Below are 72089 nucleotides of genomic sequence, written 5' to 3'. Positions count from 1 at the left end.
GCCGAGCCGTTCATGAGCGGCACCAGGGTGGGCGGCACGGCGTGGCCGCGCCGCGGGTTCGGGCTCTGGCGGTTCAGCTCCGGCGGCTCCTCCAGCTTGGAGAAGCCGTTGGGCACCAGGATGCCGTTCACAGGCGGCGGCTGCGGCGTCGGCGGCTGGGCCAGGGCGGCGGCCGGGCGGCTGCCGCCGAAGTCGGAGCCCAGGCGCGGGGGCCGCTCGGCTGCGGCGGCCGCCAGAGGGTAGCGCTCCAAGGCCTGAGGAGCGCGCGGGGCGGCCTCGGGGCCGCCGTGGCCGAGCTGCTGCTGCTGCTGCAGGAGAAGGTCCTTGGCCGAGAGCGGCGGCGGCTTAGCGGCAGCCGGGGCCGCGGCGCCGGGCGGGGAGCGGCCCTCCGGGAAGCAGCCGTGCGCCCGCTTGAGCTGCCGCGCCGTCTCGATGACGAACTCGACGCGGTCGGCGCCCTCGTAGTTGACGCAGCCGCGGCACACGGGCTCGGTGAAGTCCCAGATCATGGCCCAGGGCATGCGGGGCAGGTCACACAGGTAGCACGACTGCCGCCGGGACGCGGCGGCCACCGCCACCGCCGCGGCCATGTCCGAGGAGCCCGCGGCGCCGGAGGAGGAGGGGGCGCCGCCGCTACCCGCCGGCACCACGCGCGCCCTCCTCCCCCCCCAACCCCGCGTCTCCCCCACCAGCGGCGGCGGCGGCCGCAGAGGCGGCGGCGGCGGCAAAGCCCGCGAAGGCTCGGCGCCCGCGCAGCGCCCCCGGTGCACGAGGGGCGGCGGGCGCGGGGCGAGGGGCTGCAGCCGCGGCAGCACGTCCCCCCGGCCGGCGCGGGCGGACGGCGGCGCGGCGCGGCGCGGCGGGCGCGGCGGCGGCGGCGGCGGCGGCGGCGGGGGCTCGGCTGGAGCCGCGGCTGGCCTCCAGACCGGGGCGAAGACGGGCCGCGCGGACGCGGGGGAGCGCAGCAGGTCGCGGCGGCAGCTGGCGCGGAGTGCGGGGCGGGGGGCGGGGAGGCTGGGGGGGCGGGGGGCGGGGGGCGGCCGCCGGGGCAGGCTCAGCCCGAGCGGCGGGGCATGCCGCGCCGGGGCGGCGGCGGCGGCGGCGGCGGCGGCCGGGCGGCGCGGAGCTCGGGCGCGGCGCGGACCCGGGGTCGCTCCGCTGCTCTCTCACAGCTCCTGGCGTCGCCGCTCTCCAGCGCCCGCGTCAGCGCCCAGCCCGCCTCAGCTCCGCCGCCGCCGTCGCTGCTGCTGCTGCCGCCGCGGCCGCTCCACTTCTACAGACTTGATTCTTCGACAGCCTCGCAAGGCGCCTGCGCGGGCCCCCTCCCCTCGCGCGCGCGCCCGCCCTCCCCCGCGCCCTCGCCCTCCCCCTCCCCCCGCCGCAGAACGGGCGCTGCTGGGAGAGCCGGCTCCTCTGCGCCCGCCCTCCCGTCCGCGCCGCGGCCTGTGTCCCCGACGTGAACGCGTGGCTGGCGCAGCTTGCTTCCCTCCACCCGCTCCACTGCCTCGACCGCTCGGGCCGAGTTCCCTCCTCTCCAGGTCCGTTTAGAGCAAACCGTGTAAAACTCGTGTTTTGAAAAGCGAGGGCACTTTGTAACTTGGTTCTCTCCATTTTTAAACATCTTTTAAGGAGCTTTATTTGAACTCTTCGGCAAGTGCTTTTACACTCGCATGTGTCTTGGGGAGGACACAGGCGCCGCCAGTCCCCTGAAGTTTTACTAAAAGAGGGTGTGCTCGCAGGCCTAGGATCGAGTCCACCCGCCGCTTCCCGGAGCCCTTCCGGGCGGGAGCGGCAGCACAGCGCGTGGACCCCGCTCTCCCTCCCTCCCACCCGGCCCGCGCTACCGCGCGAGGGTCCCGGCCGCCTGGCGCAGGTTCGCGCGGCAGCCGCGTGACGTGGGCGCGGGGCCGCGGGCCGCGGGCCGCGTGCGCCGCCGCCGCCGCCGCCGAGTGCGCACGCTCAGCGCAGACGTGACTCGGCGCCCCTGGCACTGGCGGCTCCATTGAACGAATGCACATTCCAGGGATCCGGGGTCAGCGGCCAGAGCGGCCGCGTCACCGCGCAGGCTCCGCCCCCCGCCGGCGACTCTAGTTCGCCAGGCCCCGTCCGCGGGGCCAAACTTGGACTCCAGGTGGCGCGGGGCACGGGCACGAGCGGCGGCGGGGTCCGCGCGCGCTTGGGGGTGAGCGGCTGGCTGGCCCACGGGTCGCGCGGACCCGGCAGATCTCGGGCATTCCCGGCCCCACGGCGCGGGCAGGGGCGACCTCGAGCCCACCACACGGCCCAGGCTGGGTTTAGGTGGGTGCAAACCCGCCTGGCGCGAAGGCGACATGTGGGTGCAGAGCCAGCCAGCCTCGCCGCGTTCTGCCACCGTTGGCAGCCACAGGCTGTGCCCAGACTGAATTGAGCACTTGAGTTTCACACTTTTATCGGGAGGAGGAGCTGGCGTGTGTTATGGTAAATCACTTTTGGCTGGTCGTTAGTCTTCCTGACTAATAGACGCGGGCTTAGTCACGCTCAGTTGGGACCTTTACACTTCAGCTCTGGAAGGGCGGCCTCCCGAGCTTCCTTTGTTGGAAAACAGACCCACCTCTCTCCCTGAGACTGGAATGAGCTGGTTAAGTGTGGGAAGAACAGGGTACTAATTATATTATCTTCCCTACAACTGGATTGGTAGGTGGAAAGAGAGAAAAAAATCCTGCTGACGTTTTTCTCTAGTTGTTGCTATTGAAAATGCCAGGTTGCCTCAAAGGATTAACCACAGGGAAGAGGAAAAACACCCTTAGAGAAACAGTGGAGGGAGCTGCTTAAAGCATATGAGAAAACCTGTTCGAAAATGGCACAGAAAATGTAATGCCAGACCTAAACGTTTTTGCAGGCAAAGCCTGAATGTCTTCTTGTGGGGATTTCCAGAGAAGGTGCGCCTCCGTAAAGGTCTCCCCATCTGCTCCCGGATCTTGCCCTGCAAATTACAATCCTGCCTCACCCTTTCCTAGCTGGGAGCATAGACCCCGATCCCCAGCAACTGGTGCCTGTGGGTTTGGCCACACCTGGTCCTTGCTATCGTGCACCGCTTTCGGGACCTGTCACTCTCCTAGGAGACCCAGAGCCTCTCCTAGCATGTGACCAGCCAGTAGGCCACTAACCAAAGGGAATGAGGCCCAGGCTCTGTGCTAGAGAGAGAGATGAGCCATCTCGATACTCCCCAGGAAGTGGCCTCAGTAGGCTGGGATGGAAATATGAAAAGAAAACAACTCGGGGTTACAGCCACGGCCTAATTTTACTCATTTACCTGTGAGCAGGCAGGCACTGTAATATTCTCGTGGGACAGCCTGTCGCTCTATCCCAAAATAGAAACAGCTCCAAATTCTGCCTTGAGGGGTACTAAGTCAGGGTTTTTATGGAACAGAGCTTTTCTTCTCCAAATGAAGAGCATTTCCTTTTTATTTTACACTGCCAGTTTAGTGTTGAAACCTCAAGTTGTTGTAACTTCCCTAACGAAATGCCCAGTGGAAAATGGAGAGGTTTGTTTTAGTTCTGGTTTCTCTTGCCATAAAAGGATCCGGAATCAAGGGGGTTAAGACTGGCCATGGATCCAGAGCAGCAATTCCTTATATTGTATCAAAAGTCTTTCATGCTGCCTGGCCTTTCATGTCTCTCCGAAGCAGCTTTATCGATGTATGCTAAGTAAACAGAGCTTTGTTTTCCTCTTCCACCCACCGCCCTCCCTCCCGGCACAGACTGGAGTTGGAGCCCTTCCAAGCGGCTGCCGCAGCAGTTAGAGCCGCCTCCTCCACACACAGGAGCAGGGTTTCTAGGGTGAGGCAATGCGTCTGCAATTCGCAGAGACAAGGCAGGAATTGTAATTGTAGTTCATCATGTGATGACTTATGAAAGAGGAAGTTGGTATGTTTTAGTCACGTAGACTCTGCCCTCTTGCTTAAAAGGCCCCAGATCTTCTCAAAAGAGAACTATGATCATCTCTGCCACTCCAAGTCAAGGTTACCAGGTTGGCTGTGGTGTCCTCCTACACATTCCTATGTGGCCAGACAGGCTGATGCCGGGTGAAGTGTTGGTGGGTCAGTGGGTTGAAGCTGGCTTTTTAGCAGAATACTGAAATGCTGCAATTTGTATTAAGAACTAAAGGAATATTCTGTGGGAAACACTTCTGCTGAGACAAGATGGAGCAACAGTCTTCCTTCCAGCTCTAATTTCTAACATTAAAAAAAAAAAAAAATTGCAGCTTAGAAGCAAAAGGAAAGCCATTCAGTATGCTACTCTCCAAAACTGGCATTAGGGAAGTGACTGAAGGTAAGCCAAACAGAGCAGTTCTAAGCAGTAGCTCAGTGGGTAGAACAAATCCAGCCCCTGCACAGGTTTCCCCTGAGTGAGCATTAAACATCTAAAATCTGAATCTGAACCCTGGAGCTCACTCCAGTTGAGATGCTCTTGTTAACACACCACAGCCCCGTACTGGCAGGTGACAGGGCGGTGTAAAGAAATGATTCTCACCAGACGACCCTGATGGAACTCTGCCTGGAGGACACACAGCTGTGGGAGAGCGATGACCCCCGGCCCCCAGCAGTGTGTGGGTGCTGTCCAGGAGGTGGTATTTCTAGGCACTGCTGAGTTCCTTCATGTCACCCTGTATCCACGCGTGGAATCACAGCCTTCATTCTTTAGAGTGCAGCTTCTATTAATAGCATGATATTTCAACCTAACTAAAACTTCTTAAACTCTGACCCTGGCATATTTGAAGGTTAAAAAAAAAAAAAAAAAAAATGCAGCCATGTGGCATCTGAATATTTGTGGCTACCATCCTAGGCTCCCTGTACTGGGCCAGAAGTATCCTAAGACTGGAAGAGCATGTGTGATATTCAAGGCTTTCCACTTTGAAAAAGTTATAAATACATATTTGAGCATATTTGTTTATATGACACATCCAGACATACTATGGAGAGTCATGACATAAAAGAACCTTCTGTAATAGATATGAGCACCTTCCTTCTAAGCAGTACCATTTTATGAGACAATTCTACTGGTTTTCAAATTACAAATATGCTATTTTAGAAATACATTCCCTCTGTTTGACCTCTCCCTATAGCCTACCTCCCCTGTGTGCAGAAAACGTTCAGATACTAAAGAGACTTCTGCATGTGGAGGAGATAAACTCTGTGTGGAAGGTCTAGGAAATCACAGAAGCGCTCAATCATCCACATATTACACACAGAAGCTGTTAGTCACCAGCCTGTGTGTAAACATAGGTACAATCCCCACATACAGTAAAATTTGGGGCCTTGATGTAGATTAACAACTGACTATGTCAGAATTTAAAGAGCTAAGTGAAAAATATAGATAAAGGAGAGATTGAGGTCACACACTTGCTCAGTCTGCAAGGAAATTTGGAGGAGAACTGGAAGGCATTCAACAGCCATTTGATGCCAGAACCCTCCTATTGACTTTTTGGAAAGAGCATGATGAAATGCACTTTTCTGGAATAATATCTGGATGCGGGTGTAACCTCTATTTGAGACATTCACTGAAATCCTTTAAAAGATACCAGGGGGAAGACACTAACAAAAGAGCAAAACCAACTTACAGATAATGTTTAAAAATAATAAAATAATACACTTTCTCTCATTAGCTTGCCTACTTAAAAAGGTAACTTTCCTACATACACATTCAGGAATAAGGGGACTGAAAAAAATAGAAGATGTTACAATTCTGAAAGGTTAAGCATGATGTGATAGCTTTATGTTTATTATTGCTTTCATATGGGCATTCAGAAAAGTTATTTTGAGTGTAAATTTTATTCTTGTCCTTTTTCAGAAGCTGAAAACCTAAAATGGTGAACAATTAAGTGATTTTCTTACAATAACATTAAAGATGAGTGCCAGAACTGAAATGCAGGTATGAGTATTTTTGTCTAACAATATAGTCTAGAATGGGTGACTCAGATGGTAAAGAATCTGCCTGCAATGCAGGAGATCTGGGTTCAATCCTTGGGTTGGGAAGATGGCTACCCACTCCAGTATTCTTGCCTGGAGAATTCCATGGACCGAGGAGCCTGGCAGGCTACAGTCCATGGGGTCACAAAGAGTCAGGTACGACTGAGTGACTAATACACACACTCATAGTCCGGAACATACTATATACGTTTTGCATTTTTAAAAAAATGTATGCACAGTTTAGAGGCCTAGAAGAAGAATGTTAACATTTGTGAGTGTTAACAAAAAGGATGTTAAGATTTGCCTATCTATACCCGTATTTATAGGAAACAAAATTCTAGTATAGTTCATAGGACGGGAGATCCAAAGAAAAGTCAACAGTCACAACAAACAGAGAGATATGGTAGAAGTGAGCCAGTTTGCCACCATGCCATGCCTAGTATGGAACTCCTTAAATGGTAGACCCTTTTATGCTGGTGAAACTTAGAATTTATAAACTACAGATAAAAATTGATGTTGGTGTTTGGATATAAAATTCGTTTTTAGGATTTAGTTGAGGGAGGAAACGGTTTGGTTACTAACCAAATTGAAATACTGAACCTCCAACTCTTTATGCCTTATTTCCCTAAAAACAAAAAGAGAAGTCTCATGAAATCATTTAATTATTTGTATAGGACTCCAATTCTGGCTACTCTGCATGCAGACAGGTAAATACAACAGGGCTACAAGGCACTGAGGAGAAAAAACCATGAAGTCAGATGTTTCATGGAATTTCATCATTATGAAGGGGCTCTCAGAAGCCAAGTGACTGTAACTTATTCAAATGAAGTTTCATTTTTATTGTTTGTATTTCTTATGAAATGGAAGGGAGCCAGTATGAGCTAGATTGACTTTCTCTTGACCAGATGCAAATATATTTCACAAAAGAATGCCAATCAACAGGAAAATTTGCCCTCTACCAATAGGGGTTTCTATAATCTGTTCTGGCGACTAACTTGCCCTGGTCTAATGTGTTTAGCAAACACACACAAAGTAATGTTATTTAAAGCAATTATATATGTAGGTGATAGCCCAGTGATATCCAGAGATGCAAATATTAACAATAAGCATTTGAGAACTTTAACTTTTTTTTTTTGGTCAGTTTTGTGTATAAAGGAGACACAGAGAACTGACTCCCTATAGAAGGAGAGAAGAAAGGAAAGTTTAAAAGCCTGATTGTGGGCTGTAATTTGTTAATTGGAGTGCATGTCAATCTGCTTTGGCACCACATCCATTCCTGGGCCCACATGGTGGTGATACCTCTTTGGCAAGGGGAGTGCAAAACCATGGAGAGAATTCAGATTCACACTCAGAACTGAAGTTCATACCAGGAAGAAGAAAACTAAATCCATGGGAGCAGATAGCCTGGGTTTGAGCCCTAGCGAAAGACCGCTGGTGGACAGAAAGAGAGAAATAGATTTCCTAAAAGTAACTGACTAAATATAACATGTTTACTAAAAAGCTTGTTACAGACAGCTAAAATGCAAATACAAATGAACTTTGATGGGCTAGTTGGCAAGCCTCCTCAGCCCTTTAAGCAAATTCCTGAGTGATAAAGTTGGTTCTGAAACATACCTGGGAGCTAGCACTTATGAACTTCCTAGGGGCTGTTATCTTTTAGCATTTAAGAAGTAGCTAGATTGTGAACGTTTTTCAGACTGCTTTTATTCTTTCTTTCCATTTATCTACCTACCTACCTACTATCTATATTTGCCTTAGCAGACCAATTCGTTATCCTTAATGATGACTAAGACATCAGCATCTGTTTACTGACTTGGTGAACTGAGGTACCAGCACAGTAAGGAACTTGCCTTGAGATGAAGGAATATATAGTCGAACAACAGCTAGAATTCAGGTTTCCCAAACTGCAGTTCTTTCTTTAGCCCACTGGTGGGCTGCCTCCTATTTCTATTTCTTTCACAGGTTCTCTTTTACATACATGTACATGTCTGCACAGGAGATGTCTGTGAGACCATGGGTTCTCTTCACGCAGCTGGGACCTGAGACAGATCACTGGAACACTCTGGGTCTGTGTTTTTCTTGATTGGAAGAGGGAATTTTGAACTTGATGCCATTTCTGCTCTGACCCTTCATATGGTGGGTGAGGATAATGGAAACAAGGAGAATGTGGCAAACCCAAACCCAACATTCTTCTGACCCATATGGAATCACAAAACAATGCAGAAACATGACTGTAAGTGCCTGTTCGCTATTTGGGGGCTTTGTGCCATCGGATAAAATTATGAGGTTAAATGGCTCCCAGATCATCGTATCATCTGAGAATATGTCTGCTTGGTTTGGGCTCAGATCCCAGGCTAGGAGTGTCTAAACCACAGTCTATACTTAGTTTAAGTTAGCCAGGGGAAAAGCATCTGTATCAGCGTTAATATGCCCTACTAAAGTGTCTCAAAGATTATAGAAAATATTTCTTTCCACAAGAGACTGATATATATGTATATATGTGGTGGGCAAAACTCAGTATACTAACCACAGGCCCTTCAGATTACTCAAGAGGGCCACAGTTGAAGAAAAGAGAAGGAAAAAACAAAACAAAACCTGACAACAATTCCATACACTGACCAGCTTTTGGCTGAATAGGTCAGCAGGATGTGGAAACTTGTTTTGAGGTTTTCTTGTATTCTCACCCAGGATCCCACTGCTTAATAGCTGTGTGGTTCTTTGCTGGCTATACACTGAATTTATGAAGGATGTTGTGAGAGTAAGTTCTAGGAATTCTGATGTTTTGAAATTTGTTGTGCTTTTGTTAACCATAGTGAAATGTTACACTTGTGGCTTTCTATACAACTTTCATTTATTTGGTTCTGATTATGAGAAAACTTAATGAAGCTTCATCAGTTCTGCGTATTTCAGAAATCGTGGTGGGGACTTCCCTGGTGGTATAGTGGATAGGAATTCACCTGCCAGTGCAGGGACCAAGCGCTTGATTCCTGATCTTGGAGGATCCCATGTGCCACGGAGCAACTAAGCCCGTGTACCACTGCTACTGAGGCCCATGCTCCTAGAGTTGTGCTCCACAACTCGAGAAGCCACCACAATGAGAAGCCCATGCACGGCAACTGGAGAAAGCTGGAGAACAGCAAGGAAGACCCAGTGCAACCAAACAAAATAACTTTTAAAAATGTGATGGTGGGAAGCGTTTACATGTGGTTGTTGTTTCATTTCAACTATTCTTCAAAAACAGGCGAAAAAAGCCAAGTTCTCTAGTTTTCATATAAAGATGACTCAATTTATTTGACAATGAGTGTTCCAGAATCAGACTTCCAGATTCCATGAATTCAGAGTGTGGAAAAGGACAAACAGCTCCCTTTAGCTGTAACAGGAGACATTCTTTTAAAAGCCTGGAATGCTGAAGCTCTCTTACACTGAAAACATGTTAGGACATGCCTTTTGGGGATGCTATCAAGTGGTTTAGGCTCTGAATTCTACATTCTGTACTTTTGAAATGGTTTTCTGTTGGCAGACAACCTCTTGATTATTCTCATGTGATGAGTGTTCAGGCCAACCTCTCCCGTTCCAAGTAATTAAAAGACAACAACAAACTCATACTCTGTGAAGTATCCACACTTTAGCATAAAGTTGTAGGTTGTGTGAGTGCTGGATTTATAGTGATCAATTCTATGAGCCTTGTCATTTGTTCAGTCAGTAAATCATGTCCAACTCTTTGCAAACCCATGGACTACAGCACTCCAGGCTTCCCTGTCTTTCAGTTTCTCCCCGAGTTTGCTCAAACTCGTGTCCATCAAGTTTGTGATACTACCCAACCATCTCATCCTCTGTTGTCCCCTTCTCTTGCCTTCAGTCTTTCCAGCCTCAGTTAAAAAATCATACACATACTACCTAGAATAGTTTATTCTCTGAAGCTCACTCCTGCTGTTTAAAAGTGTCACCATGTTAAGGAATGAAAAATTACAGCGACTGGGGAAAAGTTTTCGCCTTTTTTCATTTCCCTAGTAAAATTAAGCAATAATTTTCATTCCCCTTAGCTCCTTTTGGAATCAAGGCTAACAGTGGATTAAAGGACAAATAAATGAATGAACAAGTCTATGGTGTTTCTTTCTTCTGCCTCAGAAAGATGCAGTTTCCCCTGCCCGCAGGAGACACAGGTTAGGTGCAAGACAATTCTCCCACTCCAGAGAGCCTCTGTTTTTAGGCAGTTCTGATTCATGACTTGGAGAATTGCACTAAATTAGTGTACTGTACAGCATGGGCCTGGTTAAGTTAAAGTAGACACTCTGACCCCCTCCACTCCTCACTCTGACCACCAAGAGTTCATTTCCCAGGGGCATCTGTGGGTCCCAAACAAAGGGGCCCACTGAAAACCCCGTCCACGTTTACCCTATCATAGGCCACGTGGTAACAGAAGTTTTCATATTTCTTGAACACCAGCAGGATTCTTAACATGCCCCAGAACAGAGATGCATGGTCTTGGGTGATGATTTTTTAAAAAAGATGTCATCTCATTTCATTCAGTGGGAATTATTTTTTAATTGTCTGTTTTATTGGGAAATTTCCCAGAGATAATGCAGTGAGAAACTAGCCTGGAAGAAGACAGACAAGACAGGCACAACAGAGTCAGAGTTCTTTTTAAAATACTTCATTTTGCAGATCAAGAATACAACTTGTAAATCTTTTTTATGCTTTTATTATGGTATATAAATTATGACATTTTAGGAGAAGCCCATAAAGCTAGCAGAAGCAAGAAAGTCAAGTTTCTTTTTTTGAGCTTTCCATAGGTAGTATAATTTAAATAATTCTATGGTAGAATTTCAACACCTCTGATGGAGCACGGTTGTTTACGAAGTAAGAACAGTAATCCTCATGTTAAAAGGTGGCATTGCTACCCTAGGCAGCAGATGGTGTTATTAAATACACAGGCAAAGTCTAAGGTCATAAGGAACTAACAATTAACCAGAAATACGATCTGTCACAGTCGTTTAATGGGTAACCCACCAGATATAGGCCACTTGTATTATTGTGAGTGTTGGGAGGTGTATTGTCAAGCTTCAGAGCAGTTGCACAAGCCATTTAGAAATATTGTAATTTTATTCTTATTTAAGCATTTTGTGAAACCAACAAACCAGAAAGAAAGTGAAAATCAGTGTGATTTCCTCATAATATTGCTCTCTCTTGCCTGCTTTGAAAAATACTGATTCAGATTGCACAATTTCATAGCAATCCCTGAATTTAATTGGTCTCCCCAAACTAATACTATCAGGATTTTGGATTTTATACTGCTAGTGTAGGGTGTTCTAAGACCTCTTTATGTTATCTGAGACATCATTTTGCTCCTGCATATTTTGTAGTGTGCAGGTGATGCGAAAAGCTTTAAACCTACACAAGTGCTGACAAGGGGATGGCTTGGAAAAAAACAGTTGTGCAAAGGAGGGGCAATCAATGGTGGGGAGGCAACGGAAAGTGTAGTCAGAGACTAACCAGCAAGTAATGAGGACGCTATTAAAGTAAAGAAGTGGGCTTCGTTTCTGTGTAAATCAAGTATAAATATGTCAATAAAAGTAAGAGCTTTATCCATAACAGCTCAATTCCCTGTGGGTTTTTTCAAGGAGTTTTCCACAGGGAATGTGGGATCGATTTTCTTTCCAGTTAGGGCTTTTGAGGATGAGGAACTGAATCCTAAACTCACTCCAAGGAAAAATAACCAAGAGGGCAGCAACCAAGTCTGAATAGCAAAGACCCAGCAACTTGGTTAGAATTAGGAAAAGTGAACGTTGGCCCTTTGGCCAGAACTCCAAAGGGTATCAGAGAGTTGTAACTCCAGCCATCGTATCAACCAATCTGAAAAACAGCATCTGGAAAAGCAAAAACAACCCCAGTTCCCCAGGTGAATAGAAGATGAACAATGGAAAACAGGGTCCAGAGGTCACTGGCTAATCAGAGTAAATAAGTGGGTGGATTCTAGTCTTAGGACAAAAGCTGTTCTTTCATTTTCCCACTGTTGGGTTTGATGAGGAAGTCTCAATCACAGAAGGAAAAAAAAAAAAAAGCATGCTAATAAGAATGTTTTTCACATATTTCAATGTGTTTATTTACTTTTCTCCAGGTTTAAACTGAGTGAGGAAAACACAGCATCTGAAGACACAGACTGCCAAGTTGAGAACTTTGTCTCCTCCAAGCCCAGGTAGCTTAATTTTTCCCTGTGGCCAGGACTCCTGCTGACACTTCCAGCCGTCCTCAGAAAAGCCATTGAGCTACCCTTGGGTTGAATGAATGAGAACTTTCTGGAGAGCGGAAGACTGGTGGAGGTCCAGCTGGAAAAACATATGGCCGCAGAGGCAGAAAGAGCGCTTCTTCAGGATTGTGAGTTGTATAAAAAATGTCTGCAGGCTCAAGACAGCCGTTACAACCTAAGATCTTACTAAGCGTGATGGATGTTCTTACTTCTAGGACGGCCTCCAATGTACCTGGACCGAAGCCAGCGCTGCATCCTCAGGCGCCCCTAGGGATCGTGTGTGCAGGGCGGCACCACCCCACAGCCCCCTCTGAGGTCAGGATTCCACGCCCGCCCCCTGCCTCCCTCCCACTCTCCACTCCCCTACCCTCGGTGGAGCCCAGTAGATGGCAGCCCATTGTGCCTTCTGAAAGAAAACAAAGTTTGCAAATCACTGTAGACTGTCTTATAATAGGTAGGTCAGGAGGGAAAATGACTATGGTAAATTCTCGTCTTAACCACACATGACCTCAGCGCATTTTTGAGCTGCACAGTGACACAGAATGAACTGAAGGAGAAAAGCCAGGCAGTCTGGGTTCCAGACCAGGACACCGCGAGGAGCTGACTTTTACAGGTAAAGGCACAGCCTTGAGGCTTAATAGCAGTGCCTCCCTGCCCAAAACAGCGGAAGGCCATATGTGATGATTCTCCAGAGTAATTATCTCTTATTGCTAGTAACCATTCATGTCTGTTACTGAGCTTTAAAAACATTTTGTATGGAATGCTATATCCCTTACAAAAGATAAATTAGGAGGCAGTCATTCAAAATGATTAAAAAAAACTTTGTGAAGTTTGTAATTCGACTCTTTTTGACCCCGTGGACTGTAGCCCACCAGGCTCTTTGGTCTGTGGAATTCTCCAGGCAAGAATACTGGAGTGGGTTGCCATTCCCTTCTCCAGGGGAATCTTCCCAACCCAGGGATTGATTGCAGGCAGATTCTTTACCATCTGAACCACCAGGAAAGCCAAAAAAAAAAAAAAAGAAGTAAGTTCCTCTAGAATACTTACATAGTATTAGGCCTTAAGCACTATAACCAGTACATATTTTAATTTTTTTGCCACACCACACAGTGGCAGTGGGATCTGTTTCCCAACCAGGGGTTAAACCTACGCCCCCTGCAGTGCAAGCATGAGTCTTAACCTCTGGACCACAACATAACTCCCAACACATCCCTTTTAAAGATGCACAACACAGATGGCATTGGGAAGGTAGACATGTATACCCCTTTTGTCCTCAACTGTGGCCCTCATGGTGTAGCCAAAGCTGATACCACAGTTTTTCTTCAACAGACAATAAGGTCTCCTTTCAACTTCTCAATGGATGTTTCACACCATTTTCCTTATGCTGTGACAGTTGTAGAAGCAGCAATGACCATAGTCACAAAATTCAGGGCCTGATTTTATTACCCCATCATTATGACAATTATCCTTCCAGTTTTCTCTTTACCCATGTACACACATTTTCAAAGCACATATTTTCATTACTGGACAGAGAAAGGCCAATAGGTCAGTCATACACACTCCAAGCTGATAAAGCAATGTTCTTAACTTAGAATAAAAAGAAGCAAATTACAGCCCTTTATGCTTAGGCTGTGTTTTTCCTTTTAATAACTGAAAGCTAAACCCAAGATGACCAATGCATTTTGCGTGGGTGTATGTACATATCTGTGTATGTGTATATGTAATATATATGCATACATTATTAGTATAATACTGTATTATTATATATAATTATTATATACTATTAGTATATTATTAAAATATATATTAAAAATAATGTTAGGTAGTATGTTACTGGTTTCAAATGAACTTTCCATCCATCTGGGCCTGGGGAAAGGCTTTGAAACCCCAACATTTTCTAAATATCCAGGGAGCGGAAAAAAAAGTCATTTCTTCTCAAATATAGCTTTCCTTTTTGGGGGTCATCAGGAATGCAGAGGTGGGTATGGGCTGGAGACTAGCTAAATGGCTGTTGTTGTTGTTTTTTTTTTACTGTGCTGCATGGCATGTGAGATCTTAGTTCCTCAACCAGAGATCGAACCTGCACACCGTGCAGTAGAAGCAGAGTCTTAACCACTAGATCACCAGGGAAGTCCGTAAAAGTTTGCTCTTTCTAATGGATGCAGAGTCCCTGGTTCATCTTGGCTGTCTAGCTGTTTCACACAGTGCTAAAAGCTCAAGATCCCTGTGTCCAGCCCCTTTAAGTCCTGTGAGAGTAACTCTACTCTGATGGGTGCCTCTCTCTCCTGCCATCTTTCTATGTGAACACAGGCAAATTGCTCTCCTGTACTTCACTTGCTTCCACAAGTTGACGTGGAAACAACAACAAGACCAAGTGACAAATGAATTGAGATTTGCTGATATGTCCAGAGACTACTCAGTATGGGTAAATATCACCCAGCACTTAGGAGTACAGGACCTGGAGGACAAGAACCGGGGCTCTCATTCCTGTGCTGCGCTTCACCAGCTATGTGATAGGCGAGCCACTTAAACTTTCTGTGCCTCAATTTCCTTACCTGTGAAACGGGTATAAAAACAGTACTTACTGCAAAGGTTGATAGAGGGGTTCGATGACATGAAAAGTGTAAGGCATACAGCCTGCCCCCATTAACACTGGCTTTTGTCATCTGAGGTGTTTCCAGACTAAGCTGAAGCAGGTGCTTGTTCTAAAACCAACCAGTTCTTGTACCTCCTGTAGCCAGACTTCAAGATCTTACTTGAGGAACCACCCCTGCTACTCAGCACCCCTCCACACCCACCACTCCAGGAAGTAGTTATCACTCAAGCTGCCAATGACCTCATTCTGACCATCTCTAAGAAACTCTTATCTTGAATCCTTTCTGAGTCATCCACCACTATCACTCCTTGAATTTTTTTTTCTCACTTTGGCTCATAAAGTAATATCCTGGACCTGCTGAACTTAGAGAAGTTAAGAACTTAAGAAGTCCCTATGCATGAGTCTTATCTGTTCTCTGCCCACACCACATTTTTCTCCAGGCTGGAGGTTTTAGTACTCAGCACACAGAAGATGCTCAGTAAACATAAAACTGCCTTGAACTGTGATGTTCAAGGACTTCCTCATCGCTGTCCTTTCATGTTGTTTTCCTGATATGGGAGCTGTTGCTGCTCTTGCTGGAATCTCTGCTACAGGGACATAAACTCTTTAAGATTGCCTGACTTGTCATCCATCCTTTTCTTCATTTGAGACTTGAAATTCGAACTGTGGTGCTGGAGAAGACTCTTGAGAGTCCCTTGGACAGCAAGATCAAACCAGTCAGTCCTAAAGGAAATCAACCCTGAATATTCATTGGAAGGATGATGTTGAAGCTGAAGCTCCAGTACATTGGTCACCTGATGTGAAGAGCAGACTCATTGGAAAAGACCCTGATGCTGGGAGGGATTGAGGGCAGGAGGAGAAGGGCACGACGGAGGATGAGATGGTTGGATGACATCATTGACTCAATGGACGTGAGTTTGAGCAAACTCCAGGAGATAGTGAAGGACAGGGAAGCCTGGTGTGCTGCAGTTCATGGGGTCGCAAAGAGTCAGATACAACTGAGTGACTGAACAATAACAATAGTTAAACTGAATCTCCCAAATAAATAAATAAATAGAACCTGTTTCAGGTTTCCAACTTGTGTGTGTGTGAGGGGCATTTTTAAAGTCTGAATTTCACGTTATTCGGAAAACAGACTTAAGAATTAAGTCTCCCAAATACCAAAACCACACACAGTTCATCTGAAAACAATTGCTCTTGGGGTATGTAAGATGCCTTTTCACAAGTGAATCATATTATCTGAGAGGTTGAACCCCAGAAGATGCATTTAAAAAATAAAGTTTCTGTCTCAAACACAGCCAAGTATGATAACTCATACTTAGTTCAACCTCACCCTGAATCCCCACAGCTGTGCAGGGCTACCTCAGCGGGGGATTAAAAAAAAAAAAAAAAAAGGCTCTATACCTAGGAGTGTGTGTGTGCTAAGTCACTTCAGTTGTGTTTAACTCTTTGTGACCCTATGGACTGTAGCCTGCCAAGCTCCTCTATCCATGGGATTCTCCCGGCAAGAATACTGGAGTGAGTTGCCATGCCCTCCTCCAGGGGATCTTCCCAACTCAGGGATCGAACCCACGTCTCTTATGCCTCCTGCATTGGCAGGTGGGTTCTTTACCACTAGAACCACCCAGGAAACCTGCACCTAGGAGAATCAAGGTTAGTTGAAATAATAGCTTATAATTTAAAAAGAGAAGCCAACTTCCCCTTAAATACACACATCCACACATTTTCTGAAGTTAACTGTGCATGATTTTTTTTTTTTTAAAGAATTACCCATTACTTAGGTATGGTTGTGAACATACCATTTTTTATAACATCATACCTAGACTTAAATTCAAGTTTAGCTACTTAGCAGCTATGGAAATTTCACCAAGTCACTTAATTTCTCTGAGTTTCAGTTTCCCAACCTGTAAAAAAAAAGACGATAATATCAACCTCACAGAGCTAAGTGTATACAAAGTGCCTACTTAGCACAGTAAGTGTCTGGGTCAGAGAACAGAAAGCACTGAAATATAGTGATTACCCTGGAGGAGGGCATGATAACCCACTGCAGTATTCTTGCCTGGAGAATCCCATGGACAGAGGAGCCTGGCGGGCTACAGTCCATGGGGTCACAGAGTCAGACTGGACTGAGGTGACTTAGTGCACCACAGCACAGTAATTAATAATTTGTGGGTCAGCACCCAAGCCCAGCCTTGCATTTGATGTCAGGTGTAGATTGAGTTTTGCTTTCACAAAAGTCAAGACAAATAGCACGCACAACTTAGTCAGGAAATCCCCTGCCACATACACAACTAAGAGCTAAATTATGGGACTTGTCTACAAGCTCCCTGGGGGTTCAGAGGAAACAGACCAGTGATCCTGTGTGGACCTGGGGCAAAGTGGATGGGGACCTGGCCTGAGCTTTGAGAGCTATATAGGGCTGGGACAGGAGGTGAGGGACATCTAAGGTGGCCGTGCCTGGGACAGGGCTGTCGTCCCCCCGGCCCCCAGACTACTGAATGAATGGAAGTGTGTGAACAAAAGGCAAGGACTGCAAACCTGGGACTTCCCTGAACGTACAGTGGTTAAAACTCTGTGCTTCCAATGCAGGGGGTGAGTGTTCAATCCCTGGTCAGGGAACTAAGAGTTCACATGCTGTGATGCCAGATCAACCAACCAATCAGAAACAACAACAACAAAAATCAAAGACCGCAAACCAGTTTGTGGGAGAGTGGGAGGACTCCTTCATTGTTGCCTTTGATGGGTGTTGATGTCAGAATGGAGAAGTCCCCCTGAGCAGGGGCTTAAAAACTCGGGAAGGACTTTGGGCTGAAGTGGTAGGTTACAGAGCAGGGAGAAGACAGTGAACGCAGTGGTAAGATCAATTCAGGTAGGTTAGGAATTGTTTAGTAGGAGGAAGCCGGGCTGCGAAGAAGTTGGCCAGGTGCCTGTGCCAGGAACCCTGATGAGAGGCCAGGAAATCTGGGCTGGAGGCGTGGGCAGCCAGGCTCAAGCGGGGGCAGCAATGTGCACGGGACTTAAGGCTCCACAAGGTCTTCAGAGAATGGTATGAAAGAAGAGACATCCCAAGGCTGGCTCTTAAATGTCTGCGAACTGGTAGTAACTCTACTACACAGGAAAACAGAGAGAGAGCTGACAGCAGGGAGGATGAGCTCAGGGGAATGTGTTGGTTAGTTTCCAGCCAGTGATGATATCTGCAAGCAGCAAGGCCCAATGAGCATTTGGACATTCAAAGATTCTGAAGTCATTTACAGTGAACAAAAGCACTGAAATGGATGAGGCCTCTGAGGGATCAGTGCAAATAGAAAAAAATTAGAAAACTAAAGACTGTCTTGGGTAATGTACAAATTTAAAATATGAAAATACTCCAGGAATACCTGTTATGAATACATGAACCTAAACAAAATCAGTTGTCATCGCCAGGGCTGCATTATGACTTTTGTGGCTCCAGAAATGCTGTGGCCATTTTTGCCTTTGTGGTTTCCTTCCTCCAATTAAAAAAAAAATTAAAGATTAAATCCTGCAACAGTAGTGGTATAAAGACAAATATAATCTAGACTGAATTATTTTACAGCTACTGTTGTATTATTGTTTTCTCTCTTCTGATTTTATTTTATTTTTTTCTCTTTTGATTTTAAAAGAAACTAAGATTATAGCACAGGGAACTCTGCTCAATATTCTGTAATAACCTATGTGGGAAAAGAATCTGAAAAAGAATGGATATATGTATATGTAAAACTGAATCACTTTGCTATACACCTGAAACTAACACAACACTGTAAATCAACTATTCTCTGACTTAAAATTAAAAAAAGAAGTCAAGGTTAAAATAGTTTCATGGGTCCCTAAAAGTGTCATGAACATAAGGCTGAATTAACACTACTTTCAGTTGATTTGTAAAGATCAAAATCTACTCATTCTTTTCCTAGTGTCAATTGCATTTTTCTTTCTCCCTCTACACTGTTAAAGATCCTTTCAGCTCTCTTCGTCTGTGTCAGAACCACCAAACCCTTCTAGAACCTCATTATAAACATTTACCAGGGATTGGTTATTTGGTGACATATATACAATACTTTGGCCACCTCATGCGAAGAGTTGACTCATTGGAAAAGACCCTGATGCTGGGAGGGATTGGGGGCAGGAGGAGAAGGGGAAGACAGAGGATGAGATGGCTGGATGGTATCACCGACTCGATGGACATGAGTTTGAGTAAACTCCGGGAGTTGGTGATGGACAGGGAGGCCTGGCGTGCTGCAGCTTATGGGGTGGCAAAGAGTCAGACATGACTGAGCGACTGAACTGAACTGAATTGATATAATACGTATAAGCATTGAGCTCACATATGGATTCACTCATCTTTTTTTCTCTTGCAAAGCCATATATTCTATAAATGGAATAAAACAATATTAAAAACAAAGAAATCAATAAATGTATAATGAAAACAGAAATTTGGAACACAAAACTAGTATCTCAAAATGAACACATTGTATGTGCACAACCAGGAATTCTTCAGTTGGGTTTGCAGTAATATTTAGTCATTGATAGTATATTTCTCTGTTGTTGTCTATATACCCCAACCTGGTTGAATTTCTGAAAAGCCTTAACATCAGATTATGGAGCACATGTAGATCATTAAAAAGCCTTCTATAATATTAAGAAGATAAAGTAATAAAATTAGAATGCTTAATTCCAAAATAGTAAGTTTATTTATTTATTAATATTTATTTTTTGTTTGGCTGTGCTGAGTCTTAGTTGCAGTATGCGGGATCTAGTTCCCTGTCTAGGGATTGAACCTGGGCCCCCTGCATTGGGAGCACAGAGTCTTAGCCACCGGACCACCAGAGAAGTCCCCCAAAATAGTTTTATTTGAAGAACATTTTGGGGGCTGAAAACTTCTTGAGATGTTTGTGGTGGGCATCCTGAAACAATATCTGTGGTACGACTGTGTCAGCTTGGTGTTCTAGAGCATGGCATCTCATTGCTGGAAGATATTGGTATTTGCTTACTAGCCCTTCAATGCAACTGGTGACCTGGGCCACACTCTTGCATGCAATGACAGCAACTGCTCCCTGCTTCCCAGTGACCATCCTCTTTTCTTTCTTGGTAATAGAGGCCCCATTTTCAGTTGGGCTCCTTGCCTTAGTCACCAGTCACCAACCCAAACCTTCTTCTTGGGCACCGTGCTGCAGTCTCCCTGCCAGCTATTGATAAAGACATGTGTTCGAGTTCTGGTCATTGGTGAGTAGAAATGGTATGTGTCACTTATGGTTCTGACCTTCAGAAGCTTCCCTTGCCAGTTCTCCATGCTTTTCCCTGCTTCTTGAGCTTGATGCAGACAAGTAAGAAGAATTTGGAAGGTAAGTGTTGAAGATGGCAGAGGCACAAGCCGGAAGAAACTTGGGTCCCTCGATCACTGCCTGGGGGAGAACTACCTGCTAACAAGAGTGTCATTTTGGACTTTCTTTTTTCTGAATGTTTGAGCCATTCATCGTTTTGAGGTTACAATAATAATCTACAAGTCCCTTACTGAAACAGACATCAGAAGCAGGAGACCCTATTTCCCAGCTCCACATGCTGAGTGTAGCCAGGTAACTAAGTTCTGACCAATGAGATGTAAGCTGAATGACTTTTGTATGACTTTGCAGAGACTGCTTAAAGGAAGCTGATTTTAATGGGAAGGGGAATATTTTGTCTTCCTTCTGTTGCTGTCTAGAACTCAGACATAATGGCAGGAATTCCACTGGCCATCTTGTTACCTTGCAGACAGAAATCATTCACCAAGAAAATGGATCAGAGCGATTAGATTCCTGATGGACTTGGAGCTGCTCAGCCAGTTGTGGACCCCAACCCCTCTCACAACACTTCCATGTTAGAGAAATCTCTTTCTTGTTTAAACTATTCTTTTATTTGAGGTCCAATATATTGTTTTTTTTTTTTTTAATGGACTATGCTTTTGGTGTCAAATCTTTGCCTAACTAGCCCTCAAAATATTTTTCTATAAGTTTAAAGATTTATGTTTTATATTTGTTCATGATCCATTTTAAGTCCATTTTTGTCTAAGGTGTTGAGGTTAAGGTTGAGGTTCATTTTTTTTTTTTTTTGGACAATTTTTTCCCCAGTTGCTCCAGGATAATTTGTTGAAAAGTCTATCATCCCTTTATTGAATCATTTTTGCACCGTTGTTGAAAATCATTTGGACATATTTGTGTGGGTCCTCTCTGCTGGTTTACATATCTAAGTGTCTATCTCTCCATTAATACCACACTGATAAATAGTAGACATCAGGTAAAGTGATGTTTCACCATTTATTCTTCTTTTTCAAGATTGTTTTAGCTATTTAAGGTCCTGTGCCTTTGTGTAAAAATTTAAGAATAAGCTTATGTATGTCTACAAAAAAACCTTACTGAAATTTTGATAGAAGCTGAATTAACCCTATAGATCAATTTAGGGAGAATTGAAGTCGTTACTATGTTGAGTCTTTCAAACCATGAACACAATATGTCTAAGTCCTCTTTGATTTATTCATCTCTTTTTGTAATCTTTAGCATACAGATTCTGTACATATTTTGTTAAATTTATACCTAAGTATTTAATTTTCTTTGGAATGATTGTAAAGATGTATTATATTCTAATTTTAATTTCCAAATGTTTATTGTTAATATGCAGAAATGTGATTGATTTTTGTATGTTGATTTTGTATCCTGCAAGTTTATGGAATTCACTTATTCTTTCTAGGAGTTTTATTGGACTATTTCTTGGGATTTTCTACATCAACATTCATATCAACTTCAAATAACAGTTTTATCGCTTCCTTTTCGATCTGCTCTCTTTTCAAAAGTAACTCAGCCAAACAGACTTTTTTCTGCTGAAACTATGATGTGAAAATAGAAAACTTTCACTATAAAACTTCTTGTTTTGTTTATTTTTAATCTACACCTGTTTCTCACCTTTATCCCTGAAAGAAGGATTCAGGAGTTATAGGAACTGTTCCTGGACAACTTTGTTTCATTTATTGCTAAGTTGGTTACTAGTGGCAAAACACTCAGAAGTTCTACAAAAGAAACTGCAAGGTGACCTCTTTTAAAGTTACTTTAAAAGCAGAGGTTAATTTTGTAGTTCTTTAATCAGAATTTCACAGCAATTTACATTATTTTCAAATAGTGTCATGGGCATCTGTTCCTTTTGCCTGCTTGACATCCATTTCTTTCTGCGATAGGAGAACCCAAGTATTCTTTTTGGAAGCAACCTCCCTGACTCTCAGTCCTTAGTGGGACTTATTCCCCTTCAGCCACAAGATGGGTGTGTGCTCTAAGTCTGACCAATGAGAATGCTGACCAGGCTTTGTGCTTCAGGAATGCGGGTATGTTGCAAGCTAAGCCTATGGAAGCCAAGACTGTTAGCCCCTGGAGCTGTACTAGAAGGGTTGGGAAAGAGAAACTCTCTTCTTGGGTAGTTAAATCAAGATAAGTTTAGCCTAGAGCTTCTGGTGAGTATTTTGTTGAAAGATGGGAATGTGAATGAAAGCAAGAGAGAGGAAGGCAAAGTTGAAGCCCCGAGACATATTCCTGAAGACTTTCTGTGAAGGTCTAGGACTAGTTACACCTGAAAGTCTACTCCTGCATTTTTCTGTGGACATGAACTTTGCCCTTTATTTGAGTTGTATTCCAGTCACTTGCAACTGAGAGTCTTGACCGTAGACTGAATTTCTTATTAAATTACTGGTATATAGAGTTTTTGTCTTGTTTTTGGTCACATGGTTGTGAGATCCCAGTTTTCTGACCGGAGGTTGAACCAGGGCCATGGCAGTGAAAGCACGTAATCCTAACCGGGAGCACCTAGGCCTCCAGGGAACTCCCAGTATATAGAGATTTTTAAAAATTCCTTCACGAAACTTTTTCTAGTTGGTAGGAGGATGGCTATTCCTCCCCAAAGGCTCTCTTATAACCTATATTTGTCTACTTTCACCTGTAAAACAATCTAAAAATTTTTTAATGTACTTCTTGGGACTTGCCTGCTGGTCCAGTGGCTAAGACTCCAAGCTTGCAATGCAGAGGACCCAGGGCTTGATCCCTGGTCAGGGGCACTAGTTTCACATGCCACAGCTAAAGTTCTCATGCTGCAATTAGAGATCTTGCAGTGGCTTAACTAAGACCCAATGTAGCCAAATAAATTAAAAAAAAAATACATAGTAAAAAAATAAAATGTACTCCTTGAGTTGCCAGAAAGTTCTTACACACTTGTCCTTGCAACTCACATTAAGTAGTAGGGACTGTGATGAACATGTTTTTATAACACCCAGCAAAGTGTCACTTGCTATAAGAAACTTGGACACAACTTCCAATGGCAAGAAAAGATAGCCATTCTTCCTACAGTTTTGTGCAGAAACCTTCCTGCCTCTACCCTGGGGGTAACCAGCTGCAGGAAAGCCTGTTTTGCAGAGCCTTTTCCAGGAAGACTAGCTTCTTTTGGGACCAACACCTTTTGCCTGGGGAAAGAGAGTGCTTTTCTTTTCTTGTCCTCTGTGAAGTGGTTTTGCGCATGCATGCTAAGTCAATTGTCGTTGTCTGACTCTGTGACCCTATGGACCGTAGCCCGCCAGGCTTTTCTGCCCATGGGATTCTCCAACTTGAGTCCACCACAATTTCCCATTTATGATGAATCCAGCAGAACATCACATAACATCAACAGAAAAACCCCTGTGTAAGAAAGAGCCATGCTGGACTGAAGGAAATCCTGTGTGTGTTATCACCTCTGCAGAAAGACTGCAGCGCAGATGAGAGGTGCGGAGGGCTGGCTATATAGGGACTAGGATTTGCCAATCTGCCTACAGATGCCAGGGGGCACAGCACCACAGGCCAAGCTGGATTCTTTATGAGCGTGTGTTCATTAGGGGGAAACACTTCCAATGCCAGTGATTGAAATGGAACCTAGATGTGCACTCTGCTGCCTAAATAAAAGCTTTCACAGGTAGGCCATTCAGACTCAATTAAGAGAAGCAAAACAGGATCCATCAAGGCCGTGGCCACAACCCCCGTCGCCGAGAATGAGCAGTGAGTGGTTCAAATGGATGGGGGGGCGCCAGGTGACACCTAATTTACAGCAGGTGCTCAGCCCTTTTACGCTCTTTGCTGCTTCACTGGAACAAGGAGAAAAAGACATTAGGATGAAGGCTAATGTGCTGTGGACACATAAAGACGAAAGAGAGAGGGGTGCATGAAATGTCACTTACTTGAAGGTCTGCTTTAGGCTTTTCTGTCCTCTTAGCCCCGAAAACACATTTCACAGTGTTTTAACCATCTGTGGTCCACTCCAGAGCTCAAGACACCTAGACTTTTCTGGTTTCTTGTCGACCACAGGCATAAGAAACTGCAGCCTGCCATTCAAAGGGGAATAACAAGTGTCTTATTACTGTCTCTGCTGAGAAAATATATGGATGTAGCAAACTCCTGTGTTCTGGGTAGAATGGTGTCCTTTCAAATGTATGTTGGGGACTTCCCTGCGCTCCCCATACAAGGGATTTGTGTTCCTTCCCTGGCCAGGGAACTAGTTCCTGCATTCTGCAACTAAGACCTGGAACAGCCAAATAAATAAATGTTTAAATAAAAATAAATAAAATCCTTTTAAAAAGATATGTTGAAGTACCTAATCCCAGGACCTGTGAAAGTCCCAGGTTCCTGGAGATGCAATCAACTGAAGGTGAGATGAGATGGAAACTGGATGGGCTTGATCCGGTGTGGCTGGTGTCTGCACAAGAAGGGAGGAGACATGAAGAGTGTGCCATGTGATGTCGGAAACAGGGGTTGGGGTGATGTTTCCACATGGTAGAAAAATACCAAAGGTTGCCAGCAACACCAGAAGCTGAGAGAAAGCCATGGGGCAAGTTCTCCCCTAGAACCTTCAGAGAGAGCATAGCCCTGTTGACACCTTGATTAAGGACTTCTAGAATCCAGGACCGTGAGAATAAATTTCTGCTGCTTTGAACCACTCTGTCTGGTGGCAATTTGGTAATGGCAGCCCTAGGAACCTAATACACCCAACTAAAGAGTAAAGTGCATGAAAAGGTCACCATAGATCTGTCCCAAGTAGTTATAATGAAAGATGCCACTTTCCCCAAAGGAGGTGCAGCTCCCTGAGGATTTGAGAGGCTCCCTAGATGTGGCTGCACGTGTGAGGCCCCACCCCTGAGACTGGGGGTGCTTTAGGGCAGGAACAATGTCTCTTCTCTTTTGCGTCCCTCATTCTGTGCCTGAAACCAGAAGTGCTCGATACAGGTTGAAAATATGACCAAATCAATGAGAGAATGTATGTCAGATGAGTGATTCACATTATTTCACACTATCACTCAAGTATCATCATTTTCCATTAATACATGGACTTCCCTGTTGATTCAGATGGTAAAGAATCCACTGCAATGCAGGAGACCCGGGTTTGATCCCTAGGTCTAGCAGCAAATGGCCACCCACTCCAGTATTCTTGCCTGGAGAATTCCATGGACAGAGGAGCCTGCTGGGCTCCACCAAGAGGTCACAAAGAGTCATGGCTGAGTGACTGACTGACTGACTGACCAACTCCATTAATTGATTGGTAACTGGCAGGACTGAAGCTCCAATACTTTGGCCACCTGATACAAACAGCAGACTCATTAGAAAAGACCTTGATGCTGGGAAAGATTGAGGGCAGGAGGAGAAGGGGCTGACAGAGGGCGAGATGGTTGGATGGCATCGCTGACTCAATGGACATGGGTTTGAGCAAACTCCAGGAGATAATGAAGGACAGGGAAGCCTGGTGTGCTACAGTCCATGGGGTCGCAAATAGTTGGATGTGACTGAACAACTGAACAATGGCAACAAGCTCGCAGGACTTCCCCAGTGGTTAAGACCTACCTGCTAATTCAGGGGATGTGGGTTCAGTCCCTGGTTGGGGAGCTAAGATTCCCGCATGCCTCAGGTCAAAAAACCAAAACATAAAATAGATACAGTATAGTAACAAATTCAATAAAGTCTTAAAAATGGTCCACATTAAAAAAAAAAATCTTAAAAAAAAAATACGTAACTGGCACAGAAATCAGGTCCAGTACCTTCACTGGGGGAATCTACTCTTGGACTCTGTAAGACATGACCTTGGGTTTCTAATTTGGTCCTTGGAGCCCCTCAGAGGCAAATGTGATCAGTCACATCTTTCTTTCAATCTGAAAATCCCCCTGATGTTGTTATTCTGCTACTCAGATGTGGCTACAGTTTTTAAACTTTCAGGGCAAAGTGTGTTATTCTCCATTTAAAATCAGCCCACTTAAAATGATAACTCTTTTGTGCATGAGTTCATCTTAAATACCTCCTGAGGCTCTAGGTAAAGGGTGCCCTCACCAGCAGCAACCACTCAGTGAAATAATACCAGATGTAAAATCAGCCACATGCGTCTCTTGGCGGGAAATAGAACCTGTGGGAGTTTTCATTTGCTTAAACCCTGGAACTGAGGCACCTTTTAGTGCTGAGTGTGAAATTATTTTATAAACTGTATAGGGCTGTAAAGAAGTTAGTTATTATGCTTACTATTTTTCCTATTCCATATCCTTGATTGAATAACAAACCCAAAGACTCAGTAACCAACTTTTTACTTCTTTGGACTGCAATTTCTTTATCCAAGTGAGGGATTTATTGTTACTATCCCAAGGCCCCCGCTAAATTCATTGCTCCCTTTGATTTTATGATTTAGCAGCAGGGATATGTATATGCCTAAGTTCCTGAAATGTGTGGGAATATATTTGGTGACTTGATTCGTATATAATATTAAATTGTTTTGCATACGTTTTTCAGAATAGATTTTGTATAATGTGGAAGACAAAGTTTTTATTTTTTGAATTTATCTTATTATTTTTTTTTCCTACCACACCCCACAGAATGTGGGATCTTACTTCTCTGAACAAGGGTTGAATTCATACCCCCTGCAGTGGAAGTGCTAAGTCTTAACCACTGGACTACCAGGGAAATTTGACAAGGTTTTTGAAAAAAGTAGAAAAGTAAGAAATAAGAAAGTATAATGAGAAGGACTTAAGAAAATATATCCATTATAATAATTAAATCTCAACTTCGCTAGAAAGGAGAAGAGCATATTCATGATTAACATGGGTATATTTCATGCTATGGCAAAGAACATTTTTAGGAAAAAAGAAAAGCAAAAGCTGCCTTTAGATACAATTAGAAATCCTACATGCCTTTTAAACGGAAACAGCAAACAATTTTTCACTGCATAAAAGAAAAAGCTGAAATAACCCTAAATTCAAGTAACAATTGTACAAAACAAACACCGTATTAAAAGATGACCATTATTGTGTTTCTTGGAGTCAACAACTTTTTCTGTAACTCAAATACCCGTTGTTATTTCTGAAGACTGCTAGAAGGCTGGGATGAGTGGGTAGAAATACAGAGTCAGGAAGTAATCTACAATTTTTAATCTAATGTAATCAGTGTTTCTTGTATATTTTTATTTGCTTTTTTGAGACAATAGGCTTTTGATTTTAGTATGTGTCGAGCCTTGAAATCCCCTCCCTACAGAGAAATTCCTGGTTCTACATAGGGTGGATCAGAGTGCTCTTGAATCACGGGTCACGTTTCCTCAAATGTGGGCCAGGCAACACAGACCCCAGATAATAGAAGAGTCTCTCAGATGAGGGCACCTGAGATACAGGGGAAATATGGTAAGCAGGATGGATTTTAGAATCCATCTCTAAAAGATAAATATGCTTTTCTGCTTTTTAGGTAAAGTTGAGATTTAATTATTATAATGGATGTTATTTTGATAAGTCCTTCTCATTATACTTTCTTATTTCCTACTTTCTTACCTTTCTAGAAATGACAAACAGGCTGGTCTGAGCTAAAGGAAATGAGGCAATAAGGCAAAAACAAACTAAAACCCAAAAACCTGTCAATTCTTTCCATAACTTCCTTTAGGTCCTAGTCCTGTGTTTTAAAAAGAGTTTTTAAAAATACTTTAAGAAATATGTAACAAGAACTGTAAAAGTGCTTATATCTCTTGCACTAGTAATTCTGCTTCTAGATATTTATCTCAATAATCCTAACTGTGTAATCAGAAGTGATGGATGAATAAGCCTGTTTACTGAAAAAGTGGGAAACAAACTCAGTGTACAAAAATATGAAAATGGTTAAATAAGTCATAGTCCATTCATATGATGGAATGCTGTATAGATGTTTAAAAGCCACATGTTTAGAAATGGTTGTTGAGAAAAGAAAATGCCCAATCTGTTGAGTGAGATAGGCAGATTCACAATAAAATATTTCACATAGTTATAATTTTAAATATATATTATGTCTCTCTCTCTCTACACACACACACACACACACACACACACACATGCTTATACGGAAAAAAAAAAAAATCAGAAAAAACTACACCAAAGTGTTGACTCACTGTCTCTAAGCAGCAGGATTATAAGATTACAGGTGATTTTTCCCAGTTATTTATATTTTGCAGTATTTTAAGAATTTTCTGCAACAAACCTGTATTGCTTTTAATGTCAGAAATATTAATTTTAAGGTTCTGTTATTCATGCACATTCCTTTAAAATGACAAATGTCCTCCTGCCAAATCAAAAATGTGGACACCATGTTTGGCTTTTAAGTAGTGAGGTGCAGAGTTATGACTAAACACTCCATTTTTCACGCATTAATGACTTGGTCAATGAACAGATATTTACAATAAGGGCCCTAAACACCAACTTCCAAGTTGGGAACTTTAAAAGATGGGAACATGAGTTGTTATATCCAATCACATAAGTTAGTTCAAATTTCTGGCGTACATTGTCACATGCATGCCTCATTTACAAGCGGTTGTGCTTATGTGTACTTTTCTGTACAATGCTGTATAGATTACAGCAGTATCTTTATTTCAAGCCCAGGATGTGTGGTACTAAGTTGTTGCAGTTGTGTCCAACTCTGTGCAACCCCGTGGACTGTAGCCCACCAGGCTCCTCTGCCCACAGGTTTCTCTAGGCAAGAACACTGGAGTGGGTAACCATTCCCTTCTCCAGGGGATCTTCCCAACCCAGAGATCAAACCTGGGTCTCCTGCGTTGCAGGCAGATTCTTTACCATAGGACTCACCAGGGAAGAACAAGATGTTCCTAAAGTTTGGGTGAATTTTCCCAAGCAAACTGCAGGGAGTCTAACTAAGCCTTGCCCAAGCATCTAAGACCCAGGCCCAGCTTCTCAGCTCAGTCTCCACAAAGCGTGGAGGCAAAGTTGCTACAGTTTCCCATCCTGATCTCATGGGTATCTTATCTTCTGCTGTTCTGCCTCAGCAGGAAGTTGTGTTGGTCCATGAAGCTTGGCTTGTTATATAGTTGTGCAGCTCAGGACTTTCTTAGCATCCTGTTTCAGCACTGACTGCTTGATAGGTTGATCAGTGGTTGCTGTATTTCTCCATATGTTAGCTTGACAGGCTGATAATTTCCAAAGTCAATCCCCTCTCCTTTCCCTCTCTCTCTCTCTCCTCATCTCTCTCCAATTTACACATTTCTTTTTTCCAGTTGTATTTTCTAAGTACCTCAAAATAGAGAAAGCAGGGGCTCTGGGCTCCCTCAGTCCAGTCCCCGCACAGTCGACCCCTCAGGGCGTCCTCACTCCTTACATCGTGGAGGATGGAGCCGGGGCTTGCTGCTGCGTGAAGGGTAACCTGTGTTTGAGACCCACTGACAAGGTCACAGATAGTTTGTTTACAGAGTGCCCCCGCTGCAAAGGGTGGGCCTGACTGTAAACATTTTTTTTTTTTAAATTTTGGTTGTTCCACGTTACATGTGGGATCTTAGTTCCCTGACCAAGGATTGAAACTATGCCACCTTCCTTGGGAACATACAGTCTTAACCACTGGATTGCCAGGGGAATCCTCTGACTGTAAACCTTTTACTCCCTGCTGTAGAAAGCCTCTTGATGAACAAAGAAGCATCTAAGCAGGTGGTTTTCTGATGCAGAAGCCTCCGGGGATGTATGTTCTTCCCACATCCTTTCCCAGGCCCTGATGTGTGGATTTCACTGAGTCACTCAGGGAAGATGGGTACCAGTCAGCAAATAGCAACAGTGTGCCCTGTGACTCCACTGCACATCCCAGGTCTTGAGTCATTGACCAAGATAACCGTTTAAACCTCACTGGGAGATAGCACAGCCCAGTGGTCATTAAGCGCCCTTGGTTCAAATCCCAAGTCTGTTGTTTGCAAGCTTCTTGTTTTTCAGAAAGTTTATTTATTCCTCAAGCCTCAGTTTCCTCATGGGGGTGTGGACAAGTGATAGCAAAGTGTTGCCCTTTGACCCATTGCCCTGCTGATAGAATGCACTCAAGTAAAGGACAGCTCTTACAGTTTTTATGCATTCCATAGACAACAGTGTTCCTCATACAAGGTGTGTGCTTTTGTGAACATATCTATATTGTGCGTGGAAGAAAGGAGGATGCAATTGATAAGGCTTGCCTTCAGAGTTGCCGTAGTTGAACTTTTTTTACTCAGGAAAATATGGATGTGTCAACATTTCTTATATATCATAGGAGGAGGAAAGTGAAAGTGAAGCCGCTCAGTCGTGACCGACTCTTTGCGACCCCATGGACTGTAGCCCACCAGGTTCCTCCGTCCATGGGATTTTCCAGGCAAGAGTACTGGAGTGGGGTGCCATTTCCTTCTCCAGAGGATCTTCCCAACCCAGGGATCGAACCCAGGTCTCCCGCACTGCAGACAGAAGGTTTACCGTCTGAGTTGTCAGGGAACTCTATATGAGGAGGAGACTTGGGTTTTTCTTTCAGTTTTTCATCAGTTGAAAGAAAACGTTTCATGGTCTGTCTGTGAGTGGGGTTAAAAGTAAAAATCAATAGAACAGTGAAGTTTGGTTTATTCCTTAAGCTAACCCTCTTTCTCCTCCTACTGCCCTGGCAATGTAACGTTCATTCTGCTGTCTGCCCCCTATCTGTATTTTTTGTTGCTTGGGTTTGTTTCTGCTCCTTTTGAGTAGCAGTATCTTTAACAGTATTTCAGCTGTCCAGAAATGGAAAAAACTATAACTCTTAAAGGATATGAACTAATACTAATCACATAATATGTAATAAAATCTGAGCTTTCTTTGAGAAAGTAGCCATTCTGGAGAGTGGAGTTCTAGGCCATTGAAAATTTATACTTTGAAGCACCAAAAAAAAAAAAAAAGAAAGAAAGAAAGAAAGAAAAAGAGAAGAAAAAAGAAAGGAAGGGAGGGAGGAAAGAAGAAAAGACATTCTAGGTAAGAAAGTTGCTAAACTGTAATTCAACCTCTCTTGTTTTCTGAAAAAAGTCTGGGAGACTGTGTTTAACACCTTTTTTTCTTTCGTGGTCTTGATGTCATCACGCACCTGTGCATGCTCAGTTGCTGTCATGTATGACTCTTTGAGACCCCATGGACTGTAGCCCGCCAGGCTCCTCTGTCCCTGGGATTCTCCGGGCAAGAATGCTGGAGTGGTTTGCCATACCCTCCTCCAGGGGATCTTCCCCACCCAGGGATTGAACCCGAGTCTCCTGTATTTCCTGCATTGCAGACGGCTTCTTCAACCACTGAGTCACCCGGGAAACCCCTTGATGTCATCATAATAAGAACCAATTCTAATGTTATTGTATAATAAAATCATGTGCTTAGGCAATTGAGAGAGACGGGGATATTTGTGGGCACACAGCAAGTCTCCATATTCCTGGGCCTTTTTGAATTCTTCAGTCTGCTTTTTAACTTCTCTACTCCCCCCCTTTAGGGTGTCAGCAGTTTCTTCTCATTAGCATGTGTGTCTATAGCAAGGCCTTCCCCTACTTCTAATTTTCTATTTCTAAAGTGCACTGGGCATGAAAGTGAGAAGATCACAATAACAGCTGTGTATACAATAAACTTTACTTTTTGAGTCTGAGCCTAAGAATTATTTCTCCTATGAGCAAATACATGTATAAGAAAAACATTTTTCAAGTTTTGTTCTAATTAAAAAAAATTCCTTGTTTCTAAACTATTTTCTGCATAATTGAGGTGAGGCAATGACTCAGTTCTAAGTAAATAAAAAACATGTAAAGTATTATTGATCTACCTACTTCCACCCCTGTCAGTTGTATGAGACTGAAGTGAAGTGAAAGTTGCTCAGTCGTGTCCAACTCTCTGTATAGTCCATGGGATTCTTCAGGCCAGAATACTGGAGTGGGTAGCCTTCCCCTTCTCCAGAGGATCTTCCCAACCCAGTGATCGCACCCAGGTCGCCCCCATTGCAGGCGGATTCTTTACCAGCTGAGCCACCAGGGAAGGCCAAGAATACTGCAGTGGGTAGCCTATCCCTTCTCCAGCAGATCTTCCCGACCCAGGAATCCAACGAGGGTCTCTTGCATTGCAGGCGGATTCTTTACCAACTGAGCTATCAGGGAAGCCCTGTATGAGACTGCTTAGCAGTTATTCAAATGCTTCTATTCAGATAATATATTTCTTCAATGCCCTGAAATTGTGAAAATTTTAATAGCTCTGTGGGTTGAACTGACATGAGAGGAAAATATTTCAAAACTCCTTCAGTGATCTTTATGCTCATAAAACTTCTCAATATATCAAAGGTGGTGTTTGATCACAGATAATTAATATTGTCAAAAATCTGTCTCAGGCACTATCGCCTGATTGGAAACACTTTCTTTTTTTCTCAGTTGGTTTATAAGATGCATGTCCATGACCAGCTGTTTCTGTTTACGTTCTGTTGGTTCAAAAGTGTAATCGAGACAATTGCCAGTCCTTCAAGATTTCCTGGAAGAAGCTGGAATGAGTATGAAAAGTCCCAAAAGTGGGTTGGGAGCAGTTGGCCACCAAACACTGTCACATTCAACTATGCGATGCTTCTGATTTTCCACTTTGACCTGTTTCCTCCAGTGCAATTTGGAACCTAGAGCAGATGGTGAATGACTGGCCTTCCAGAAAGATCCACACTGGTCCCTGGACCCTGGAAGGCCTCCGCTGCCCCCACTGTTTATATTAGCTATCACGCACAGCACAGTCTCGTGATACCCTTTGCAGTCAGCAAGTTTATCTTGAGTTAAAGTTTTACCAATAGAAATGAAGTCGTGTTTACAGCAGTTTTGTGGCAAGTCATGTGCAAATAGCACCTGCGAACATTTTCAGCACACATGTTCGACTCTCTCTTTCATAGTCCCCATTGCAATGAACGTTGGTGGGAAAGCCAGACATTTTCCAATCTTTGGCAAATGTTAAAATACTCACCGGAAATGATTCACAACTACTGTTGTTAAGATGACTGGGAGTTACTCTTGTCATCCTCAGAGCATGTTCATTGATGTTAGATGTTCATCATAACATAAACCCAAACTCAGCACACAGTTGAAAACTCAGAACGCTGCTAACAGCTATTTCCTCCCTGTATCAAGAACCTTCTATAGGAACTTCCCGGGTGGTCAAGTGGCTAAGACTCTGTGTTCCCAGTGCAGGGGGCCCAGGTTTGACCACTGGTTGGGGAACTAGATCCCACATGCTGTAACTAAGACCAGGTGCAGCCAAAACAAATAAAGAAATATACTTTTAAAAAATCCTCTATAGTTAGAATTTTTAAAAATATGCTAAAATTTAAAAGGATTTAATAAACTTGATTTCATCATGCTCTCCAACCTCTTTATTTCGTATTATATATCAGACTCAATGTGTTAAGTGCTCTTCAAAGTGCTTAAGACACAAATTCATTTAATTTTCATAGCAATTTTGTGAGGTTGTTGTTGTTTAGTCGCTAAGTCATGCCCAACTCTTTGGGACTCCATGGACTGCAACATGCCAGGATTCCCTGTCCTTCACTGTCTCCCTGAGTTTGCTCAAATTCATGTCCACTGAGTTGGTGATGCCATCCAACCATCTCATCTTCTGTCATCACCTTCTCCTCTTGCCTTCAATCTTTCCCAGCATCAGGATCTTTTCCTGTGAGTCAGCTCTTCACATCAGGTAGCCAAAGTATTGGAGCTTCCATCATCAGTCCTTCCAATGAATATTCAGGGTTGATTACCTTTAGAATTGACTGATTTGATCTTGCTGTCCAAGGGACTCTCAAGAGTCTTCTCCAGCACCACAATTTGAAAGCATCAATTCTTTGGTGCTCAGCCTTTTCTATGGTCTAACTCTCACATCTGTACATGACTACTAGAAAAGCCATAGCTTTGACTATACGGACCTTTGTCAGCAAAGTGATGTCTCTGCTTTTTAATATGCTGTCTAGGTTTGTCATAAATTTTCTTCCAAGGAGCAAGCATCTTTTAATTTCATGGCTGTAGTCACAGTCTACAGTGATTTTGGAGCCCAAGAAAATAAAATCTGCCACTATTTCCACTTTCCCCCCATCTATTGTCATGGAGTGATGGGACCGCATACCATGATCTTAGTTTTTCTAATGCTGAGTTTTAAGCCAGCTTTTCCACTCTCTTCTTTCATCCTCGTAAAGAGGCTCTTTAGTTCCTCTTCATTTTCTGTCGTTAGAGTGGTATCATCTGCATGTCTGAGGTTGTTGATATTTCTCCCAGCAATCTTGAGTCCAGCTTGTGATTTATCCATCCTGGCACTTCGCATGATGTACTCTGTATATAACTTATTAAATTGTTATCATATTAACTTAGCTTACATGTATGTAAACAGAGGCACAAAAAGATTAGGTCACTTGTCCAAGGCCACATTGCTAGTAAGTGATGGAAAAATTGAACCCAGGCCTAGACCAAGTAAGTGTAAAACACCACACCGTGCTACCTACTTTTGTGAATGTAAATATTACTGACTCTGTCCTTGTTTTTAGACAAACTGAACCAAAGTTGATTTAAAAAAGATAGCTACTGTATTAGCTTGTTAGGGCTGCCATAAAAAAATACCACAGACTAAGCATCTTAAACAGAAGAAATTTACTCACAATTCTAGAGGCTAGAAGTTTAAGGTCAAGGTGTCAGTAGAGTTGGTTCCTCCTGAAGCTTCCCTTCCTGCTTTGTAGACAGCTATCTCCACTCTGTGTCCACATGGTTTCCTCGGTACAGGTCTGTGTCTTAATTTCTTCTTATTATGAGGACTCTAGTCATATTGGATTAGAGCCCACCCAGATGAATTCATTTTAACTTCCTCTTTTAAAACTTCATCTCCAAGTACAGTCACATTCCAAGGTTAGGACTTTATACATTTGAGGAAGGGCGGGGGGACACTGTTTAGCTTGTAACATCTCCTACACAGCCACAGTATGCTAGCCAATATGCAAAATGTCCAAATGAGCTCCATGTTCTTTAAATAGAGACAATACTCAAAATGGACATTTATTTGAACGACAGGGTTGAGACAGCTCTTGTTTTCTTCTGGATGATTCATTTGACAAGCCTCTCCAGTTTGAAGTGAATACTATGATAATCAGACATAGTGTTGAAACCACTATTTTATCCTGACTACTTCCCTTCCTCCTCTTACATCAAGTGTGAGTATGGGGGAACTGTTCATCTATCACCTATCTATCCATCCACCCATCATCCTTTCATCCATCCATCATTCCAACCAGCCAGCCAGCCAGCCATCCACCTGTCTATCATCTCAATGGACCACAGATTAAAGAGTGAATAGTCATCTTGTTAGTTAACTGTATTTTGGGCAGGTATTTAGAAAGACTTCATTTTCACATTCTCATAAGAAAACATGAATTTAAGCTTACTGTAGAACATATGAAGTCTTATAAAGAGAAAGAGATATATGGCAAGAAATCTAAGGTAAGCCATTTTTTATGACTAGAAGTAAATCCCTGGTTACAGTAAAAAAAACAGAGACATGTGGAATTAATAGGTGTGTACATTAAATGTGAGGTGCTCATCTTACAGAGTCTGGTATGTAGCAGGGGGTTAAAAATATTAAGAGAAGGTAGGAAGAAGAGATAGAAAGAAAGGAGGGAAGAAGGAAAGAGAGGGAGGGAAGAAGGGAGGAGAGCTGAGGAAAGAAGACATCAGGTCCCAGTTTTTTCTGACAAACGGCATAAATGGGTACTGGCAATGATGTAAGTCCATGCAATGATTAATCACATGGAACACTATGGTTTTACTCCTTGTACAAGAGCAAATATTATCCAGCCTTTCCTGGTTCTAATTCTAATTCTCCAAGTACAGCATGTCTGTCTGTGCTGTGTTCATCACTTCTGCAACTACTATTCATAGCAGCGGAAGTGCTGTCTAAACAAAGTCTAAAGCTCCGCACAAGTATCAACATCAGTGTTGGCCAATCCTTTCCCTTTTCTTGGTTTTGCATCCCAGAAAACTAAAAACAAACCAGGCACTAGTGTTTTATCATCTAGACTCAGAATCCCACACTGTCATTTCTGCCATACCCTGGTGGCCAAAACAAGGGCAAAGGTCTGCCCCATTTGAGAGGAACAGGGCATAGATCACACAAACCAGTGGAAGGAGTGTCAAAGAATTTGCAGATATATTTTAAGATTGCCAGGTGACATACTGACGTCACTCATATGGCTTAAGTGCATACATGTAAGGTGGATGGTCCTTAAAACAATTCAGCATAGCTGAAAAGATTTTCGATCTTATGTTTTGCTTGAATTCACTTTTCTATGCTATTTATGGACGAGTTCACATATGTATAAATCAATCAACAAATATGTTAGTGAATGTGTTCAAAAGTTTTGGCTAGTAAGGTACACAATTTCAAAATAGATATTCCTAAATACCTTGCCCAGAGCCTTGCTTTCCTTTCCTACTCATTAAAAAATCAAAGGTCCTCTATATCTAGCTCTACCAATCACCTTTCAACCTTTTTAAAAACTACCTCTTGGACTTCTCTGGTGGTCCAGTGGTTAAGACTCTGCACTACTAATGCAGGGGGCATGGGTTTGATCCCTGGTTGGGGAACTAAGATCCCACATGCTATGCAGACAAAAATAAAAATAGACTCACATATCCTTTGTCTCATGACCTGAAGACCCTGTTAACATTTTTTTTTTTTCCAAAAGACACAACAACTGTTCTTAGAGTTCCATTTTCTAGTCAGTCACATTGATAGACCTTTAATTGGATTCCAACTTTCTGCTGTTCCAAACAATGCTCTCATGGACATCCTTGTTCTATATATCTTGGCATAATTTTGCCAGTGTAACTGTAGGCTAAATTCAGGCAGTGAAGTTCTTGGATCAAAGGTTATAGACTTTAAAAATCATGATTGATATTACTCAATTGCTCTTAGAAGAATCTTAATATTGGGCAAATGACCACCAGTTGACTGTTCTTACATTTATATTTGCAAATGCCTACTTGTCCACATATCTTCTTCCCAGACACTAATTATAATAATACTTTACAATTTCTGACAATTAGGTGAAAAATGGTATCCTGCAGTTTCCAGTGAAATTTTTTTATCAGACATTTGCATCACTTTTTAGCTGTCCATTCATATCCTTTGCCTTATTTTCTATTGTTATTCTGCTTTTTCTTTATTGATTTGTGTGAGCTCTTTGTAATTTAAATAAATTAAATTATGTTTCTCATATATGTTGTAAATATTTTCTGTTTTGTCATTTTTAAGGTACTTTTTGTCACACAGTTATGTTTTCTTTTATGGTATGAAACTTATGATTTTTTAATCTATGGCTTCCTTGCTAAAAAGGACTACTCCAAACAGAGATGAGCAATAAATACACCTATGGTTTTTAAATTTGTGGTTTCAAATTTTATCTTTGAAGTTTTTATCCACATATAATTTACTGGGAGTGGCAAGTAAGGTAAGAATCAGATTAAGTTTATATTTATTTACTTATTTTATATTTTGGCTACACGAGTGGCATGCAGGATCTTAGTTCCTCCACCAGGAGTCAAACCTGTACTCCCTGAATTGGGAGCTGGGACTCTTAACCACTGGACCACCAGGGAAATTCTAAACTTTTTTTTCCAAATGGCTAGTCAATGGTTCCAACATCATTTGTTAAATAATTCCTCTTTTCACTTTCAAGCAAATCTTAAAGTGATCCATACTCGTTGAGTATCTAATGCCGACCATGCTGGTAGCTAATGACTGTGACCTGGATTTAAGGTAGAAGCTACTATTTAGCTGTGGGCAAGGAAAGATGGTTGAGAAGATTCTTCAGGCAAGAACTTTCTCGATACCAGCAGCTTTGTGCCCTCCAACACCTGGTCCCTAATCCCGCTAACTGTGCACCCCTTGCCTCGTTGGTAACATTTCTCTTCTGTTTGGCAGTTCTTAGCTACATGATCCTTTCTTCAGTGTGTGGACCAGCACACTGGTCAGCCACTTTGTAAACCGTTTTTGCAGAGAGCTTTTGGAGACCATTCAGGAAAAGCTATCAATGAATAGACTACAATTTGAAATAAACCATTGGTCTCTGAAGGTAAATAACTGAAGGCCTTTATATGGACTTCACCCTGGTCTTTAAGAAGCTGCAAGCCTTCTTTTAAATTGAAGTGGCCTAGTTTCTGTGTGCAATTAGAAGCCCTGGGGGTGAGATTTAAAAGAAGCTGCCCTATGTCATTGATCCATTTGGCATGGTGGTGTGGGGTGGGTGGGAGGGATCCTTTGGTGGGATGGTCACATGTGTGTGTGTTAAGTCGCTTTAATCACGTCTGACTCTTTGACCCCATGAACTGTAGGGCTTCTCCGTCCATAGGATTCTCCAGGCAAAAATACTGGAGTGGGTTGCCATGCCCTCCTCTATTGAGATGACAGAAGCTAGGATTGAGCGGAAGTTCTCTTTATCTCTCTGGTTTTTCTAATTGTCTCATCTAGGCTGCGAGGAAAAAGCTGTGCTGGCGGGTGCCAGGATTCAGCCTTTACCCAGCAGAAAGGCTGGATATCTGCGCCAGGACTGGCCAAGCCAGGATCCAAATCTGGGCGTCTCCTTCCCACACTTGAAGGGTTCAAGCCCTGTAGACAGTCCCTGACCCTTGTGTGAGATAACGAAGCCCCCCCACTGCAGATGGGCCCCATCCCCACCATGCACAGCCAGCAGAGGGAGGGTGTGGGGGATATGCCACCCACCCTGTGGCAACTTGCAAGTCCCAGAGAGGGTGCTTGACATCGCCCGGCACCCCCTTGCCTGTGCCAGCCTCCCAGTTCCTGAACTCTGGACCCAGGTTTCCACGGGAGGTTTTGATGCTCAGTCTCCAGCCAGGGCGGGGAGGAGAGGGGTCCGGAGAGAGCCCCAGATCAAATCTCACCCCCGGGGGCCTCTAACTGCATGGGTAAGACACAGAAACCAGGCCACTTCAATTTAAAAACAATCTAGGATATCATGCTAATTACAGGGGTTTGCAAGCACAAGACCCGACAAGATTTAGATTCAGTAGTTAACAAAAATCGGACGGTAGAGAGCAAGAATTTCACATCAATAAAAATATGACCCCACAACGTGCAATGGAGCTGTTGCAGTAAAATTTTTCCCCAGGCTGAAGGTTTATTTTCCATCATAGATGCTTCATTCCTGACAGAGGAGGGTGTGGGCGGGGCTGCTTTCTGTATTCACTTAAAAATCACTTCAATCTGCCGAAAAAGGTTGAATGACTCCTACCTTTTTGTTTAAAAAAAAAAAAAAACAAAGAGGCAGTTTTGAAATAAATGGCTTCATTGAATCAAATCACCCAAGAATTCATCTCAGCAAGGCCATCTAGGTCCCCAGCAGCCATTTTTCCTCCTGTTCTGTTTTGAAGGCAGAGTTCAGTCTTGTCATTCTGGGATCCCTATGTTTCTTTAATGATGTTACAGGTCTGTCATCCCAGTGCATGCCTCCTAAGTCACTTCACTTGTGTCCAACTCTTTGCGACCCCATGGACTGCAGCCTGTCAGGCTCCTCTGTCCATGGGATTCTGCAGGCAAGAATACTGGAGTGGGTTGCCATGCCCTCCTCCAAGGGATCTTCCCAACCCAGGGATTGAACCCGTGTCTCTTATGTCTCTTGCATTGCAGGCGGGTTCTTTACCACTAGTGTCACCCAAGAAGCCCTGTCGTCCCAGGGAAGTCACCTTTCAGGTCACATAGCAGCCCCCCACCCCGAGGCCAGTGAATACAAGGGCATCAGTGCCATCCCTGGGTCTCAGGAGGAGTCCATCCCACGGCAGCTAAGGCCTGGGGGAGGGGCACCCACTCACCTGGGCTGCCAAGGCCACAATCGGTGCTACCACAAAGGACTCAAGTGTTATCACAGGACAAAAAGCATTTTGCCAAAAGGGAACCATAACTCTTAGATCTTGAAAAGTCAAAGTGTCCCCTCTCTCCCCAGGCTGCTCTGAGCGTCTGAGGCCGGCGCCTGCGGGCAGCGGGTCAGGGCCGAACCAGGCCCCCATGGTACCATGCTGCATTTCTCAATCTAACTTTGTTTAGTTTGCGGAGAACATTTTTTCGATCCTGAAAAAAAAGAAAGAAAGAAAGAAATCACTGTGGTTTCTCTCCTACTCCCACCCTCTATAATGGCCACTTTTAAGAAAGAGTTTCACCATGTTTCCCATAAAACCAAAAAATAATGAGGATGCTGGCCAGACATTCTTTGTTTCTTTTCTACCATGTCTGTTGGTAACCCCTACCCCAACCTCTTTGCCCCAGGCCTGCCTGTCTGCCCGCTGTCCCCACACACCCCTCATTCACGCTGGGCCCCAGCCAGGCCGAGTCCCGCCTTTCTCCTGGACAGACTTCCCCTTCCAGAACCTAGCTCAGCACTTTCTCGCTAAGTCACCCGGGGCTAGGGCTGGAGGCGACCCAGTGACTCCCCAAGTCACCCGGCTTGTCCTGCCATCACCCCTTCTCCCTCCCCTCATCCTCGTGGGTACTCATAACCCATCATCACCATCAGCCACGGGTCCCCAGCTCCGTGTGGCCTGCAGCATCAGACAGTATTATTCTGCACCCTCCCCTCTGTAAGTCTTCTGAAGAGACTTCACATGTGTGGGCATGTGGGCGCTCTCTTCTCCACCCACATACTTTTAGGGATTCCTGTGTCCTCCAGTCACTTTCTGTCACCGGTCTCCTCCCCGCAGTGTGTTCACGACTTGGCACCTGAATGCTGTTGACTGACCAGTTCCCGTCCTTTCTACTTCCTTCAGCAGGGCAGGGTCATGACTGAGTAGCCGGTTAGTCAAAGCTCCTGGATTCTCTTAAATTATCTTGTTACTGAGTCACCACGAGAGCGTAGACAAGCCACTTCCCTTCCTCATCCCCCACGTCTGCAGCCTTGCCAGGCTCTGTGCACATCCTCAAACAACGTGGCTAGAAGGAACCTAATGTGCTGCTCATTGTGCTGGGTTTGTCCCTGGCTGGTTCTAGAATCCCAGGTAAACACTGGAGCCAGCACAGGTTTTCCTTAGCTTCTCAGTTCCTACCCCATGAGAGAACCACAGCAGCTCGCCTGCAGCCTCTGCCATCGATCCTGCTTAGAGAAGGGAGCGAGAAATTCAGACTCTCTTTCATACAGTTCTAACTCATGTGCAAAAGTAATTGGGTCCAACTCTCAGGGAGTGACCTGAGGAATGAGGGGTGAAGCTAAGCAAAGCTGCCACCATGACAAAGAAGTCTCTAGTCTGCTCATGAGAGGTTCTGGCCTCAAACCTTACGCCATGCCTTGGCCCACTGACACTTAGACTAACTACCCTGATGTCAAGCACTGGTTGTTTTTGTTGCTCAGTCGCTAAGTCGTGTCCGACTCTTAGCGACCTCATGGACTGCAGCATGCCAGGCTTCCCCATCCATCCTTCACTATCTTCCGGAGTTTGCTCGAATTCATGTCCATTGAGTCGGCGATTCTATCTAACCATCTCATCCTCTGCGGCTCTCATTTTCCCTTCAATCTTTCCCAGCATCTGAGTCTTTTCCAATGTCAGCTCTTTGCATCAGGTAGCCAAAGTATTGGAGTTTCAGCTTCAGCATCAGTCCTTCCAATGAATATTCATGACTGATTTCCTTTAGTCGTGAATTGACTGGTTTGATCTTCCTGTCCAAGGGACTCTCAAGAGTCTTCTCCAGCACCACAATTTGAAAGTATCAATTCTTTGGCACTCAGCTTTCTTTATGGTCCAACTCTCACATCTGTACATGACTACTGGAAAAACCATAGGTTTGACTATATGGACCTTTGTCAGCAAAGTGACATCTCTGATCTATAATATGCCCTCTAGGTTTGTTATAGCCTTCCTTCCAAGGAGCAAACGTCTTTTAATTTCATGGCTGCAGTCACCATCCACAGCGATTTGGGAGCCCGTGAAAATAAAATCTGTCACTGCTTCCACGTTTACCCCTTCTATTTGACATTAAGTCATGTCACATCGTGGGACTGGACGCCACAATCTTAGTTTTTTCAATGTTGGATTTCAAGCCAGCTTTTTAACTCTCTTCTTTCACCGACATCAAGAGGTTAGAGTGGCATCATCTGCATATCTGAGGTTGTTGATATTTCTCCCAGCAACCTTGATTCCAGCACTTGCCCATTTGAGGTATTAAACACACCCTGGCCAAGACAACTAAGCTGGTTTCAGAGGAAATGCTAACAGGACTCTGGCTTGGCTCTAAAAGGCCTTACTATCTTCTGAGAGTTGGAGTATTTGCATATGAGACCTGGGTCTGGGCCAGCAACTTTCAGGCCCCTTGACTACCCTCCCTCTTCTGGGAAGGAATATGCAGGTAAGCCAAGAGAAGCAGTAAGCAGTGTGCAGTCACCCTCAGAGATCAGTAGAAACAGAGCCGCCCATGTTTGGCTCAGAACCCAGATACCAGGCACTGGACAGGAATTTGCCCTTGGGAAGCTGTTGCTTAACCTTCCGGTTCCTCAGGCTCCCTGCCTCCTTGACAGAGGCCGAGCCCAACCAGGAGGCTGGCTGAGGCCAGGCTGGTCAGCCAAGGCCAGCTTACCCAGGGTTAGGCCAGGCTGAGAGGGGTGTAGCCTAACCTGCAGGAGGCCAGACACTGGGCAGGATCCTAGTGGACAGGCAGGTCTGTGCCGCTTCCGTTTCCCAGTGGGAAAGGACAGGTTTCCCCAAAGCTGTTTGGGGAAAGACTCAACTTGTCTTCAGCCTGAATCTGATGGCGCTGGAAGCACCAAGGACCCAGGAGGAAGCTAGAGCCCATTACAGGCCTTGCCTGGAAGTGAAGAGGGGTCTGTTTGCAATGGGATCTCCAGTTGACGCAGTTTCAAGGACAAGCCCAGCCCTATGGGATAGACTTGGGGCCTGTGGTCTTTGTCCCCAAGTGGCCCCCACGCCCCCCGACATTTTCCATTATCAAAGAGAAAGGAAGAGAAGAACAGAAGACAGTTGTCTGGGGATATTTATTTTCCCTTCTGACATAAACTGAGTTGGATATGTCCCTAGGGACACCTAAGGCTGTTTCGACTGTAAGGCCTTTGGGTGGGGGATACATCCAGTCTCCAATCTGCCCTGCAGGCTGTTGGCGCTAGACAAATGGGTAACAGCACCATCACTGTGGGGCTTCCCTGGTGGCTCAGAGGGTAAAGCATCTACCTGCAATGAAGCAGAACCAGGTTTGATCCCTGGGCCAGGAAGATCCCCTGGAGAATGAAATGGCAATCCATCCCAGTATTCTTGCCTGGGGAATCCCATGGACAGAGCAGCCTGGTAGGCTACAGTCCACAGGGTTGCAAAGAGTCGGACATGACTGAGTGACTTCACTTTTTCACCATCACTGTGGTCACCTTCACAGGAGTATCTGGGTGGCACCCAGGGCCCCATGGCATTCATTGGAGCTTCCTGCTCATTCAAGTGGTGATAATTTAGTTGCTAAGTCATATCTGACTCTTGCATTGCAACCCCATGTGACTGTAGCCTATGAAGCTCCTCTGTCCATGGGATCTCCCAGGCAAGAACACTGGAGTGGGTTGCTATTTCCTCCTCCAGGGCAACAGAATTCTGGAAGGATACCACATAGATTAAGATGCAAACATTTCTTCCTTCTCTGGGAACCCAAACACAATACAGATCTTGATGTGAAGGAGAGAGTGGGCTGAAGGTCGGGGCAGAGAGGGCTGGCCCCAGATTAGGTGTCTCTGATGAAAGAGATCCCAGCTGGGGCATTTCCTCCTTGAGTGATTCTGCTCTTATCAATTATGATGATAAATAACTGAGTCTGTGCCTCCCATTCATACACACATGTAGACATTGTTTCTCTGTGCAGGGAAGGAAGATTAGGAATCTGGCCCTTTTAATCTCTCTGATTTCCTATCATTTAGCCCCGAGTCCAGGAGCTCTGTGGACAAGGTTTTCCCAGGGGATGACAAACAGCTTGGACATTTCAGGAAGATTACAGTTGGTGATTGTGGGTGTGAGAGGTCAGTGGGGGAGGAAGAGCCCATCCCGAGGAGGCTCATTTTCACCACTGTCCACTTGTTGTTTGTAATATTTATTTCTTTGTTTATCTATTTGGCTGTGCAGGGTCTTAGTTGTGGCACGTGGGATATTGTCTTAGCTGTGGCATGTGGGATCTAGTTCCCTGATCAGGGATTGAACCCAGGCCCCCCCTGAGCTGGGCTCATGGAGTCTTAGCCACAGGAAGATCAGGAAAGTCCTGACTGTTGAGTTTTAAAATCTCAAGTTTGCTCTCTTAGCGCCCTTGGCTTTAAGGCTGTCCCAATAGATACAGGAAGGCCCAGCACCTGGGAGATGGGAGGCCTGGGTTGGAGCAGAAGAACTGCAGCTGCTCAGATGAGTTAGAATGAGTCACAGCCCAGGCCTCTGTCTAGTTAAGCAGAGGCCATGCCCCAGTTTTGTAATACCAGAAGGTGGAGGGTGAGGAGCACTCCCTGGTCTGTATACAGTGGGGATGATTTCAGGCCCAGGTTTGAGAACTGAGAACCCACTACCTTCCAAGTAGCCCCAAGGCCCTGGGGTCCTCACCCCACAAGCCCACCCTGCTTCCTTCTCTTCTAAGCAGTGCAAGCCCAGCTTCCGTCAATTCACTCCAAGAAGTCTTATTTACCTGTCCTCAGCCAACTCCCTTCCACACAACCAGTCTTGTCTTCCAGGCTGGGAAGGGCCACTGTTGACATCACCTCCATGGAGGGAGGAGAAACACCAAGAAGGGGTCAGTCAGTGATGTTGCCACGTGTTCTGGAGGCCAGAGGAGGTTTGTTCTCTTGCCAGGCTCTCTTCGTTCTTTGGTGCTGGCTCAAGCCAGCCCCTCCGCCGCCCCCGGGCACACCAACCAGGATGTGGTAAAGTCGCTCTGGGGTGCCCACCACCCTCACTGACTAGCAAATCTGTAGAACACATAAGATGAAATGTACAACCATCACAAGTGGATGAATTAACTTATTTATGCATTTAGTGAGGAATTTGCCATTGCTTTCTAAATGAGTGAAAGGTACAGGCTGGCTTTGGATGGTATCTGATTAACGAGAGGCAGATTTGGACAAAAACATAGTAAAGGTCTCAAATGCCTTGGATGGTATTCTGAGTGGAGTGACCTGGATGTTTACAACAAAAAGCAAAACAAACACCATCTTCTCATTTTGGACACTTTCTGGTGGATGTTAAGAGTTTGCCTACAGTTTCAGCAGATGCTGGAGTTTCTTGACACGTGTGGTGAGTGGTTCTGAGGAGCAGGATGCTGGATGAAGGATGTGGGGGGCTCTGTTCCTGGTTGAGGTGTGGCAGGGCCTCTGACTATCCCCTCATCTGTGTCCTGTGGCAGGAAGTAAGGACGCCGGACAGGGCATCTGGGAGAGGCCTCGGGTGACCTAACCTCTCTCTTGTAGGTCCAGGGGACTCCTTCAGAGCAGCCTGTGAGAAAACTGAATCCGCAGCTCAGTACCCCAAATGGGAACACCCAGTCATAGTCACCTCGACCCAGCATCCTTCGTTCAGCAGCTTTCACCGAGAGGGTCCATCTGTACATAAAACACTGGGAGGGGGATGAAGGCCTGTGAACCATCACTTGGGGCTGGTGTTTAAGTTGAATTAGAGAATTAAGACCAGTGGACAGGAGAAGATCCAGAAACATTGAAAGATGGTGGCCCTGACTGAGTGTGGTGGTGAATGGGCTTTGAAAGCAACTGGGGCTGGAGCTGGGACTTGAAAGAGAATCAGAATTACATTAGGACACTGGATATGGGAGGGTACCTTGGGCATAGCCAGAAAAGGGGTGGGTAAACCATATGTCAAGCACCCTTAAGTACTCAGCACAGCAGCCCTGGGCCTGGGTGCGGGGCAGGGAAAAACAAAGTGACCAAGGCAGGTTCTAATCAGCCTTCGTATATTCTTGAAACTCAGGCGAGGGGGTTGGACTGGTTCGGAGGGACCAACAACAAAGTGTTGTAAGGAGGGTATGGTTCAGTGAGGCAGTACTGACGGAGAACTGACACTTTTCCGCAGACTGTGATAGATCCCGGAGGTTGAATCATGAATAAGACATGATTGTTGCTTCTAGAGAGTTTCTAGTTTGGGAGACAGATGGATAAGAGACAGACACTTTCTGTAAAATGTGGTGAGTGCAGTGGTAGAAATATAACCCAGTTGCTTTCAGAGCTTAAGGATGAGGCTGGATGCCTGTTGGTCTGGAGATAGGGAAGCCCCGGATGGACATGTGGGTCACAGTAGGAGTTTGAACTTTGTCCCGAGGGCAGTGAAGGGAGGCAGGGGAGAGACTGACCTGGGACAAGGGAGGGGCATGCAGGACGTGAGAAATGGAGGCGGTAGATGAACAGGTGAGGGTGGAGGCCGGGAAGAGCTCATTAATTGAGGCGGATGAGGCCAGCGGCACTGGGGAAGGACAGGATAGGAGATGCTCTGAGGTCAAAACCTTCACCGGAAGCTCTTGAACGTGGCTTGGTGAGAGGGGAATAGAAGCTGGAGCTGCAAAGGAGAGACTTCTAGGCGCATCCCAGCTCTTGGATGCTGGCACCTCATCCTGAGCGCAGGGCACGGATCTTCCAGGTGGAAGGCAATTGTGGAACCAGTTATCTCTTTGAGATCAGTCTGTTAATTCTTTATGTTCTCTAAAAGGAGTGGAATTCCCCCCAATCTCCCAAAGATTACCTCTGCTGACTCTTGGGAAGTAATTTCCGTCAAGTCACTTTTCTCCTGCCTCAGTTTTCCTTTGGTTTTCCCACCGTTGTAATGATACCAGATTTGCAATGTGCTGTCCTGCTGCATTGAATATCCTTGTATGTCTCTTTATCTGCTATTAATATTATCCTGGTTCTCATGAATGTTCGTATTTTTACATCTGTTTCCTGAAAAATCTCACTTGCCTGCTTTTTCGTCTTCCTTAGCAGCAAACTTTGAAAATGTATCTTCTCTTTCCACCTCTCTTTCCCTCTCTCTCCCCAACTTTTTTCCTTGCTTCCTTATATTGAGTTGGCCAAAAAATTTGTTTGGATTTTCCACAGGATATGATGGGAAATCCTGAATTTTTGGCCAGTACTTTCTCTCTCCCTCCTGCCTACCTTCGTCTCAAGCCTCTCTTTCCTAAGTCAGAAAAGGACACTTTTTTCGAATCTGCAAAGTATCGTTGTAAGATGCACACCAGAGTATTTCACAAACACCCAACATCCAAGAAGTTTCAAGGCCACTGCTGGGCAAAAGGCAGATTTCTGGTACTAGCAAGTCTCACTGGGAGGGGCTGGGGCTGGTGACTGGTTTAGTCTAAGCCTGGGACAGTGGTCAAGATGGAGAGGAAGGAGAAGGCAAGACAACCGAGGCATGGAAAGGTGTTTCCTGGATTTTTCAAGACCTGTAGAGTCTTCCCCTGTGGTCCAGTGGTGAAGAATCTGCCTGCAATACAGGAGACACAGAAGACATGGGTTTGATCCATGGGTTGGAAAGATCCCCTGGAGGAGGAAAATGACAACCCACTCCCGTATTCTTGCCTGGAGAATCCCTGGACAGAGGAACCTGGTGGGCTATAGTCCAAAGGGTTGCAAAGAGTCAGACATGATTGAGCAACTAAGCCAGCACAGAGTCTCAGAGCAAGGGAAGTTTTGAGTTGGCCAAAAGTTTCAGTTTGGGTATTTTAGAGCATCTTATGGAGAAAACGGAATGAATTTTTGGCCAGCCAAATAGAATATATTCTATTTAGGGAGGAAAACAACGTGCTATCTGTCAACTACGCCACAGGCCCACACTTAGAAAGAGATGTTTAATATCATATAGTGTCAACAGCAATGTTTCATCAGAACCGGTTTGCCTGTCCATTGCTAGATACCATTTCAAAGTAGGTGTAAACAGCCTTGCTCTCTCTTCCTCTCTCTCTCCCCTCCCTCTCTCTCTCCCCTCACCCAGTGAAGTTTCCAAAAGAACCTTTGTTTAGCCATCATACTCACAAGCTCTCTTTGTCCCAAGTGGCTGTCACTGTCCCAGGCCCTTGTGTGTGTTTCTCACGACATGACCAGGAGGGAACTGGTCTCATCACCCACAGACAGGTTACCTCACTCGTCCAAGGTCACCAGAATGTGTCACAGCCTGGGTTTAAACCCAGGTCAGATGACCCGAATCCATTCTCTCAGTGATGGCACCATTCTACCATTTCTCTGTTACATACTTTTTACTTCACAGTTTTTTTTTCCTTTCTTTTCTTTTTTAAAATATTTATTTGGCTGTGCCAAATCTTAGCTATGGCACTTGAGACCTTCAATCATGGTAGCAGTGTGTAGGACCTTTAGTTGAGGCATGTGGGATCTAGCTCCCCAACCAGGAATTGAACTCTGACCCCTTGTGTTGAGAGTGCAGAGTCTTAGCCACTGGACCACCAGGGAAGTCCCCAGTTTTTCAAATAGAGAACAGGATTCTAGTAGGATTATATTACAGGGATACATGTGATGTTAAAAGCTCTTTCAACTTAATGATCCTGAGTCTCTTACATCTCCTGCATTGGCAGGTGCATTCTTTACCACTAGCATCACCTGGGAAGCCCAAGTGAAAGTAAAAGTGTTAGTCACTCAGTTGTGTCCAACTCTTTGTGACCCCATGGACTGTATGTAGCCTGCCAGACTCCTCTGTCCATGGAATTCTCCAGGCAAGAATACCGGAGTGGGTAGACCTTCCCTTCTCCAGGGGATCTTCCCAACCTGGGGATCGAATCTGGGTCTCCTTGATGGCAGGGAGATTCTTAACCATCTGAGCCAGATGGCCTGAAGGGAGATCAAAAATTCTAAATTTTTTGCAGTCCAAGCTGTGGGTGACTGCTTTTTCGGACCAGATATGGAACAACTTAGGAAAGTTCCTTGCCTTTTCCTAAAGCATTAGGAGAATTGCTAAGAGCATTGCCTGAGCAGGTCAGCCTGGCCTCAGAGACGCCAAGGCCTTGGGTCCATCTGACATCACAACCCAGGGCTCCAGAGCAAGGACAGATCGTCTTGCTCTACCAGAAGCCTGCCCCAGCCACTGGTATTTGTCTCCACAGAGTCCATTCCACGCTCCCTTAGCCTCTGTTCCTGTCTCTTTATCAACTAGCAGAGGAGGATATTTATGGAGGAGGGAACGTTATGGGGAAGAGCAAGTCACTGGGTTGATTTCTGAAGACCCCTCTGTGTTCCTCCCTCCTGAGACCCTGGAGGTCTTTAGCTCCATGTCACAGTCCTGCCTGGAGTCCACCCACCCCTGCTCACCACATGCTTCCTGCCCCAAATGTCAAGGTTTTCACTTGACCATGATATCATGAGCCGAATAAAATTGAAAACAGCCAAATACCACCTTATTTACAGTCATTTTTCCCCCCTAATTTCTGAAGTCACAAAGAAAGCTTCTGTTTAACAATGCCAAACTCCAGATCATACCAATCACCAGGGAGAAGCTCCATCAGTGCAGGCACCAACCATAATGTATATCAACTCATAACCGAGGGAGCCTGCCTACCCCGAGGCTATCCCTGGCACAGGTGGGGTTTTCCACCACAAGCTTTTTGGGCAACAGGGATCCCGGGGCGGAGGGACCTCTCAGTTCCTTTTCCCAAAACTGGAGACACTTACGAAACATTTCCAAGTACACCACCAGGGTTCAGAGGAATGCTTATTCACACTTGAAGGAGCCGGACCCTGAATTCCCTCCCGAGTGCCCTTGACCCCGAGCGTGGGCTGTGGCCGAGCCCCAGCATATAAATACCGCTAGCTGATCCTTCCTGCCCCACTGCTGGATCTTCATTTGGGTGGACAACCTTGCTGCAGCCCTGACTTCATCAGGCCATCTATTATGGGCTGGTTCATGCACACCTCCCCATTCATATGTTGACATTCTAAAGCCCAGGACTTTGTTTGGAGATGGGCCTTTAAGGAGGTGATTAAAGAGCAGAGACATTACTTTGCCAACAAATGTCCATCTAGTCAAAGCTATGGTTTTCCCAGTAGTCATGTATGGATGTGAGTTGGACCATAAAGAAGGTTGACACCGAAGAATTGATGCTTTGGAACTATGGTGTTAGAGAAGACTCTTGACAGTCCCTTGGACTGCAAGGAGATTAAACCAGTCAATCCTAAAGGAAGTCAGTCTTGACTATTCATTGGAAGGACTGATGCTGAAGTTGAAGCTCCAAAACTTTGGCCACCTGATGCAAAGAACTGACTTCTTGGCAAAGACCCTGATGCTAGGAAACATTGAAGGCAGGAGGAGAAAGAGATGACAGATGATGAGATGGTTGGATGGCATCCCTGACTCAGTGGACATGAGTTTGAGCAAGCTCTGGGTGTTGGTGATGGATAGGGAAACCTAGAGTGCTGCAGTCCATGGGTTTGCAAAGAGTCAGACATAACTGAGCAACTGAACTGACTGAAGGTCAAATAAGGTCATAAGGGTGAGGTCCTAATCCAATAGGTCTGTCCTTAAAGGAAGGAGAGAGGGGCAGCAGTGATACCCATGCACTGGAGGAAGGGCCAGGTGAAGACCCAGCAAGAACGCAGCCATCAGCAAGCCAAGGAGACAGGCTCTGGGAGCAATTCAACCTGCTGACACCTTGGCCTTGGACTTCCAGCCTGTATTACGAAAATACAATTCATTTCATAATTTGGGTACTCACTGGATTTTGTTTTTTTCTTTCTCAAGTGTATAACATAATCCCATATCTCAATAGACCATGGCTATCAAACTTTAGTATGATTTCTTGACATGTTTAAGTCTGTTTTTTTTTCCCTTCTAAATTATCTGTGCCTACAGTCATTCTTTTTATACTTGTTGAGTATAGATTTAATTATTGTCATATGCAGCAAGTCTCTGCTTTTTATCAAGTTTCATTCCTGGAAAATTTATGACAAAGTGAATTGCCTTAAAGTAGATTCTATTTTACCATAGGCACAACGATATAATTCAAAGTTTTATTGTTGATTTAACATCAAATGAATTTTAGATATGACCATAATATGTCACAAAAGCAAAAACACAGCTGTTTGAAATCTCTGTAATCGATTACTAGTCAAATGAATGCCCAAGCCATTTAAGAGGATTAAATGAATTGTATATACTTGGTAATAAAAAGGGCTGTATGTGTGCATAAAATAGAAAAAATTCCTTGTTTTTTTGATGCTTCCCAGACAGTTCATTCTATGCACCAGCACCAGATTAATTTTTATAAGTGAGACAGTTGACAGACATTTGCTAGTTCCCCTTCTCTTGCAAGATCAAGTGAAAAATCTCTGAACATGGAAGTTGATCACATGGAGCCCCTGCCACCTCTCCTCCCCAAACTTAGCTCACTGTTCAGCAAACTGGTTAGCAGCTCCAGATCCTTCACACATGGCCCCCATCTTCCAGCTTTGGTGCCTTTACTCTCTGCTTGCTCAACCTTTGCCCACCTCTCCAGCCATGTAAATCCCTTCCTCCTTGGAGGCTCTTTCCCAGTCCCTGCACTTGCAGACCTACACAGCACCTCCCCCCGCCCCGAGGCCAGGGACTCATCCTGGACCTCAGAGCACGGTCCTTGGTTGGCGGACCATCTTGCGTCTCCCTGGGGCATCCCTCTGCGCTATGTCTGCTGTGTTGTGCCATCCAGGGTGGACAGCCAGCTCCATCCACCACTGTGCATCAGGAGAGAGAAGGGAGAAACAGTAACCTTTCCTGAGGACCTACTATGTACCAGGCATCACATCTGGCATTCTTATATACATTCTCTCATTGAATCCCTACAACCATCCTAGGCGATAGGGATTAGTTTTTCCATTCACTACTGACAGTACGGAGGCTAAATAATTTCTTCAGCTAACTTTGCTAAGAAGTGATGTGACTGGGATTTAAACCCCGACAGTATACAGCACGGAGAAGGCAATGGCGACCCACTCCAGCACTCTTGCCTGGAAAGCCCCATGGACGGAGGAGCCTGGTTGGCTGCAGTCCATGGGGTCGAGAACAGTCAGCCACGACTGAAGTGACTTAGCAGCAGCAGCAGTACACAGCAAGGCTCTCAAGCTAGAAATCAGGAGATCTCCAACTCAATTAACCTCTCTGAGTCTCATTTTTGCCTATGAACGAAGAGGGCTAACAGCATCCACCTCTTGAAAATATGTGAATTAATGGAATACATACTTTTGAAACCCTTCATCAGCTATTGTGGTACCATTGCTCCTGGTTCCTATCACACTCTGGTGCTCAGTAAATGTGTGTTGCAAAACACAAACAAACAAACAAAAATGTGTGTTGCTAGATTGGTTTCTATTTCTTCTCGCGGGAGTTGCAGTATCTGTTGGTCTCGTCTGCCCAGCCACTCTCTTCCTGCTCTGATCTAGTGACATTAATATCCATGTTTTCACCTTTGAAAAAGAAATCATGCCACCATCTGCTGAGAAGCGTTTCCTGGTCCAGAGCAATCAGACTGGCAACACTTACCTGCACACATTTGCAAGCATTGCCCAATGTCTTCAGGAGAATTCCTCCAAGTCTTTTGTAATCTGTGTTGGGGAATGCTAATGAACTCTAATACGGGACAACAGTTTGCTTCTTCTTGTAAGATAATAATGGTCAATAATCATGGCTGTGTCTCCTACTTGTGGGGCTCACTTAAATGGGCTGAAAATCCTTGAGATGGGGTTGACTATCAGCCTTTTCTCTGCAGACCAAGCTATCTAAGAAAAGCACTATTATGTGTGATGTCATTTATTTATTTTAAAATTTATTCTTGAAGTATAGTTGATCGACAGTGCTAATTTCTGTTGTAGAGCAAAGTGATTCATTCTTTTTCATACTTGTTTCCATTATGATTTATCATAGGATATTGACAGGATAGTGTGCTATACAGTAGGTCTTTGTTGTTAATCCATCATGTGTATAGTAGTTTGTATCTACTAATCCCAAACTCCCAGTCCATCTCTCTCCCACCCACCTTCTCTCTTGGCAACCATCTGTCTGTTCTCTATGTCTATGAGTTCTTTCTGCAAAGTCATGCATTTTTGCTAAGAGTTCTATTGTTCTTTTGCATGATAATGCTGAATTTTGGCTTCTAACTTATGTTTCCACACCTTCTGAGTATTTGTGTACTGTGTTCAGCATCTTTTACCGGCTGAATTTCTTTTATTTACTGGGGTCTTCAGGTTTCCTTCTTTGTCCTTGTTCTTTCCTTCGTGATTACCCAGCTCAGCTCCTTGCAAACCCACTTTCTCTATTTATTCTCATCACAGTATGATTTTGACCTTCGGATTTCCCGAAGCGGACTCATCTTTCCCTGCTGTAATTAGAGTTCTTGTCTCAGAACTTGCTCCTTCTGTAATTTCTCTCCTACTTGTAACTTTCTTTTCATTGAAAGGAGTAAAATCTGTAACTCTTTCCGTGTCTTAACTGTAGTTTCAGTAGTTTGGAATTTTTGGTAGGAAACTTGCTCACCCTTCAGAGTTCCTTTTCTACCACAACTGGCTGTACCAAATCATACTTATTTTTAAGATGGAATAGTTCATAAAAATAGGCACCTCAACAACACTTTTGTGCATAAAGTTAGCATCTTCTAGATATAGATTTTATTTCTCTATCCTACATTCCTGTTCTATAAGATTGCCAAAAACAGTGATCAAAACAGGAGCCTTATCCAAACAAATCCATTCTGCAGTATCTACAGCACGTAACCCTTTCCCCTCGTTGTCCAAAATAAAAGCATTTTCCCCTCTGCCTAATTCAACTGGTCATAAATATTAATTGGCCCCATGGTTTCAACTTTCCATTTTATATCCATTAATAGACACCTCTCTGGATAGATATCAGACAGTTAATCCATTTTAACCAGTCTCAGCTATCTCTTTTTCTGAAGAACATTTGCTTTAGAGAACTCAAAGGAAATGCATTTCTCTTTCTGCTTTCTTTGGCAGGTTTCCCAAGGAAGAGATGGTGGTGAGAAGATGCTGGGTTCAGCCCACCAGCCTTTCCTATTTTCCCTCCTGTTCTTTGCTCCAGAAGACTCCCTCCTGTCTGCCCATGGGGCTCATCACCCCACCACCTGTCACTCCGAATCCATGCCACCCGGCTGCCATTGCGTGGTCCACCCTTCCGGGGGGCCTGAGAGGCTGTCCCTCTTGGTCTGTGTGTCCTGCAAGAGCCCTGCTAAATGGAGATGTTATGGGACTTTGGCCACTGACAGGGTTGCTCATGGATTGCTGATGGAATGCATGGATGGGAGGCCAGTCTTATCCACTCTTGCTATGAGTTGTAGCTGGTCTTCCCTGGTCAAGCAGACCCACTATCCTCGTGTGGGAACTCTCTGCCAGGTGGCTGGGTTTCATCAACATGAAAGTTCATCTGCCCCCTTCCTTTGCTGACTCTGATAGACAGTTCTCTTGCGTAGAGGGATCCTCCCCTTCCATGAGGCCACCCACAGCAGAGAGACTGTTTCTGGACTGCTAGACGATGATCCCTTTGGGAAATGGTTTGCTCAGTGGTTAGTAGAGGTGAGCCTTGTGTGACCTGCAAGGTAACTGTGTCCCAGGTGTCCAGCAGACCCACTTGTGCTCGCTGTTCTGGAATGAGAGGCAGACAGGTGGACAGACAGCAGAGGTGCATACATGCTTACAGAACAGAGACTGGTGGGGAAAGAAAGAGCTGAGATTCAGATTTCACATAACTGGTACTCTCCCCCTCTCCTCCAGCCAGAGGAATAATGAATAATAGAGTAGCAGTTATAGTAATAATAGAGTCGCACAGGGTGGAGGAGAGAGCTGCTACCTCCACTTCCAGGGCGTCTGGGTGCTTGAGGGAGGACCTGGATATTCTTTGTTGGGGATGCAGACCGTGGCCATCAGCAGAGTGGGGGAGTCAGCGGAACAAGGACAAGACTGTTAGCACCTGTAAGACACAGATCTTTCGAAACAGGAGCAGGAGGCTGAGATCCTGTGCTCAGTATGTTGGGGGGAATCAGAGCCTGTGAAATCTGGTTGTTACTGTTAAAGGGACTCATAATGTGTGAAAAGTGTTAGTCGCTCAGTTGTGTCCAACTCTTTGTGACCCCACGGACTGTATCCTGCCAGGCTCCTCTGTCCATGGGATTCTCCAGGGAAGAAATACTCTATTATTCCACTCCCTTCTCCAGGGGATCTTCCCCACCTAGGGGTTGAACCTGGGTCTCCCACATTGCAGGTAGATTCATTACCATCTGGGACTCATTAGTATCCACCAATCACTGGAGCCTAGGCTTTATAAGAACAACACCCAATGAGTGGGGTGGTCTGTGAAAACAGGTGTGGTGAATACTCTACCACCAGCTAGCCTTCAGGAAGGAGGTAGTTTCACATTCATGCTTGGGAACACACTCAATCACATGCTATAGGAATATAGAAATATATATACATATTTCTCTTATAAAAGATATCTTAGGGCCATCAATTCCAGGATCATAGATATGACCCAAATTACAAGAGCTCTGAGAACAGAAACCTGTACCTAGCAGACTCAGAGAAATGAAAGCTCACCTAGTAAGTCCTGGGAGTAGCGAGGGTCCTGGGAAAGCCAATCCACCTGGAGGCTGAGACAGGCGGGAGGAGGGGGTGGCACAGCCACGGTGGCATGTGTGACGAATCACTGATCCCAGGAAGCTCCCATGTTGCCTAGGCATCCAGGGTAGTTTCACAGGTACCAAATATAGCCACATGTCAAGGACATGGGGTTCAGTCTCCAGGAGTTTAGTCTTTCCAGCCCAACTAACACTGTCCCCCAAACTCCCAAGCAGATGTTAGAGCCAGACCTCCATGCAAGCTGGGGTGGGATTCTCCCAAACCTTCACTAGTTCTAGGCAGACCACCAGCAGTGCTGGGCATGGCACACATATCTGCTAAGTCTTTCATTGTAATAGTGGTACTTTAATGAAAGGATTCAGAAAGCCCAATTCCTAAAGGAGACGTATTAAGCCAGGCCCTTATGTAACACCTGGAAATGGAAATAACAACCCACTCCAGTATTCTTGCCTGGAGAATCCCACGGACAGAGAAGCCTGGTGGGCTGCCGTCCATGGGGTCGCAAAGAGTCGGACACGACTGAACAACTTTCACTTCACTTCACTTACATAACACACCTGTTTACTGTAAATAAGAAAATCCAAGAAAGATCTTCTACTGGATTGAAATTATTCCCTACTTTTCCTGCAGTTTGGACCACAGCCTTGAAATAGTCACCTGGAAGGATGATACCATCCTGCGTTAATTACTGTACTCATATGCTTTCTCCCTTTCTGTTCTTTCCCTTCTTTCTTCACCTTGAACTCCTCATCTTGGAAGGGAGTTGAGATTTTTTTCTCAGCATAATCCTCCATAACAGAACGCTAGGCTATTCCAGTATTGCCAGCCTTGGCCACTGCTGAAGCTTTTGCAAATCCAGTAAGAGGCCTTGGGGGCTTACCTAGCGGCTCAGATGGTAAAGAATCTGCCTGTGATGCAGGAGACCTAGCTTCACTCCCTAGGTCGAGAAGATCCCTTGGTGAAGGGAATGACAATTCATTCCAATATTCTTGCCTGAAGAATCCCATGGACAGAGGAGGCTGCTAGGCTCTAATCCATGGTGTCATAAAGAGTCAGACATGACTGAGCAACTAACATTTTCACTTTCAAGAGGCCTTGACAGTGGGAAGGAAAAAGGTTCTTAACCACCCTTCCAGTCTTTCTCCTGCTTTTCCCAAGCCCTCATTAACTTAGTTGGAGGGGAAACTATCTTGTGGGTTCAGTCACCATCTTCATCTTCTGTTGGGGAAATTAGGAGGGATTTCTATTGAGAATGAGATAAAACTGATTTAAAAAAGAAGAGCCTACCCTCTCTCATTTTCTGACACTGAGTCCAGTGACTTCCAGACAAGGTAGGATGATGGTTACTTTGTCTCGTGCTCCCACTTCACACTCTGGGTCAGTAACCCCAAAACCCTACTAGTCGGAAAAAGGAGCCTCTGGTCTCCTATGAGTGGGTTTTGCTTCTTTCAGGAAGTCTGCAAACTGCCCTTCCAACTCTTGCCTTCCTAACTCTCTCCCCATAATGTTGAGAGATTTCCTTTCCCATAGAAAAGGCTGGAAATTGCTTCGGGAAGAGGGGAGGCTGATGGTGATGAAGGACTCTGGGTGGGGCTCAAGGAGGAAACCATCTGTTAGCAGGACTGGGGATGAAGTCCTCACGTACTCCATGGGGTCAACAAGTTAGGGAAGCCGGCAGAGGAGCCCACGTGGATACATGTGAGGTGTGTGAGGTGCATGCTTGCTGGGCCCTAGGAGACAGGGCAGCTCAGTCAGTCTACTCCCTAAACCTAAGGCTAACCCTAACCCTAATCAAAGACATGGGAAACATATTCAACCTCCTTACCCTCATTTATGTTTTGCCAATTGATGTTTTAAGAAATGAGTAAAATGTGTGAGGCTGAAACTGAAGCTCTAATATTTTGGCCACTTAGTGCAAAGAGCCAACTCAGTGGAAGAGACTCTCAAGCTTGGAAAGACTGACGGGAAAAGAAGAGGGTGACAGAGGATGAAATGGTTAGATTGCATCACCGACTCATTAAACATGAATCTGAGCAAACTCCAGGAGATAGTGAAGGACAAGGAAGGAAGCCTGGCAAACTTTGATCCAGGGGGTTGCAAAGAGTCAGACATGATTTAGCGACTGAACTAACAGCAAGACGTCTTAAAATTTCCTATCATTTTTTTCTGTCAATTAATACTTAGACTTTGAATAAGTTCTGTATTCCATATGTCATGGCTATGTTACTTAGGACTTAGAATGTATGCCTGTTAGCCATTTCATTCCAGAAGGTGACATTCTTCATCAACAAAATATTACCTCCTATGGCACATGAATTCTCCCACCTTTGAATTTTAATTTGATATTAATTTTGTGATATTTGTTTTCCTTTTCTTTTGTGTTGACCTGGTGACTTGACCAATCTTTTAGTTTTTATGAGTTAGTGTGCCTCTTATAGGCAGCATGTAGATGAATTTTTAAGAAAATATGAATTAAATCAATAAAAAGAAAATATCCTAGTAAATCAGTAGCTATAGAAGGTATGAAACATGTTGTTGATGAACAACCTTCAACAAAATCAAAAGGCTCAAATGGGTATATAGCTTATGGGTGGCCTTTTTCAAACTTACAAAAAGAAATAATTCCCATACTAAATAAATCATTGCAGAATATAGCAAAATAGATAGAGCTTTCCAAGTTAATTTATAAATTTGTGTAATCTTGTCACCAAACCTGGGGAACCCAGAACAAAAAAAGCAGCTACACACCAACCTCATTTATAAATACAGATAAAAAACTTTAAAATGTTTTAGCAAATCAAATCCAGAAATATATTAGAAGAATAATATATCATACCAAGGAGATTTTATTCCAGGAATGCTTCAAAGTGAAGAAAATAATAATACAATTTATCACACAAAAAGGTTTAAGGAAAAAAATCTCAACAGATACCAAAAAGGCATTTGTTAAAATTCAAGATTTATTCCCAGTAAAAGCAATTAATAAACATATACCTAATATCACAGTTAAGAATAAAATAATAAAGATGTTACTGTTAAAAAATGAATAAGGATGTTTATTACTATAACTGCTATTAAACACTTTCCTTGAAGTTTCCATTAGAAGGCATACAGAAAAAATAATATGATAAAATATTTGAAAAAGATTATGCAAATTATGTGATTATCTAGAATGACTTGAGTATAAACTACAAAAGAAATTATCTATCAAATATATATCTGAGAAGCAGTAAAGCTTGACTGCAGCCTTGAGATTAAAAAATGTTTGCTCCTTGGAAGGAAAGCTATGACAAACCTAGACAGCCTATTAAAAAGGAGAGACGTCATTTGCCGACAAAGGTCCATACAACCAAAGCTATGGCTTTTCCAGTGGTCGTGTATGGATGTGAGAGTTGGACCATAAAGAAGGTCGAGCACCGAAGAATTGAGGCTTTTAAATTGTGGTGCTGGAGAGGACTCGAGAGTCCCTTGGACTGCAAGGGATCAAGCTAATCAATTCCAAAGGAAATCAACCCTGAAATTTCATTGGAAGAGCTTTGCTGAAGCTGAAGCTCCAGTATTTTGGCCAACTGATGCTAAGAGCCAACTCATTAGAAAAGACCCTGATGGTGAAAAATATTGAAGGCAAAAGGAGAAGGGGGTGGCAGAGGATGAGATGGTTAGATACCATCACTGGCTTAATTGACGTGAATTTGAGCAGACTCTGGGAGACAGTGGAGAACAGAGGAGCCTGATGTGCTATAGTCCATGGGCTTGCAATGAGTCAGACATGACTTAGTGACTGAACAACAACAACAAAACTTGATAACCAAGTGCATAAACTCAGGGCCGCCATTTGAAGTCTGACTCTGCCACTTGCCAGCTATGTGATCATGGACAAAGAAATTAAGTCTGTTAATTAAAAAGAAATCAATAAACTTTGGCTTTTACTCTGAAGGAAAATTCATTTAAGGGTTTTGAACAGAGATGAGACACCTTAAACTTAATAAACTGATTTTTTTTGGTGTCATGTGATATGAGTGGTTTTGTTTCTTTATATGTTTGACAATAGCTACGTTTTACTTTCTAAAGATAAAACTAAAGACTTTTTGAAATTTTGGCTGAGAATTATTCAAATAAGTGTGCTAAAAAGTTAAATTGCAAATAAAAAAATCACACAATTATTCTACTATATTAAGACTACACTGGAATTTAAATCAGAGAGTCTAAAAGCAAAGAATAACAGTGGTGAACTACAAGAAAAATATCTCAAATTATTTGCAAGTCAGAGGTCAGTGTTCCCTTCTGCCCTCTGATTTGGGAAGAGTGCCCAAAGTCTTTAGGGAAGACAGTGTTTAAGGCCTTGTCCTCTCCCCTTCCCCACCCTAAATAACTTTTTTCCCAAAAAAAAAAAAAAAAAAGAATAAAGAATACTCAATGAAAACTATTAAAATGCTTGGCAAAACTACACAGACAGACACAGAGGCCAATTAAGTATAAATAGTTCATACCAAAACTGTCTTTTTGACCTAGCCACTAGTATCTACCCAGCCCCAGATTTAACTGTTTGGATGAAAGTAACAGAACAAATGACAGGCCAGCCAGCCACAGAGGAGCTCCCATTAGGAGTGTTCCTATTTGTCTGAAGGATGTGCCGTATGTGTCCTGAGAGCACAGGAGATGATAGATATCTGACTACCTCCCTAAACCTAGAGAAGATGACTTTTTCCCTTTTTAGATTTAATCTTTCCACCAACTACCACTTTTTTTGTTTTGTTTTGTTTAAAACAGAGTCCACTCCCTTCTTTGGATTTTGAAGCTATTGATATCTTTTTTTTTTTTTTCCTTTGAAGGCTTAGCTGCTTTATACCTTGAAAGTGAATACACTGATGACCATTAGGAGAAGACAGCCTCACCTTTTGGAGGACAAATGCTATGGGGTGGTATAACCCCAAGGGTCCAAATTCTGGTGCCGGCACTTGGTGTGTGAGGCTTACTACATTCCTTCACCCTCTTGGGCATCAGTCTTACCATCTGTAAATGCAGGATGGCAACACCTGCTTTGTTGTGAGGTTGCTGTGAGGGTTCCATGTGGTAATGCTTTGTAATCTCTTATACTCTATACTTCAAGATGACACTATCCTCCTGACTTAGCTAAGTGCTATTCACTCATGGCTCTTGAGGTAAAATTGGAGCAAAGTATTTTGTAATACCAAAGAAAAAAACTAAAACAAAACCCACTGTTAGTTTGTTTATGCAAAAATTATTAAAACAGGAAATGTACTTTGAATTATCTTTTTTTTTTTTTGTAAGAGTGAGGATAGGGGTTGCTATCATTCATTTATGTAGTTTGAGCACCAATCACGTATAAGCTAAAATTTGATAAGGAGATAGTCACTTTATAGACTGTATATTAGTCTATAGTGAAAGTGAAGTTGCTCAGTCGTGTCCAACTCTTTGCGACCCCATGGGACTGTAGCCTACCGGACTCCTCAGTCCATGGAATTTTCCAGGCAAGAGTACTGGAGTGGGTTGCCATTTCCTTCTCCAGGGGATCTTCCCAACCCGGGGATTGAACCCGGGTCTCCCTCATTGCAGGCAGACACTTTACCGTCTGAGCCACCAGGAAAGCCCTATAGCCCTGTATATTAAATATAGCCCTGTATATTAAAATTCAGTTAAAACTATTTCAAAAGCACAGCTGAAAACCTCCAATTCCAAAGTAGGGTGGATTGGATTTCCTGAAATCTCTCTTCCTAAGAAACACCTAGAAATATTGAAAATGTATAACACTTTTAAAAGTTATCATTTGAATCCCAAGAATGTAAGAGAAATCCCTGGGGTGAAAAATGAAGGTGATGGACTTCCCTGGAGATCCAGTGGTTCAGGCTGAACTTCCACTGCAGGGGTTGGGGGATGGCTTCTCTGCTCAGGAAACTAGGATCCCACAAGTCACACAGTGTGGCCAAATAAATGAATAAAATAAACTATTCAACACTAAGAAATACACCAACTAGTGAAGGATTAATAAACAATATATGAAAAAAATGAAGATGAATGTGAATAGCAAAGTGGTAAGCATTGCTACTGTTAGCAAGTGCCTGGATAAAGAAAGAGCAGTTAGAGAATGGGAAGGTGCCACTCTTATTAGGTAAAAGGAATTTCTCTCTCTCTCAAAATTTCACACACACTCATGTGGCATACTGAGTGTGCCCCATATACCTATGGGGCTTCCCACGTGGCACTAGTGGTAAAGAACCAGCCTGCCAATGCAGAATACATAAGAGATGTGGGTTGGATCACTGAGTCAGGAAGATCCCCTGGAGGAGGGCATGGCAACCACTCCAGTATTCTCGCCAGGAGAATCCCATGGACAGAGGAGCCTGGCGGGCTACATTCCATACGGTTGCAAAGAGTCGGACACTACTGAAGTGACTTAACATATACTCATGCATATACCTATCGCCCAAATTCAACAGGTTCAATCAAGATTTTGCAACATTACACTTATTTTCCTTTTTTTTTTTTAACTCAAAGGAAGATTTTATTATTTATTTGTTTCTTTGGCTGCACTGAGTCTTGGGTGTGGCATGTGAGATAGTCCTTCTTCATAGAGGCATGCGGGATCTTTCCTGACAAGGGATGCAACCTGGGCCCCCTGCACTGGGAGCTCAGAGTCTTAGCCATTAGATCACCAAGAAAGTCCCTAAGATTTTATTATTTAAAAAGTGGAAGATTCAGAGAAGAAAGCAGAGGACTTTATTTTGGAGTTGAGCAGAGGTCTTGATCTTTTTTGTTTTGTTTTTGTCGTTGTTTAGTCACTAAGTCATGTTCAACTCTTTTGTGACTCCATGGACCATAGCCCGCCAGGATCCACTGGCCATGGAATTTTCCAGGCAAGAATACTGGAATGGGTTGTCGTTTCCTTCGAGAGGGGATCCTCCTAACCCAGGGATTGAACCCACGTCTCCTGCAGAGATCTCCTGCATTGCAGGTAGGTTCTTTACTTCTGAGCCACCAGGGAAACCCTTTATCTTTAAATACCTTTTTCAAAAACAGCTTTGCCCAGGGAAAGATTTGGCCATCTTTATTTTCTATAAAATGTGTGTGACATTCCTTTCCACACATAGGTATGTCTCTTAATTTATTTAAAGGAACGGAAATCTGTGGGATTTTCATATTATTTTCCTAAACTTGATCTCTCATAAAGTACTGCAGATTGTGTTCCTTCTGATACTAATTTACATCTTCATCTGTGATAAAATAATCCGATAGGAAAAATTTCTAATAAGGAGAGAACTTTTGTAATATTATGAAAAATTGAGTTCTCTTATTTCTGTCTGACACAAGTAACGAGTCTTAATAGCTATAGCTGATTCTAAGTAATAGTTCACAGAAAATTACACATTCTTTGTGGAAAAATAAACCATATGTTCAATTAGAGCTATTTCCTTTGGTAAGAGCATTCCAGAAGTGAAATACATATTATTTTTCTGATGTTAGAATTTCAATCATTAAACAATGGCTAAAAATAAAAAACACATTTAAAAAAATTTATTGAAGTATAGTTGATTTATGTTATGTTAATTTCTGCTATACTGCAAAGTGATTCATATATATATATAATGATACACAATTATACATATATATTCTTTTCATATTCTTTTTCACTATGGTTTATCATAGAATATTGAACGTAGTTCCCTGTGCTGTACAGTAGGACCTTGTTGTTTATCCATGGAGCTCCACCTTTATTCTGCATGTTACCTGGACTCAGCATAATAAATTGCAGAAGACATCAAGTTCTGCAGTTCAGTGATTCAGAGAGATAGAGATGCTGGATTTTCTTTAGCACCACATTGAATGAGTTGGATCTGGTTCCTTTTAGTCTGAGATTGGTTAAAATCCATATAGCTCTGAGATAATAAGAATTACCTAAAACTGTATTTATTTGCTTAAGGGTGTGTGTCTTGGTTTCCTTGGTAGACTGCAAACTGCCTGAGGATATAAAACATAGATCGTATCTCCTTGTTTCTAGTGGACAGCTATGCTCACAATTAAGCTCTCAATAATTATTTGTTACCTGTACTAATGAGTGAGTTAGTTAGAAAGAGTTCCCTGGTGGCTCAGTGGCAAAGAATCTGCCCGCAATGCAGGAGATGCAAGAGATGTAGGTTTTATCTTTCCTAGGCCAGGAAGATCCCCTGGAAGAGAAAATGGCAACCCACTCCTGTACGCTTGCCTGGAAAATTACACAGACAGAGGACACTGGTGGGCTACAATCCATGGGGTCACAAAGAGTCAGGCACGACTGAGAGACTGAGCAAGCACATAAATCAAAGCTGGATATTCAGTGAAAGAAAGAAAGTGAAGTCATTCAGTCATGTCTGACTCTGAGACCCCATGAACTGTAGCCTGCCTGGCTCTTCCAACCATGGGATTTTCCAGGCACGAATACGTGATTGGGTTACCATCTCCTTCTCCAGGGGTTCTTCCCGACCCAGGGATAGAACCTGGGTCTCCCATACCGCAGGCAGACTGTTTACTGCCTGAGCCACCGGGGAAGCCCAAGACAGAGTAGTGTCCAATTCTTTGCAACTGGCTATGTGGACTGTAGCCCGCCAGGCTCCTCTGTCCACAGAATTCTTCAGGCCAGAATATTAACTGAGTAGCCAGTCCCTTCTCCAGGGCTCTTCCCAACCCAGGGATTGAACCCAGGTCTCCCACTTTGCAGGTGGATTCTTTATTCTTTACCAACTGAGCCACCAGGGAAGCCCAGATATTCAGTATCCTTCTCTAAATTTTTGCAACAGGCACTTGTCCTACCAGGCTTACTGATCTTGTTTGCGGGGGATTGTTGATTCAGTGGAGAGCACTAAAATGTGTAGAGATGCAGAGAAAATAACAGTGAAGAAAGAAGAAAAGATTAAAACTATAAACCTATGTGTATGTGCTCAATCATGTCTGACTCTTTGCAGCCCATGGAATCTTCCAGGCAAGAATACCAGAGTGGGTTGCCAATTCCTCCTCCAGGGGATCTCCCCGACCCAGGGATCAAAACCGTGTCTCCTGCAGGTCTTCTGCATTGCAGGCAGATTCTTTACCATGGTGTCACCTGGGAAGCCCCTATAAAAGTATTAGCAACCCAAAATTCATGAGAACTGGTTGAATGCACATTGTACTGGGATCCTTAGGACCCTTGGTCACCTCTGTATTGGATGACTTGGTCCACTTTCCCAAGCCCAATTTCTCTTTCCAGCTTGACTTGCTCTTAGTAGAGCTCCTAGATAATCAGGCCCTACCAACTGCACTTTACTAGTCTGATGATGGATAGGAGATTCAACCAGATAATATATCAGCTGGTCAGCAGTCAGAGGCCTCTGAAGCATCTTGAGTGAAGAATCACCGGGGACAGATTGCCCCATGGTCTGTAAGTCCTGCCCCTCCTTGCTTGTGCTGTTCAGCTTTCCCTGAGTTTCTTCAAAACCTCCTCATATCTTTAAAATGCATCCCTTGATACATTTATCTTATTCTTTGTTAAATCTGAGCTACCTTGAAAGGGCTACTGATCTTTGCAACCAAATAGTTCAGTTCAGTTCAGTCACTCAGTCGTGTCTGACTCTTTGAGACCCCATGGACTGCAGAATGCCAGGCTTCCCTGTCCATCATCAACTCCCAGAGCTTACTCAAACTCATGTCCATTGAGTCAGTGATGCCATCCAACCATCTCATCCTCTGTCGTCCCCTTCTCCTCCTATCTTCGATCTTTCCCAGCATCAGGGGCTTTTCAAATGAGTCAGCTCTTCCCATCAGATGGCCAAAGTATTGGAGTTTCAGCTTCAGCATCAGTCCTTTCAGTGAATAAGCTTGCAACCAAATAGGCTATGTCTAAAGAACCTTATCAAGGTGGATTTCATATCTTGGGTATTCAACCCCATCCTGCTGGCCACTCCTGCAGATGGTATGGAGGTTTAAATGATCCAGAGCATCTTAGCTGAAGGAGCCTTGTCACAACCAGACCTAGGAAGGTCCAGGATAGAAGAAATCCAGTGTGAGATCAGGGCAGCCTGCTGATGTTTCAGAGGGAGCCACACAGCATCTGCTGATATCTTTAATCCAATTGACCACACGCAGTGGCCTTCATTCTTGTGACAGCAGTCAATCTAGCCAACCAGATGTACCTACAACAGGGTTATGGATTTCCATGATTGGAATAGACTTTAGAACTCTCATAACTCATATATTACTTCTACAGCTTTCCCTTTTTGCTTGTTTGTTGTTTAATAAGTCATGTTTGACTCTTTGTGACCCCATGGACTGTAGCCCACCAGGCTCCACTGTCCATGGGATTTTGAAGGCAAGAATGCTAGAGTGGGTTGCCATTTCCTCCTCCAGAGGATATTCCTGTCCCAGGGATCAAACACATGTTTCCTACACTGGCAAGCAGATTCTTTACCACTGAGCCACCTGGGAAGACCTAGACTCTAAATAATCAGTTCTTAAAAAACAAAAATAAACGTACTTCTCCTTACAAGTGATCATACCATCACTTCTTGAACACGACAGGACAATCTATTTTTAGATAATTCTATTAGAAAGAATGTTGGTCCCAATTTTAAGCCAAAGTCTGGCTGAGTGACTGAGCACATACACACACTACCTCCTTTTAGCTTTTTCCCTTTGGTACTACTTCTGAACCTCTGCAGATGTTCGCAAACATAGAATTCTTCAAAGAACAAAACCAGACCTTCAAATATTTGGACAAAAAGAATCACATCTCCTTTAAGCCTTTTTCTCCAGGCTAATATGCTGAACCCTCCAATCATGTCTTTGACAACATAATATTGAATCTTTTTACCATCAGTGTCACGCTCGTATGGCAGTGATCTAAACTGTCTCTGGAATATTCTTAAAATGCATCAGCCATGCACCTTTGGGTGTTACCTGGCTGGGGAAGAATAGAGCAAGGCTCTCACCTCTATTTTGGCTTATGATTGCCTTCACCCTCAGAAGACGCCTCACTTTTCCCTACAGTTGTGTTTGAGTTCACCCAAGCCTTTCAGTCTTCTATGGAAGGCTGGCCTGGAGTCAGACAGTCAGGTTCTGACCTGCTTGTGCCATCCGGGGGTCACTAGAGTGGCTGGTCTCAGCCTCTCAGCATTACCTTCCTCTTAGAGAATCAGCCTCTGTCAGCTCCACAAAGGAGAGTCCTACTCCCTGCCCCAGTAGCGGGCTGCAAGTGGGCCCTGGTCTAAACTAGATCTAGGAGATCCTACCCAGGTCACTTAGCTGTGAGGAGCCTTTAAAAGGTCATGGAGACTTGAAAGTGACTCCGTCTTTTCAGATGGCTATGAGCAAGCAGGGAAACCAGGCTGCAGAGGGCATAAAGGAGGTTCCAGAAGCAGGGTGTAGATGAGCGCTCAGTCATGTCGAACGAACTCTTTGCAACCCCACGGACAATAGCCCATCAGGCTCCTCTGTGCATGGGATTTCCGGAGCGAGAATACTGGAGCTGGTTGCCATTTTCTCCTCCAGAGGATCTTCCCCATCCAGGGATTGAACTCGCATCTCTTGTGTTTCCTGCATTGGTAGGAAGATTTTTTTATCAGCTGTGCCACTTGGGAAGTCCAGAAAGGAGTCCATGAAGGCCCCATGGAAACAGAGACTGAGAAACTAAACCAATGACATCATTTTTCACAAGTTCCCACTAAACCTCTTCCGGCTAGTTTCCATGAGGTTTCTCTGTTTGTGAGGTTAAATTCAACTTTTAAAAAATAATTTTTAAGTCTTTAGTTTATTTGTTACAATATTACTTGTGTTTTATGTTTTGGTTCTTTGGCCTCGAGGTATGTAGAATCTTTGTTCCCCCACCAGAGATTGCGCCCATAGCCCTGACGTTAGAAGGTGAAGTCCCAACCACTGGACTGCCAGGGAAGCTTCAGGTTAAATACATTTAAATGTAAGATTCTTCAAATGGATTTTGGTTCTGAACAATCTTTGCCAAGACTTTAGGCAAGTCTTGAAATCACACAGTGCTTAATTTTCCTTATGGATAGATTGCATGATTGTCTGAGAGTCTGTTTTCACTCTGATTCTACATCTTATTATTTCCATTTTATACTTCTGTACTCAGGAGGGTGTTAAAAATAAAAACCAAGGTGTCTAACTTTATATATGCTCCCTGGTAAATTTCATCTTGGTTTCGGTTAATCTTCCAAAACGTCTCACATGTTGGAATATGTTTGCGTCTGTGATGATCAAACAGCAAATAGGAAAAAACTTGAGAGTAATAAGAGCATGCTTCTTCACAGAAATCTGTATAATTGTTGTCTCTAACATGGTTGAACTGTCCAGAAATTTAATTTATGTGCTTTGAAATTCACTCATTCATTAATCTGTTTATCTATTCAGTATTTTCACCAGAAGTTCATTGTTGACTGAGGCTGTGTTTTCCAAAATCGGCAGAAAGATATATGAGAGGTAGAGGCAAAGCTTTGATTTACTGGGATCTGTTAGGATGACCACCCAAGCAGGAAATGTCTACATCTCGAAGGACCCCACAACTGGGCTTTGGTGCATTGGACCAACTGGAATGCCCAGTCACCACCAGTTATGCAAGGTCAGACACATTGCATAAAGAACAAATCAAACTCAGACTAGTCAATTTGCTATTTGCTGGCAACACTGGCATAAAGATTTGGTAGGAAAAGATATAGGAATTTTGGCTACAGTGAGCTTTTGGCTTATCTTCAGATTCCAGTTATACAAGGCTGTCCCCCATCCCTCGGTACCTCAGATAAATTCAACAGCAGCTTGGAGTTCAACTTGGTAACTGAGAGCAAACAAAGAATAAATCTTTGAGGCAAAATGTGGGCTGCATCTATTTGTGGTTCGTAGAGGCTTCAAAAGGACAGGCTGGCAGAAAGCAAGACTGACTTTCAACCACAGTGGGATGGGCAGGAACATCCACACCTCTGAATATGTGATGAGAAGAGGCAGAGCGGAGACAGAAGGGGCAGACACCTGCCTCCCTGTCGCCTCGGCCACCGCCCCCTCCGAAGGCTGCTTGCAGCTGGCTCATCTCGGGGAACCATCACGCTTTCTGTGAACCACTGAGCCCCTGGTCCTTGTGTCTGGTCTTTGTCTTCAGCCAGAACTGCTCCAAATCCCAAGTTTAAAATGTAGGCCTTCCTCAGTGCCTCAAGCGCCTCCCCACCCCCATCCGATTACCTCCCTTATATCTCATTTTATTCCCATCCCAACCATTTCATTCTTCTGCATCAGCTGTTCAGTGAACCCCCATTTCTGGTAGAATCGGTTAGTTGGATTCTGTTTCCTTTCTTTTTTTTTTTTTTTTGTATTTTTTTCTTAAATTTAAGTTGCAGTATACTTGATTTACAATGTTGTGGCAATCTCTGCTATACAGCAAAGTGATTCAGTTATACACATATACACATTCTTTTTAAAAAATATTCTTTTCCATTATGGTTGATCACAGGATATTGGACATAGTTCCCTGTGCTATACAGAACCTGCCTGCCAATGTAGGAGACGTGGGTTTGATCCCTGGGTCAGGAAGATCCCCTGGAGGAGGAAATGGCTGCCCACTCCAGTGTTTTTGCCTGGAGAATCCCATGGAGAGAGGAGCATAACAGGCTATCAGTCCACGGGGCCACAAAGAGTCGGATACAACTGAGCGACAGAGCAGAAGCACGATCTATAAAGTAGGACCTTGTTGTTTATTCATTCTATAGATCATAGTTTGCATCTGCTAGTGCTTGCTTCGGCAGCACATAAACTAAAAGTGCATCTGCTAACCCCAAACTCCCAATCCACCTCTCCCCTCGCTCTCCCCATTGGCAATCACAAGTCTGTTCCCTAAGTCTGTGAGTCTATTTCTGTTTTGTAGATAGGTTCATTTGTACCATATTTTAGATTTCACATATTAGTGATATCATGTGGCATTTGTCTTTCTCTTTCTGACTTACCTCACTTAGCATGATCATCTCTAGTTGCATCCATGTTGCTGCAAATGGCATTCATTTTTTATGCTGAATAATATTCCATTGTATATATGTACCACATCTGCTTTATCCACTCATCTATCGATGAAAATTTAGGTTGTTTCCATGTCTTGGCTATTGTGAACACTTCTACTTTGAACATAGGGGGGCATATATCTTTTTGAATTAGAGTTTTTCTGCGTATAATCCCAGGAGTAGGATTGTTGGCTACATGGCAGCTCTATTTTTAGTTTTCTGAGGAACCTTCATACTGTTTTTCATAGTGGCTGCACCAATAGTTGGGCTGATTCTTCATCTGGAAAATGGGTATAATTACTCCTACCTCATAAGATTGGAAACGCACTAGCTGTCTTCATTGTGTGGGGCAGGCTTGCTCATAGCAATGCTCCCCACCCTCCCAGCAAGTAAGGGGTGACTCTTTTGCTTGCTCATAGCAATGCTCCCCACCCTCCCAGCAAGTAAGGGGTGACTCTTTTGCTACTGTGTCTTCCCCTCTCCTCACAAATGTGGTCTTTTCCCTGCTTTAGAGAAGTCCCCAGCCCTGCCAGTGTCTCCCTCCTCCTCCTCCACAGACCTCACAAAGGGCTCATCCACCCCACCGCCTCCTCGCCATTAGTCGCCACATTCACAGGGATCTTACAGTCTATTCCACCCCATCATTCCCCACTCCATCCTCTTCTTTCCTCACCTTCGGAGTCTAGTCCAGTTCGAAATCTCAGTGTGATTCTCAGTGTTGCCCTCACTTTCTCTCTAGTCCACTCGTGACTAGACTTGGTTGCTTCTGTCCCATAAAAGTCACCTTTCTACCCCTGGCCCCAAAGCCAACCTTCCCACTGTCTCCAACCAAGACCATCACGGCTTGTCTCCCTGCCCCAGGCTTGGCCTGTTTAATCCACACTTCACACCCAACTCTGCTTAGACACCATCAGTGACTCTGTCATCTCCAGGACAATGTCTGACTTCCTTCGCACGCACATGGGGACCTACCAGTGGCCTCAGACATCCTCACCACAGGCCAGGCCTGTCACACACAGGAGCTGGACACAGGGACCCCCACCCCACGCCTCGCCAATGCCAGAGCCCCCAGGCCCCCTCAGGGGCTCCTGCACGCTTCCTTCTGGCTGGACTGCTGCTGCCCTTTCAGTGTTAGACTCCTCATCCTACTTTAAGTGAAAGCAAAAGTGAAGTCGCTCAGTTTTGTCTGACTATTTGCGACCCCATGGACTGTAGCCTACCAGGATCCTTCATCCACGGGATTTTCCAGGCAAGAGTACTGGAGTGGGTTGCCATTTCCTTCTCCAGGGGATCCTCCTGACCCAGGAACCGAACCCGGGTTTCCCGCCTTATAGGCAGACGCTTTGCCATCTGAGCCACCAGGGAAGTCCTGCTTTAAGGCCCACCTCAAACGCCTACGAGTCTCCTCTGCAGGCCCTCCCTGCACTTCACCCAGACCCCACAGCTTCCCCCTGGTACAGCAGGCAGCAGTCTTAGCCATGGTGGGAGCCTCAGCATCTGGCCTGGGCCAGCCTTACACTGGGAGACCAAACACTGTATGATGCACAAGGAATAAAATGAGAGAAGAAACACTCTGGAGACCTCTGAACCCAGAGGCTGAGGAACCACGTGAGATGCAAGCAGCATTCCAGAAAGGCAGATGCAACCCCTGCCCCATTTATGTTTTAAGAAGGATATGAGATCAACAGCAAGTGCAGAAGCTGTGTCATGAAATTACACTGTGGAGTGGAATGGTGGTTCTGACCTCCCTGCAGACAAGGTCTAGGTTTGGCTTGGCTGGTGCTCAGCTCACTGAGATGACAGGTCTCGTGGAGGGGAAGATTTGGCCACCGTTTCGAGATGAGCTGCTGGGGTGGTGCGTTTGTAGCCCTGGCTGTTCAGGGCAAAGCCATGGAGCAAGGAGGATGTCACCAAAAGCCCCGAGAGTTGAGCTAAGCAAGAACAAGGGCAGATTGGAAGAGAGAGGCCCATTCAACTCTGCAGACACTCCCAGGGTGGACTGAGCCCCGGGGCCGTGGCAGGCGGAGGTTTCCCAAGACAAACCCAACCCAGAGCTTTTAGAAATCCGAGTACTGATTTCTGACCCGAAGGCAAGTTAGCAACGTGGTGCGTCGCCAGACAGCCTACATCGTCCTGATTTGCAGCAAAGATCAGAGGGAAGCAGAGGACATCGAAACTTTCACGGCCACGGTCATGAGAACAAGCTTGACAGGGCTCAGAGTGAGATCTGAGAGAAACAGTCCTGGCTTCACGGAACCTGAGAGCTGGGCCAGAAGGAATGGGTGGTCATCAGCCCTGCTATGGGCGAGGGAACGTGGGAAAGCTGGCATGGCCCCGTCGGGAATTCTAGGTGACGCCATTCACATGTGACGACTGACTTGGCGG

The 72089-nt window shown here is 44.4% G+C and overlaps 1 protein-coding gene and 2 long non-coding RNA genes across 7 annotated transcripts in view; 1 reads left to right on the top strand and 2 right to left on the bottom strand.

The window, feature by feature from the left end:
- The window catches only part of IRF2BP2 (interferon regulatory factor 2 binding protein 2), a 4057-nt gene extending 3397 nt beyond the window's left edge, over nt 1-660 (bottom strand). The window contains exon 1 of one of the 2 annotated variants that reach the window (XM_061161461.1): nt 1-660. This exon is cut by the window's left edge and continues 461 nt beyond it. In XM_061161461.1, the coding sequence (XP_061017444.1) occupies nt 1-590 (590 nt within the window). In that variant the 5' untranslated portion in view covers nt 591-660. The other variant, XM_061161462.1, reaches the window with a different exon arrangement.
- Nucleotides 661-1401: 741 nt separating this feature from the next.
- Nucleotides 1402-13910, top strand: LOC133069963 (uncharacterized). Of its 4 annotated transcripts, none has more exons than XR_009696037.1 (4): nt 1402-1538; nt 5830-5910; nt 7911-8181; nt 12067-13910. It is a non-coding gene; the product is annotated as an uncharacterized LOC133069963 (long non-coding RNA). The 4 variants fall into 4 exon arrangements; XR_009696036.1 differs by lacking the exon at nt 1402-1538 and adding an exon at nt 3795-3819 and having other exon boundaries at nt 7911-8014; XR_009696039.1 differs by lacking the exon at nt 1402-1538 and adding an exon at nt 3801-3819 and having other exon boundaries at nt 7945-8014.
- Nucleotides 13911-39443: 25533 nt separating this feature from the next.
- LOC133070595 (uncharacterized) lies at nt 39444-40882 on the bottom strand. Its single transcript, XR_009696180.1, has 3 exons — nt 40761-40882; nt 39935-40190; nt 39444-39652 (listed from the first exon to the last, which is right to left on the bottom strand). It is a non-coding gene; the product is annotated as an uncharacterized LOC133070595 (long non-coding RNA).
- Between the last annotated feature and the right edge of the window lie 31207 nt (nt 40883-72089).

This window comes from Dama dama, chromosome 15 (genome assembly GCF_033118175.1).
Source record: "Dama dama isolate Ldn47 chromosome 15, ASM3311817v1, whole genome shotgun sequence".
Lineage (NCBI taxonomy): Eukaryota > Metazoa > Chordata > Mammalia > Artiodactyla > Cervidae > Dama > Dama dama.
This window is presented reverse-complemented; position numbering and strand designations above follow the sequence as displayed.